The sequence below is a fragment of the Aptenodytes patagonicus genome, chromosome 12, assembly GCF_965638725.1.
Source record: "Aptenodytes patagonicus chromosome 12, bAptPat1.pri.cur, whole genome shotgun sequence".
Taxonomy (NCBI): domain Eukaryota; kingdom Metazoa; phylum Chordata; class Aves; order Sphenisciformes; family Spheniscidae; genus Aptenodytes; species Aptenodytes patagonicus.
The window spans coordinates 7,917,461-7,989,549 of NC_134960.1; positions in this window are offsets into that span (position 1 = coordinate 7,917,461).

The window sequence follows — 72,089 nt, forward strand, 5'->3', positions numbered from 1 at the left end:
GGGTTGGGGCTGTGGCTCTCTCATCACCGCTACCACCCTGGGTGCATAAGGAGCAGGTCAAATGGCACTACTTCCTACCTTGGAGTTGTTTTTTCCAAGCCTTCTGTAACAAAATATAATAGCCCCACTGAATTTCTCATTAGGAAACAGTGCATATCCAGGTTGCTTATTTCTATCACCCTAAACACCTTTAGACAGAGTATTTTGGGGTATTGCTAAATAATGACTTAAATATTCAATTTCTTTGCTACCTGTACTCCTGCAAGTAGCTGGGCCCATCTAAAGCTTGTCATTACTTATTCTCTATTTTACCTATGTGTTCTATGCACAGACTTACACTAAAAGCAGTTTGACTCACTGGGGAAATGGTTTTTTTTGTTTGTTTGAATTTGCCATTTTGTTTTTAACATTTTAAGTTATACCTTTGCACATGTGCAGACATGTATGTGAATTCACATATGTGTCCTCCTAGAGACATAGACACACTCCAATATGAAATTAGGAGTGAGTATAAGTATCCATGTAATCTGCCAGTAGATAATTTGTACATTCCTTTTGGAAGAAGCATCAGGTAAAAATTAAAAATATTAGTTTTGCTAAATATTAAGCTACAAGCAAAAGCTTGCCAAGTAGAGAGTCTTACAGTTTGTTTAACTTGATATTCCATGCTTGATAACCATATTGTTTAATATTTAGTGAGCTGTATTTGACATCAGGAATGCTATTTACATTTCGTCAGTTTGAAAGTTACTAAATTGGCCGTGCGTCTCAAAAATGTGCATGGCTTTTCCCCACACACACTTTTCCATCTTAGCGAATCTGTTATCAGAGCAATTATTGGTTTTATCTGCACTGAGGAGCTGTCAGAAGCAGAGTCCTGGTACACAATCTATTTACTCTGCCAAGATAAAATGACTGATGTCCCTATGCATGGGGACTTGGTATTTCCTCTGGGCAGTGCAATTTGGGAAAGAATTTGAGTTCCTGCCTTATGCTAGAGCTTCTCCTCTTGCTGTGCTTCATTGCTTTCTTGCCAGAGTCACTAGGGAAGATCTCTGCACTATCTTCTTTGAGAACTCTGTCCATCCTGATCAGCATGACATGAATGATATGTAGGACACTGATAACAGCAGTGAAACGAAAATAAATACCTATTTAGGCGGTGGGATTTCACTCAGACTGTAAAAGTATGTATCACAGATAATGGAAAATATTCTAGAATTTCCATTTACAAAGATATGCATGTCATATCCTAACAGCATACATCAGTAAATACACTTGATGAATACTAGGGATTCATAGGATGTTTGGGTGGTGGAAGTATATCTCCTCCAGGAAGACGTTTCAACAATTCAAGTGACTGCTTTGCCCTCTCAAAGCAGGCAGCCTGCAAGATGTGGAGGGATAATGAAGAACTCTGTTTCCAATTTACAATCCCAGTCCTAAAAGATACTTTATGAAATTAACTTCATAATAGATGATGACAGAAGAAAAAAACTCAGGAGACCCTTGCTTCCTCTTATAGTTACTATCATGTAAGTGAGGTAAGAAGGACTCGATTCCCCTCTGGGAGATACCATAAGATAGATTACATTCTTGCCACTAAGGCCACGACTGAATCTCTCCCCTGAGGCGCTCCTTCTCTCATAGCAGGTAGAACCGCAGATCTTCTATAGCAATACACAATTTACTCTCTGACATCAGGGTTAGGGTGACAGGTGGTAGTTTAGGCATGTTCCAGCAGAACAGGACATTGCTCTTGTCATAATAATAAAGAACATTTGTAGTTGGCTCTCAAGTCACTTCTCACTTTTTTTCTGCATTCAAGGACAGTTATAAGGGATTCACTTATCTCACTAAAATTTCTCTAATATGCCATGCAAGAAAACTAAAAAATCCACCATGCCTTTCTGAATCATGTTCTATCAAGTGCATTATCATCTTTTGAAAAGGCAACAGTTCTCCTCCTCTCTGGAGAGATGACGTTTCAGCTCCAGGTGAGGCAATTACAGAGCTGATTGCAGGGGATGGAAACTGCTGTATCAACTCCCTGATTAAGAACTTGATGTGTATTTATTTATATTTGATATGTGTTTCCTTTAGCTTTTCCGTAACTAAATGCAATTGACACTCCATTGGGAGGTTTCACATGAACAAACCCTCTTTCATTGTTGTCTTGAGTAGATGCCATTGATGGGAAATATTAGAACCTTTCATTTTTCAATTGGGAATTGGAGTGTGATTTTTAGTGCTGCCTCACATAAAAATCACTGCATTCATCCTAAGGCATGAAAAGATTTTGGATCTAGGCAATATATGTGTTTAAAGGAACACACAGGAAGCTTTCCAGCACTTCTGACATCTTTGGTATTTTTCCATTCACAGTGTTGTAGCACTGTTGCATCCATCTATTACTCATTCCTTGTATAGTCCTTGCAATTGCTTTGCTAGCTAAGCTTCTTCCCTATTAACTGCAAAGATCATGAGGCTGAATTAAAATGTCTCTTCTTTACTGCCAACCTTTTTAATCTGCAAAAGAGTAACCCTGAGTGAATGGTTAACTGGTCAACGTAGTCTTTGTGTCACAAACCCACAAAACTGTCTGAACAGGTATCTGATTTCTGTTTCAGATTCCTGTGCCTTGAGTCTGTGAATTTTAAGGTTTCCTCACACTGGACACCGCAAGGACGCTGTGCATTTGCTTCTGCACGGTCTCCTGTGGGATGGGCATCCAAGCTGGTCATCCCCTTTATGCTGCCCTTGTTGCGTTTCCATGTGTATCCTAAATGCCTTATCAGTAAGGTCAGGAACACTAGTAGTTCCATAAATTTCACCATAACAACTTCAAAATATTAATTCAAATGTATAATATGTTTGTTGATTCCCCAAATCTTCATATTTTGTGGGGAAAATGGAGCTGTTGAGGGCACCCTACCAGGGTGGAGCACAGTGGAAGCTGCTGCCAGAGTTGGCCGTCAGGAGTGCTGCAGTGCCATGGGCAGCATGGGCAGGAAACTGCTCCAGATTAGGAGACTGCAGGAGCAGCGCTGCTTCACAGTGATGCCTCATAAAGACCCTCATCCTAATCCAGACTAGCCGAGAAGAAAGCACATATGCTGTGCAGAGTACGTGTGGCTCATATACCTAAATAGACTGGTACGATTAGAATAATGATAGGAGCAGAGATTGTCAGGATGTCCATCAGCTACTTCCATGGCTGTAGCTGCAAGTGATTGAGTGGATTAATTAGCATTCCTTTCGGCTATTGGGATTTTAGATCTCTGCACTTTCAAGAAAGGATGGTTGTTGGGTGCTTTGTTTATCCACCAACATCTCTGGTGAGCTGTGTGCTCGCTACAGCACAAGGACTGATGCAGTCCACATGGGTGTGCACAAACATCTGACCTAGAAGTAACTCGTTGTTTTTACTGATCAGGGGTAGAGCTGGAAGTGTGCCAATCTACTCTATAATTAGCAATGCTAATTAGTGGGGCGTCAGGCTGGCCCTGACTGGCCATTTTGGCAGCAAATCCAAGACTGCCTTAGCTCTTCATCTAGGGCTGAGAGAGGTACAAAATGTGCTTAGAAGATGATGATGGCAAAGATATTTTGTAGGAAAAATGTACATAATAGAGGATATTACTTACATTTTTCATGATCACAGATGCCTCAACATCATTAGCTCCAAAGAGCTGTACTGTTTTGAAGCCATCTTTTCTTGCTGTCATTGCTCCTTCTCCATCAGTGTGTCCATTACATTGTCAGTGCTTTGGGACATTTTCCCCTCAATACTTTAATCTCCACTAATTCAAAATGCTTCTGTTTTTGTCCCTCATCCCTTTTCCTGACTTCTACAGATCTTTTGCAATATTTCTGTCATCTCTAAAGTTTGATTGGCTTCCAAGGCAGCACCATCTGCCTATTTAACTAATATGCTTCTCATGCCTTCTTCCTGATCACTAAAGGTGATGTTAAATAAGAACAATCTTAAGACAGATTCCGCTGCTATCTATTTTAGTTACATCTGATAATTTGATGCTTCAAAAATCTATCATTACCCACTGTTTACCATCAGTCAGCCAATTTTCTGGCCAGATACGGTGCTCATATCCAGTTCTGTCAAAATTATTTTTTTCAGGGCAATTTATATTCAGTACAGAAGAAAATTAATCCTGTGGTAAGATATATGTGATGAATTGTTCTCTGCTCGTGCTTATCCTCTCCACTGATAATGGAACAAGTTCTATATCCCACCTTAACTCCATAAAAATTTGTTAGATTAATATAAATGTCTATTTCTCTCCTACTTGTCTATGATACTCCATGGCCATTTTCCTTCTGATTTACTTGCAGAATTCAGTAGTGCAAAATGATGTTACCAATATCAGGCACTCTCAATTGAAAGAATTTTTACCAGATTTTATATTAGTAGTGATTTATCTAAACATGGTTGTTAGAGAGTTAATAAACAGTAATATATATTAAAAGCATATATAATATTTGTTCCAAATTTGTTATATCACCAGCAGACATTACCAAAGTTTGAAAGCAATTTATTGACCTAGATCTGTATGTTTAATTGAAACATTTATTACTCACTTAGTAATCTTTTATGAACCGTTAAGAAAATAAATGGAATATGAAATGTGACAGCAAGTTTCTCAATAGGGTTTACGCTAAAACGACAAAAAAAGCCCAACTCTAATTTCTGCCTCAGGTTGTACATAAAGTCCATTGAAACATCACCAGTTTATTATTATCCGTACTCTCAGCAGAGCAAGTGAACCCAGCACGTGAATGGTTTACATGCCTAGCTAGACAAGAAAGTGATGTTATCTTAGTAAGCCCTGGGGCTGGAAGGCTCCAGTGAAGACCCTGTACTCACCATGCTGTGAAACAGAAACAAAGAGAGAAAAAAAACCCAACAGAAATCCCCTCTAATACTTCCTACCTTACTTTTCAGTCTAGCCTATTTGAACTAGAATCGTCCTAAAGGTCACATCTATAGAAAAGAAGATCCAAACAGTTTTTTTAGTAAAAGTGTGATTTCAAGTAACCTTTGTCCTCTTCATGTCAGCTGGTAGAAAACACACTGAAGCCTTCACTCCAAATAAAGATAAAAGAAGAAAAATGCGCAATGCACTTTGGTTTGAATATATTATGGTCATTGCATTGCCACCACTCTTCTTCTAAGCATGCTTTTCCCTGGAGTGTTTTCTTTTCAGAGCTCTGCATGACATTTGTCATTATACTTGCATTCTTTTTATATTTACTCTGCTTTTGCAAAGTGCCACATGCAAAGGCAAGAAATCTGTCAGTGTCAGAAAAGGAGCTCCATGTTAAAAAAAACCATCAAACAACAAAAAAAAACCCAACCCAAGAGAAAAACAAGAGTGGGATCAAGCAGCAATGATTTTGTTCTTCATAATATTAAGTCTCCTTCTCGAAATCAAGACAACTGTGGGCTGAAGAGTTAGAGGAATATATGCTCTGAAAAAAAAATATTTTACTTCTTTGGTTCCTGACTTTCATGTATCCACAATACAAACCCTTAGTTCTATGACTGGCATAAACTGATTGCTATTGTTGAGGGGAATAGCCAAAAACTGAGACCTAAAAATGTGTATGGAGCTTGAAATGGTCTCACACTGTAAACCATTCAAAACCTTCTAATAGCCAGTAAGGAAACTATTCATGTTTATTGCATGGGCTGTCTTATAGGATGAGGAATCCAGCATTCAGTGCTGCTGTTTAAGTATTTTTCAGCCATATGTGGAAATGTTAATGAGAAATAGTTTCTTGAAAATCATCTGCCAGCTCTTGACATCGTGGCCAGGAGCTTCACAGCAGCATTACCCAGCACTTCCTCTGGAGTAGGGCATGTCTCTTGCTGCTTGCTAGAGTCAGTGGCATTTACAGCAGCAAGGAAACACCTTTTGAATCATCTTCCAGTAGTGATGGGGGGATGAAACACCGCAGGCACGATGCCAAAGGAGAGGAATCCACTCCTGCTGGGAAGATGGTTTCTCAGCCAGCAGAGCCAGCCTGCTGTTGAGGGTGACAATCATGTAATCTAACTCCTTCACAAAGACCTCAAGCTCCATTTTAAAATTGCTTCTCACCCATTTGATAGTTAAAAAGCTTCAGTTAATTTCCAGCTTAAATCTATTCGTGATCAATTAATGCTTCGTTGCTCCTGTGCCAGTGGCACCATTAGCTTGCAGAGTTCTTTTCCTCAGTTCATTTACAAAGGGAAATCAGTTTTCCTCCTTTCAATGCTTCTTGTAGACAAATTTCCCAGTCCACAAGTTATCTGACCTGCACACCTCCAACTTGAATGAATCTTCATTGAACATGAGTGAGCAGAGGTACACCTAGTAATCCAGCACCCCACACAGTAATACTGAACCTTCTTTATCTCTGCAGGATATACATGTTCTGCTATCTCCAAAGATTAGGTTTGGCTTTTTTATAGCTGCATAACACTGGTGGCTTAGACTCCACTTGCAGTTTGATTAATGTGTCAGGTCATTTTTTTTCCTCTGCTGAACTCTCACACCCCAGCAGGAACTCTTGTTATATACTCTTAAATGTGCATAACGGTTTTACGATGTTAATATATTGTAACAAATAGAATGACTTTGCAGTTTACACTATTGCATTTATTTTCATTTCCATTATTCCAGTGCCCAAAGTCATCTAGTTTTTAATCTGTAATATGCTGAGCATCTTCCACAATGAAGATGGTTTCTCAACTTTGTGCTATTAGCAAATTAAATTTGCACACTGAAACTTCTTTTGTTTGCAGATATTAATGAAAATATTAAATAAGATTAGCCCTAAGGATGATCTTGAGTTTTGCTGATGCTATAAAATTATTCAGGGTAGTAAAAACCAAAACTGATCTTAGGGTTCTGAGGGAGCAATAAACTGGCAGATTAAATTCAATGTTGATAAATGCAAAGTAATGCACACGGGGAAAACAACACTAAACACACATATACAATGATAAGCTCTAAATTAGCTATTATCATTCTGCAAAGAGATCATAGAGTCGCTGCAGATTGCTCAACAAAAACATCTGTTCATTGCCCTGCGGCAGTCTGAAAAGGTAAATAGAATGTAAAGTATTAAAGCAGCGGGGAAAGCAGCCCTGTGCCACTGAATAAGCCCGAGATTTGCCAACATCTTGAATACTGCATGCATTGCAGGTCACCGTGTCTCAAAATTAAATAGAAAAAAACTAGTGAAGATACAGAGAAGGGCAACAAAGACAATCAAAGACATGGGATGGTTTCTGTACTAGGAGAGATTAAATAGACTAGAAGTCTTCAACTCTGAAAAGAGGTGACTGGAAGAAGAAGTGATAGAGCTATACAAAATAGTGGCTGGCAGGAAAAGGTGAATAAGGAATGATTATTCTCTCTTCCCCTGTGAGAGGAACTTGGGAGCATCAAATGAAATCATGAGGCAGAATTTCTGTAACAGACAAGGACAGAGTAGGCGCTCCCTGCTGAAGCAGGACTGATATCTTACATCAATTGCCAATGTGCATGCACGCATAAAGCAGGCACCATGACAGCATTTTCCAGTTTTCTTTAGATAAATAGAATTTATTATATGGATAAGGGCTGTGTTTTGTGAGCATAACTTCCTTGGACACTACTAATACTAGTGTTATCTTAAACAACTAGGCAAAGTTTTGTTTTTTCTTTTTAAAGGAGGACTATTCCATATAGCTTGTATAGGTAACAATTTGATTTTAAATGGAATGTATTCTTTCATACTCACTCTATCCTTTACATTTGGAATATTTCCAGCAAACTCCCAGTGAGTGGCTGTCAATCTGGTCTGTGACTTCGGTACAGTACCCATAAAATTAGCAGGACACAAACTAGTATTAGCAGGACATCTCCTGATCATCAGGAGATCAGTTGTCACTTCCAATGACACTTATTGCCACCCCGATCCTTTTAATTCCCCTACAAGGAAGAAAAAAATAAAAAGCCTGGTAAGGTCAGCCCAAAAAGAGTATTAGTCTGGGATACCTCGTTTTGGAAATTATTTTTTTTTCCCAATTGTCAGAAGCAGCTGATCCTTCCAGAATCCCTCAGGGGTGTCTTAAGTCAGATTAAGACACCACTTATACTGACAGAGTATGTGGGCAATGGGGATCAGACCACCTTGTGTGGGTCCCACTGTGCAGGTGAACTCCAAAGATTTGCTAAACACGTACTGCATCAAAAAGCATAAAGTCTGCCCAGCTGTCGAGAGGCCTCTGGCCATTCCCAGACAGAAGCACAACAGACGCATTTCCCAGTTTGTCTGTCAACTGGAGGAACGTGCCTGTGCCCCGGACTCTAAGAGAAAGAAGATCATAGGAATCATAAGAGGAAATGTTACCTAAATGCCACTTTGTTTGAGCAGAGGCCAGAATAAAAAGCACTCACAGTTAATTCCCAACCCACTTGAAGCCAAAGAGGATTTTTTGGGGAAAAAGAGCTATGAAAGCTTTAGTAAAACTTCTTCAGTTTGTTGGAAATTCTGGCATGGTAGCTGTATAGCTTACTTAAAAGGTCAATGAGAATCTCATGAATAAAACCTTACACTATAATGAAAACACAGTATTTAAAATTTCCCTGGCTCTCCTTGCTCAAAACTGATTAAGAGCAGAACTGCTGCTATCCTGTAAAATGCTTGTAAATGAGTCATCCTTTCATCAGCAAAGCCCCAAAAGTTCAGATGCAATTGCCTAAGAAAGAACATTTTCAAAACTATGGCATATCAGTTGGAAGATGCTGATAACTTCCAATCAGCAGGAGGGCCCTGCTGAAAAAAAAAGCTCAGATAACTTCTCTTTTAAGGTTTCCCCAGCTGACTGATTAAAAAAGTCAGGACAGAAAATTCAAAGGTCACATTTTCTCAGGTGTCGCTGAGAACCCACTATCTGAGCAATTACACGAGATAAAGATGCAAAACACTAAAGCACTGTGAGATCAGATTCAGTCTTCCAATTTTTGCCACTTTTTAAAAAAATAAACAAGGGGGGGCAGCTTTTCTTTTTTAAATTACATTTACAATTCAGGAAAAGCCTTACTGGAGATATGCCACTGCCAGAAGGGGGAATATACTTTTACTAGATTTTGTTATTTTGCTTGAGGAACTGGTCTAATTTATATCAGCTAAAAGCACTTTATAAGATGAATTGAAAGCAGAAGGATTTACCTGAGTTTATACTCTCATGAATCTCTTTTAGATATCTCTGAAGGACGAAATTGAAGGTCAGTTTTACGGTCTGTAGAAGCCCATCAGAAAACTTGAAAATTATATATTTTGCACCAGATGATAACTAAGAAAAGATTGAGGATTTTGATCCACATTCAGCAAAATCTTTCTTTTACTATTATAAGGTAATATGTTTAGTTGCTCCTGGACATAGCAGCTGTGAATTGGACTAGTGGTTTATTATAGCAAATAGCAGATTTGAGGGACAAAGAGGAAGCTCCTAAGGGAAAACCTTTTGAAACAGCATGTGTAAGAAGGTGTGCATGGTCTCTTTTCTTGGCTTGTTCTCCCTGCTCATACCATTCTTGGGTATAATCAGAGGGTTTTGTTTTTCCTTTCTCAAATGTTGACAATGGACTCCACATGTCAATGGAGATGGTAAGGGGTTGCCATAGGCACATTCTGGATATGAGAAGTTTGGATTCCTGCGAAGACAAGCACAGCGTGGAGGTCAAAGGGACCTGGAAAAGCTTGCCAAGACACTTGTTAGGCTGACAGAGCCATGACTTGCAGTCCCTCTCCTAAAATACTGGTTTTTGGTGTGCTGTGCTGGGGTATTCAAGCAAAGTGGGAATCTCAAGTGACAGATTTACTGGGAGAGCTGCAGGTGAGAAGTTCATCTGATACACAGCAACAGTGAACTTCTGGGACTGAACAGAGCATTACCCTGAGGCAGAGGCAAGCCTCATGAGACATGAACTTCCCTTTGGAAACATCCCCCTTTCAGAGGGAGTTGCACATCCTGATGTGGGAACAGGTACCCAGACTTTGTGCCACCTCCACTGCAGCATCAGGCACATTTGGGGAAAGGCAGGAAAAGGGGCACAAGCAGGCGGGTGCAGGAAGAAGGAATTGTGGGCAGCAAAGAGAAAAGCAGTTCTCTACAAAGAAATAAGAACCTTGGGAAAAGCATAAAGAGATTCAGAAAGAAATGAACAGGACTTCCCAGGGGTCAGTTGCTGCGTAGTATGACCCACTGTCCCACGACCACCAGCAGAGCTACAATGGTGCAAAGGTTTGTGGTTATCTTCACACCCAGATGAGGGAAGAAACCCGCTGAGTCCAAAACTGTTGTAATAAGATGAGAAAGGCTTTTTGGCATGAAGTGGGCTCAAGCAGATTTGGAATAAGGGCAGCCCGTCTTACCAGAATGAAAGATTTGCAGAAGAAGACAAAATATTCACTCTCTTCATTTTTTATTTTTCATTATCAAATTTTAAAAAGCAAGCAAGCAAGCAAACAAACAAAACCAAAATCCCACCTGGCTGCTCTGCCTTCATTGGAGTACTGAGATATGTACTTGCTGAATCAGAATGTAGATATAAGACCTTTTTTTTAAACAGCACCAGAGTTACCTGCCACTGCTTTAATACATCAGGAGCTGGTTCCTCCTTTTTTGAGAAGTGCTATCTCAAGCCTGCAGCATGCATTTCACGGCAGGAGAACATCTCATGAGAAATTCACTCTGCAGTTTCAAAGACAGTTTGCTTCTGTGATTTTTGTTGGGTTTTTTTAAGTCTGTGTTTTTATTCTCCAGTTTGGAAAACAAGTTCAACCAGTTTCAGTTAATCAAGCAGTTTAAATGGAGGTGGACAGTAAGCCATTTAGAAACTGATGGCCAGTTTCTAAGGAGGTGTGAACACTTACTTCTCTTTCTGCAGAGATGCCAGGAGAGTGGGAAATGGGGACCTTCACAGGAAAGAAAGGCATGGAGCAAAGGAAAGCCTTTGGCAGAGTGTCAGAGCCTGGGAGCAGTTGCGAGCAGTGGGACTGTCCTCACAGAGGCAGGCAGGTCAGTGCGAGGGCAAGGAAAACAACCACACCAGGAGCTTGCAGGGCAGGAGGTGTGGGGACAACCACCTCCGCCTAAGCTGTTGAGATGCTAAGGATGGCTGTGAACAGGACTGAGACCCAGACACCTGGACATTCATGGCTGAATGGGTTGGAAAACCCTTGCTGGTTGTCCGCATAGCTCTAGGAGGCTCAGGATATCACCAGTACTTGCATACTTGCATCATAAGTAATTGATACTCCTAAGCATCACATAAGCCTGTCTTGAGGACAATAATCTGAATCCAATGGTTTTCTGAAGCCCTATCTGGATGCCACCTGCCACCATTACTGCTCATGCAAGAGCAAGACTTGGAAATTTGCCCCCAGACTACAGGACTGGACACCTTCCTGCTCCATCCTGCGTCTAGGAAAAAGACACAGCATCCGGGCAGCCCACAGGCATCACAAATGTAAGGTACAACATTGCCTGCTTAAGTACTTTCAGATTCCCCACTAGCAAGAGAGATATCTCTGTAAAGCTTTATTGAGCTTTCATTTTTTCATTTAATATTTTCAGATGCTAACAAATCCTGCAGTGATTTGGTCCTCCTTGTAATATGAGGTGATTAAGATCTTTTCTATCACAGAGTGCTCAGTTTTTCCTTCATGCCACAGTCTTTATTCCCTATGTGGTAATGTGGTAGCATGTTATAGTACCACTCGACTTGTCAGGAATTTTTTTTTCATTTTTGCTTTATGAAAGAATTCCTATCTTCTAAACACTCGCTCTAATCCTTCTGGAACAATCTCTGTTTCAATTATTAAAAGTAACCTCTTAGACTCATGCAATTAAAAATGAAATTTTTGAAATGCTAGATTGTTGGTTGGAGCAGACTTCAGTCTTGCTACATTTTTTCATTCCTTGAGCAGTGACACTGAAATCAAGATTTCAGCTGGTATGGTGCGGAGCCACTCCACCAGTCTGTGTCTGTGAACCTCAGTAGAAAGGCAAATATAGTGAGCTCTGTCCATTATTACAGCTATTTTATGCAATGTTGCTCCTATGAACTTTAAGACAAATTTTGCTGTATTTACTGAATTTACTTTGGTTTTGTTTTGGTTTGTTTTTCTATAAGATTCATCTTCCACAGTCCTGTTTTTATTGGGAATCTCAGCTTTCATATTTCTTGTCATTTAATTATAATTTATTTAATTTCTAAGTTTCATAATTGCATAGAAATACTTGATATGACAAACTATAAAAGTCTGCAAAACAAAAAGCCAACAAGCATTGTTTATAAATATTAAGTGTGGTCATAATTTTTAGAAAAATCTCATTTGGGGAGTAATTTCACATGGAATTCTGGGCTTGTGACAATGTTGAATGGATTTATATTCCTTCCCTCACCTTGCTGTCTTCCACGCTTGAGCCAACCTCCATGTAACAAGTACAATGAGTGCATGAGGATGGGAAAAATTTGATGCCCAACATCAGCAAGGACAGCTAAGGACTTTGCTGTGATCAAAATGGCAAGCTGAATGACAGGAACATCAAGAACAGAAAGCAAAACAAAACACCATTGGACAGCTTTATAAATCTATGGCATTCTACATCTTGAATTCAAAATATAGGTTGTGTCACAGTATTTCCAAGATAATGAGAAAAACCTGAGATATGATGAGGAAAATGAGAATAGGAGACAGGTTCTGGAAGAAGACAGCCTGAGAATCCTGAACTTGACAAAAAGACACCTGTGCAAAGTGGATAAGGGATACTAATAATTATTTTTTAATTGCATAAGAGCTAAGGGGACCAAATAAAATGATCAGGCAGCAAGTTTAAAATCAATTATTCTCCAGTACTCTCTTGAGAGGTAGTTTGTTTCCATCTTCATCAGCCCAACTGTCCTGGTTTCAGCTGGGATAGAGTTAATTTTCTTCCTAGTAGCTGGTACAGTGCTGTGTTTTGGATTTAGGATGAGAATAATGTTGCTAACACACTGATGTTTTAGTTGTTGCTAGGTAGTGCTTACACTAGTCAAGGACTTTTCAGCTTCCCATGCTCTACTGACTGAGAAGGCTGGAGGTGCACAAGAAGCTGGGAGGGGGCACAGCCAGGACAGCTGACCCCAACTGGCCAAAGGGACATTCCATACCATGTGACGTCATGCTCAGTACAGAAACTGGGGGAAAGCTGGCCGGGGGGGCCGCTGCTCGGGGACTGGCTGGGCATCGGTGGGTGGGTGGTGAGCAATTGCTTTGTGCATCACTTGCTTTGTATATTCTTTTATTGTTATTATTATTACTATTTTACTTTATTTCAATTATTAACCTGTTCTTATCTCAACCCACGAGTTTTCTCACTTTTACTCTTCCAATTCTCTTCCCCATCCCACCGGGGCCGGGGGCAGAGTGAGTGGGCTGTCCGATGCTCAGTTGCCGGCTGAGGTCAAACCACAACATCAACGTCTCAGCCCTCCATGGCTGTCTGTCAGGTAGATGTGCTACTTCACCGGGCAGTCAGCCAGGCAGTTTCTGCCCCTCTGTGCCCCCTTCCCTCTACACCCTGAAATTCACTGTTGGACAAAAGCTATCAGTTTGAATAAACACTACAGGCATGGCTAGAAACTCCCTTTCAAGCAATGCATTTGTTACCCTGTATCTTACCACGTAGCTGTGCGTAAAGGCCACAACTAGAGCACATCACTGAATGAGGCTGGCCTTTATTCCTGAAACTGTCTGTAGCCTAAAAGCCGAGACATAACCCAGAGATAAGAAGTTGGCCAGGTAGGCAAGAGGGAGAGGATAAACTACACTGAGAAGTGGTGTACACACAAAACATTTGTGAAATGTGACAGGTGTGGCAGAAATATTTATCTATCTATCTACACACACACGTGTATATACTACTGCTGAAATGTTTCTTTGAACATGATGATTTTTTTTTTATAATTTCCATTAATTTAATGGAATTAACCTTCCCTTTCTAGCAACGGATTGACTTCTTGAAATGACTAGATAAAACAACTTGAACTTCTTCCTTGTCCTGATAAAACATCCAGATACAGAAATCTCTACTTTCTGAGGGCAAACACAGACAGCTGGTCAATTCGTTAGATAATTAGGCTATTAATAAATTGGACACACTTCTTCATCCTCTAATATAATCATGACAACTTTCCACACAACATTTCTCTATTTTTTTTCCTTTCACTCCACTATGTTCAAGCTCATTTGTGGCCTTCCTCCTTGTTACACTCCGTTCTCTTCAAAGCTGGATGCTTCTCCCTGTAGAGCAGTCTGGCATCCCCAAGAGTGATAGTCCTAGAAATGGAAATCTGGCTCCTGTTTCTCATTCACAGCCTCGACGCAAAGCCCCTGCCTTCTTGCACTGCTTCACTGTGCAATCTGGAGAAAGGACCTTGATGCTCAGCAGGAACCAATGGTTCTGAACAAAGCTGAAACAGTTCCCTTCCCACTCCAGATACACTTCATGTTCTCTGAATCCATGTGCAGTCTTGGAACTGTCTTAGCAACACTGGATCAAAATTTGCAAATAATTTCACTTGACAAACATAAAAATACAAAGTGTTGAATTTTGCAGTTCTTCAAGCAGAACATTCAGAAGTTTCATTTCCAAGCAATGTTTCAGACTGAAGAGTAATGTCATGTCTTCTGAAAGGAGGATTATCGGTGCCTGAAAATGACATGTTTCATTTTGCATCAAACCAAGGAAAACACCCCCATGATTTGTCCCCAGTTTATTTATTTATCCAAGAGAAATAGATAAACTAAAAGCACAAATTGACTCCAATATTTTTTTTCTTTGATTTGAATTTTGACTTTTTCATCCAGCAAAGCACAAAAATTAAGTACCTGTTGAGCTTTTAAGATGAGTGTTCTCAAATTCAGTGTTGCCAGCCTCGGGGTTTTATGGTGATTCCTGCCCAGTTTACTAAATACCATAAAACTTCACTTTCTTGAACCATGCAGTCAGGAAAGAATCTCAGCTTGTTCCTTCAAAAGTCTTTTTTTCAAGCTCTCCCAGTCTCATTGGAAAGACTGAAAGCATGGCCTAAGTGCATGTCATCGGTTTAGTATCTAAAGGCAAACTAAAAGATCCCCAATGGATTATACTTCCAACAGCAGCTTTGAAAGGGGGGTTGGACCAGAGGGCCTCTAAAGATTTTTTCCAACTTAATATTTGCTTTGATTCTCCCATATCCTCACTTCAGAGGATAGTCTGAGGGTATCTTAGAGTCAGTCTCAGATGATTTCAAGAGCTCATTGTTGATATTGCAGCTCCCACAGATTTCAGTGAGAGCTGTGGATGCTCGGATCCAATTCTTTGTGTCAAATCTCTATCTGCAAAACATTGCTTCTCTCCCTCACAGGGCCTCTCTGGTCATTGAGAGTAAGGACCCGTCTGTATAACACACACTTCATGCAAGGTGTGGGAAAAGCACAATTATAACAACTAGCAGGGAGTCCTTATTAGCTGACAGAATGTGTTTGCTGTTCAAGGTGGACATCCTGATGTCTTTTTTTTTTCTTTTTTTTTTTTCATAGAGAACACCCTGAAATCCTCTTAAACACTAAGAGGACTGAAAGCCAACAATGTGAAGCTTTTGTAAATGTCTGGCGAACCCTGGGGCGTGAGCAGTAGTTAGTCTCTTTTGTCTTCATCAAGGCTGAGCTTAGGTTGTAAGCAATCCATTGACACTAGCAAAGCAAAGCTAAAAATAAGAAAGAAATACACCTTTAAAGATCCCCACAACCTCGGTCAAGAGTTAAGGACACCAAATGAAATCAGACTTAAGGAACAAATCAAAGAGAAAATAGGCTAAGGTTAAAGAACAAGCTAAAATGGATTAATCAGGCAAGAGGTTAAAATTAATAAATACAACCGTTTGCAAGTCCTCCAAAAACCACAAATACTAGCATGTATCCTTCCCATGGTCACTGCCTGGGTGAAGACCTTTGAATCTGTATTTTTATATGCAGTTGCCTGAAACAGAATAGATGTGTGATTGCCACTGCTGCGACTGCGTGGCTGACACCGACTTCTGATGTGGGCAACGGGGGGGTTTACGCCATTGTACAGCCCCAACTGCCACACCATGGGAGTTTACTTGCTTTTTAATTTCTCTCCACTCCACTGGTCTGTATGGTACCAAACTCATTTCAGGCAATACTTAGTGTTGATTTAGCAACAACTGAAGGGAGAGCCTGGCAAAGAGCTGAAATAACAGAAGTGGTCCATGACTCCTGACAGCCTGATTCCAGCCTCTCCCTCCTCCATACACAAAGACTGTTAGGCAGCTCTCAGCCCAGCAGATGACCTCTAAATGCTTACCTGCACAACAGGTACTTAAAGTGAGGGCAGATAGAGAATGATGCTTTCCACCATATACTTAATCTGCAGGTTAGTTGCTTCACTATTATTGTGTTTAATGGTTCTCAGTGAAATCTGTCTAATTGCTTTTCTTTTTACCCATTTGAGTAATAATAATAATATTAATAATAATTATACCAAGATCTTTAAAAGACCAGAAAATGAAAAAGCCATTTCCCATGCAAGCAGGTGAAAGAAAGTGACTACTGGGATGAGAAATGCTTCTTTCCTGTATGAAATAGAAAAGGAATAATAGCAGCTGGCACAGGTAGGCTGACACAGCTACTGCCGTGTGTAAGTCACTGGGTAAATATGGGTGCTGGTAGGTGAACTAATGACCAGCTGCCTCGTTTCCCCAGTATGAACTGAAATAAAGGATTTGCAAAGTTGTATGCTGATAGTATACACATTTCAATATAGCCACATGCATATTCATGAGTGAAAACCGCTCTACTTCTTAATAGCAGCTTGTAGCCAAATGCCAACATTCTTATCCAGAAAAATCTCTCATTTAGCTGGGTGGGACATCTGCCCAAACTCAGGCGTTCAGGAACTGATTTTAAATGCATGCCACGGAAAACAGCTTCCTGTTCCTCTTTGCCTCCAGCACTAGATTAGCATTTAGAAATACCAAAATTCAATAGTGGCAACTGTATTTTTAATACCTCAGGGAGCTGCATATAATCTGGCCCAGAACAATAAAAGCTCTTCCTCAGAGCAATCCTCTGCTGTACCACACAGCTTCTCCAATGGCTTGGTGTTCGGTAGCCATACCGCATGCTCGGCTTGCAGTTTGCTTATTCAGCCACTGCCCAGGACAGAGCCTCAAGGGGTTGGCGAATGGGAAAGTTGCAGAAGGCTGGAGTTTGCACATTCCCCGAGTCCCAGCTTGCTGGTTTGCAAAGTACTTAGTGATACTTCTGTATGGAAAAGGGCATTGGAAATTTGAGTCATTGGAAATGCAGGATTTTGCAGCGGTTCCGAAGCAGCATTTCCAAAGCGAGCAGCCCTTCTCATCTCACTGCTTTTCTTTGTCAGGCAGGGAGAAAGCGAGCCCTTCTTAATCACCCTGAAGTCAATGAGGGGCACTGCCACCCTGTCACTCGATGATTAATTACTGCATCTGCAGACAGGGCTGCCAGCAAACATGTGGGCATCATCCATGACGTATATACAGCCATGTATTTAAAGGGAAATCTGTACAGACACCGCAGCTAGCACGGACTCAGGAGGGGAAGGGGGGCCTTGCCCCAGTAAAACCACATCTGCCATCCAGCAGCTGCAAGACCGACAAAGCTCCTTCAGAAGAAAACAAGAGAAAACCCTTAAGTCACTGGAGGAAACTGTGTTATTATTCATCTTCTTCCCAGTGCAAGTATTCCATCTCTTCCCACCCAAATATTCCCAAAATCATTTTTTCCATGGATATATCTACAGTCACTGGTTCTGGAAATTCATAAAAGAAACACAATAGGAATACTATTGTTTCACTGGACTCTAAGAGATCAGGTTTTGGGAAAAACTTTAAATACCACAACAGCTTGGAATCCTAATTTTATGCAGTTTTGCTTTATTCTCCCTAACTTTAGGCACTGGCAGAACTGGGGGAGTGATTAGTTGTGAAGATATGGCATATATATGTCCTCACAAACACACACAACCCTGTCACAAAGAGGTGCATGGGAGATTTACAGTAAGGGGCAGGTTAGGATTTCTTTCTTCTGAGCTACTGCAGAACTGCTTGTGCTTTAAAAAAAAAAAAAAAATAAAAATAAATTTGGAATTAAACAAAGGAGGTTTTGAAGTATTGCTTTCATATGACTGTATCCTCTCCCGGACTGACACACACCAGAGGGTGACATTTCAGTTATATCCACTCCCCTGGGCCTGTCCCCTGGCTTAGAGCACATACGACACAAGTGGGTGGTGTTCGGTTTTCATTGCTCCTTTGTCCCAAAGCTGGAGGCATATTTTTGTTTTAACGGCACATTGTGTTCCTTGACAAGACAGAGCTAATGCCCTGAGCGGGATTCTATTCACACAGTAGCAGTGGATTAGAGATTTGATTTTTCTTTTTAACAAATCAGTATAGCAGATGGTATTGGGAAAAGAAAATGCATGCACTACAGGGAAGTAGCAGAGCTTCCCAGATCCCTGCCATATAGGGGATAGCACTAAAGGGCAGATATATGCAGGCCAAGAAATTATGAATACTGCCTCCAATTTTTTATTTCCCCTTTCAGAAAGAGAGACCCCATGTACCCCCCAGCTGCCAGTGCTCTCCATAGTATCAGAGACAAGTTCAGTGGCATTCTAGCTTTAATGCCTGATGGCTTCCTGTTGCTGTTACTGCCTACCATATCAAAAAATGAAGTTACCACATTCCTAGGGTGTAATGGCTGCATTTTTTCTGCCCAGAGTTTTCTGACACAGCTAGCTTACAGTCACAACCTGCACCTATACTTAAGCCGTGTGAACTGTGTGAACAAATACTGTACACACAACTGTGTGAACAAATACTGTAACGACCTCTATAACTCATCTTGGTCACCAAGCTGAGGTAAGGGCTAAACACCTAACATGACCTCAACCTCAGCTGAGACTGCTTGCCCAAAGGCATGTGCCTGGCACGTGTCACAGCAAGCACACCCCTGCAGCACCCCTTCTGCTGAAAGCTCCACAGGGACCGAGGATCCGAGACAGGAAGGACGTGCCCTGCTCATTTCCATGCTAGGAGGATATCCATGTGGACATTTAGTGAAGGAAATTTGGGATGGCACTGTCACTACCCAATCAGAACAGTCACAAGCAGTATGAAAGTGAATTAACTTAGGGAAACTCTCCATATCTCCGGTGCATAACTTGACAAGAGACAGTATGTAGAAACAGATCCCCTCCCTTTCTCCGTTAAGCCACAGTTTTCCTCCCCACTCACACAAAAAAAAATTAAAGGAAACTGCTAACTGTCCCTGGATAAAATAGCATAACATATTGCCAATATTTTCACCTCTTGGCCCTTGACATCCACTCACCATTATGGACTATTTAATAACTGAAGGGAAAGGGAGATGCTGCAGTTTTCTCTACAACATCTGCATCTTCTCTTTGACCTGATCATTTTTATACTGGTTTCTTACAGCTAAGTAGCATCAGGAGGACATTATCAGCAGTAGTCCCCTTATCAGACAAAGCCACAAACCCACCCAAAAGTCACTGCATAGATTGTTCCTTTCACTGAGCAAAATATATCTCACTGCACTTCTTTATTACTAATGCATTTTGAAACCTTTCTGTGCAGTATGCTTGACACTGAATCAAGTGTCCTTTGCACTGACTGCTGCTGTAAGTTACTTCTTTGGAACAAAATTTGTCTCTTTCAGAGAAATAATTGGAAGAGGGAGATGGCGGGTGACCTTAACACTGCAAATTCCCCTGTATTTTGTGCAACAGGATGGGGGATGTCACTCCAAGGGTTTGGACAGGGGGCAAGGTCCCCCTCTTAATTTATGGTAGTATCTAAGGGGCAACAGAGAATTAAATTTTATCTGTGAAATTTTGCAAGGTAAAATGAAAAGGTCCATCTCCCCCAGAACAGTGAACCTGGAGTGCTGTAGCAGACCCGGGTGGTACTGCTCCCTCCAGTCTTGGACCACCACGCACTTCCCTCCAAGCAAGAGGCAGGACATAACTCTGAGTCAGTTCTTGCTTTCTCCCTGCTGGCAGTGAGCAGCTGCCAGCTTCTTCCTGCAGCACTGCCCTTCTCCCTAAGCACTGGCTTTGCTGCAGTGGCGGTTGTGTAGGTGGGGACTCCACTCCTTATCCACTCCATACCTTGCTTTCTCCTTGCCTATCCAGCTTGGAGGCATAGGAAGCAGCAGTTCTGCAGACAATCGTCCTTTCCCATGAACAAATGAAACAATGGACCCCGCAATTAACCCAGCAAAGGGAGAGGGACTGCTTTATGCTCTTTTATTTCATTGCCAGACCAGTCAGGAGGATGTGTTACACCCTGAATTTTTGTACAGACGGAAGGAGAAAATTCATAGCGGCATTCAGAGCCTTTGTCTCTCACTCCCGCCTCTCCCTTTTTCTATTACTTTTCTGCTGGAGACCGAGTTTTGTTCCAGACAAGTAATGTATGGCGGTAGACTCAGCCAAGAGGGCACTCGGTTGGAGTGTATTGCACAGACAATGGAGAATGGGGGGGGACACGTGCAGAAAATTGCAGCAACAAGGAAAAGAGACCTCCAGAAATACAATCCAAATATTTCAGCTCTGTTTCAGCAGCTGTCTCAGAAGACTCTGTTAAAGCAAGAATTTTTGTGCTGCGACTTGTTACCTGAAAAATAAATAGGGAACAAGAACAGGATGCAAAGTGCGTAGACTGGTTTATCTGAATGAGACAGTGACTTTTTTATGAATACAGAATTTCAGATTAACAAGGAGATGCTTCTGACATGTTTTAGAGGTGGCTCCAGGGACTTTCTGGGGACACAGGTTTTCAAGGCTCTGTGTGTTTAAGTGCAGCCCCATCAGGTCGTATACAGAGAGATGCCTTTCACATCAGCCAGAGGGGGGAAAAAACAAGAGGCCATTTCTGCACTTGCTTTGTGCATTGGGCTGTCCTTGCTGTTGTCTGTAGTTCTCCAGAGCTGGATTGAAAGTGCTTATTCAAAACAATATAATCACTGTGATGGATGGCCATTTCCAGTATTCACACAAACGCTTTCTTAACTCATTATATCCAGCAGGTAATGCTGGAGGAAGTAACCATGACAGGTCTTAATGTAACAAGTGTTTAAGTGCGTGTGTAAACATTTTGTTGATTTATGCTGAGAAACAAGCAACTTTTGGGAGCGTGTCTTTACCAACAAGTACGGGAATTCTTTGAGCTTTATCTTTTTTTTGTGTGTGTTTGTTTTTTGGCTGTCTGCACTTCTGACAGCTTTTTACATGGCCAAAAATAAACCAGAGGATGGTCTCCTTAATTTCAAACTGGAAGAAACTAAGGTTGTTGCAGTATCTTGTGACTAGAAATCTCAGGCTGAGTTTCCCAACCAGTTCTCCTTCCCCTTCATTTCTGAGTATTAAAGGGAAAATCAAGAATCTTTTTCACTGTGGGAAAATGTATATACTGGTTGCATTGCAGCATAAAATATACACTTGCATGAAAATGTCAATTTTTTTCCCTGTCAGCTGTGTTCTGGTGAGAAGCAATGAAGTACATACCGGAGATGACAAGACTATACCACTCTTTCTCATCCTCTTGCTGTAAATAGCCTCTAATTATTATTATCTCAGACCTTCAGCCCAGCTCTCTAATGAAAAGGTTTTGCTTTAGCAAATCCAGAGTGGCCTGGGAAAAGTGTTTATTATAAAAAGCTTCAGGAGCAAAGAAAGGATTTGGCAAAGGACTTGCTTGGGTGAGAACTGCTTTATGCAATTCCCATGCCAGTGAGCGTAACGTATAGCCAAAGCAAACATCAGTCTTATAGATGTTGTTGATGCCTCTGCTCGGCATCGACAATATCTAGAGTGACTGGTGAGGGGTAAAGCAGCTGCAGCTCTCTTGGTCCTTCTGCCCCGGGGAGCTGCAGCTGTCTTCAAGGAGATGAAGACAGTGGCTGGTGCTTTCACACAGAAAGGCATCTGCTAATCGGAAGAGGGAAGGCAGCTCGTAGGACATGATAATCACAGCCCATCACTAATGCAGATAACAACCTTTCTCAGTCATCTTCCTGACAGTGTATCTTTTTCTGCCTCATTGGAGGCCGGGGCGGGGAATCAGGAATGTTATTCATATACCCAACCTGGGTTCTTTTTTCAAACACGATTCCAGATGGCCAACAATTTTGATTCAGGTGAACAGCTCATTTAGCAGTATCGGGCTGAGGATTCAGCGATATCAAGAGCAAACAGCAACTCAGAAGCAAAAAAAACATAGGGGGGGAAGCCATAAAATATTGACATAGTGATGGATATGCACCTGAGTCTTGCCTCAGAAAAAGGCTCATTAACTTTAAGGGTCTTCAGACCTACCTAGAGGAAACCTTTACTCAGCATACAACTGCATGTACGTATGAATTCAAAAGGAACTGGAACAAGCTTTCTAGACTATTTTAGGACAATTAAATGGTTTTTTCATAATACATCCATCATGCAAAATGTCAAATACAGTTTGCAGGGAAAATTAAGCAGGAGCCAAAGAGGAAAAGAAGGTCCGAAGGTGAAGGAACAAGTACCAGTGAGGAGCAACAGAATGTCGGAGAGCAGGGCTCCTCTGTGCCTCTGGCTGCTTATTTATTTTTATAGCTGGTAACTGTATATTGCAACAGTGATTTATTTACATATATTTATTTATTTAAAAGACTAGATTTACAGAGAAATAAAGGACCCTGAAGTTGTTTATGGGAAACTTCCCTCCTCCTCAAGTTGGATATTTCACTACTTATACTGTGTCCTTGGTGGAGCAGAGAGAGGCATGCAAGGGACGCCTGAGCTCAGAGAGCCGCCTTCTTTTGGTAGTTACTGTTCCTGCACATAAAGATTTGCAGATTCAGGGTCTTATTTTGTTTCTTGCGGTTCAACGCACAAATCTTCTCACTTGGCTTTGTTATTCAGCAAGCAATTTAGGCAGATCTTTGGCAATGGGAGCTGGATTTGCTGAGGACATCTGTCCAGACACCTATGTCCCACCCCAGCAGGACTCACTAGGCAGAAGAAAGAAACTCACTGCTGTAGAGCCTCAAAGACCTTTCCTGGTTTCCACAGCTGTATATTTAATCACTGAATTAATCATACACACCCCCGCACTGGGGGTCAGAATCTTTCCCCATTATAGATTTATACCAGTAAATATGTAGATTTTTCCCTCTAATGCTGTTACTTTTAATTAAAACCTATGTGAGAGCAGAATGTAACCCAGTATGATCATTTCCAGGAAGGGCAAGTATTAGCTAAGGTCCTAACTCTTGGATGAACTCTTCTTTTTGCATCATTGTGTTATGAAATGGGGTCTCTGAAAAGGTTTATTAGCCTAGAGTTAGACCCAGCTGGTTTCATAGTAATGGGTCCCTCTTCACATCAGCTGTCTTCTCAGAGGGCAAAGGCAATTAGAAAGCAGTGGAAAAGAAACACTACTGTATTTACATTCTTAATAGTGTTGGCTTGATGCCCTGGCTTCTTATGAAATCTGCTTCGAGGATGGCTATTAAAAACGCAAGAGTAATTGACAAAAGAGTGAAGACACTTTCACTTTCAGGTCGTGGGTTTGCCCTCACGCTGGCATGGCAGTGATCAAAGCTCATCATCTGGCTGGCAGTGCCGGTCTCTGCGGTCATGTCTCTGTTAAAGAAGATTTCCCTCTGGGGTCCCATGTGAGACACAGCAGTGGGTCGGTGTGGGGAAGCCTGAGCTGTGCCAGGGGCAGGAGGAGCAGCAATTTGGCACCAATCCTGGAGACAGTGGTAAATGGAGGAACTACTATAAAGTCCTCCCCTAACCCCAAAGTAGGTATTTTTATGTACTGCAAGGCCATCCGCTCACTGGCTGTGAAAAAAATGGAGAGAAAACCTTGGGTCAGTGCATTCTCATTAATTAGTTTAAGATCTTGGTTTTATAGTCTCAAATAGTTCAGTATGGCTCCTGGTTTCAATACAGCTTTTCACTAATTTCCGGCAAGTATTTCCAGCACAAATAGTGCCTGAGGAGTGGGAGTAGCATTTATTTGGTACAGAGGGAATCAGTTCAATCAGTCATTTCCATAGCATGAAGGTAGAATATGTCTGAAAAGAAAAAAAGATAGCAATATCCCAGTAAAGAATACTAATCCCATAATTAAACAGAACAAATTAATCCCTAGGACAAAGAAATATTCAAAGGTCAATCTATTGTTATTTGTGCCTAGGAAATTTCCTCTCTTATTCTAATAAAAATAAAAAGCATGTAGTTTGTAAATATCTGTTACTTTTCAGAGAAAAAAAGAAAATCTGTTATTTTTTCTCCTTTTGTTCTTTCATCGTTATTTTGGTTTTGACATAAATACAAAACATAATGCATCAAAAATTACTACAAATGCAGGCAATCATAAAAGATCAATAAACAGTTCAGTGGCTCTGAGACAGAGCAGTCTTGCAACCTTCCAAAATGGCATTTTAATGTGCTATATTAATTAAATACAGATTTTCAAAAGACAGTTAACAGAGCAAGTACAACCCAACAGGTTGGGAATGTTGATTTCTCTTCCTTAATTGTGTTGTGAAGCCACCTGCACAGATAATAGAATAACAAGTTAGCATGGAGGACAAAAGAACATTGAAATGACACAAATTAATAACAAAAAATGAGATAGGGAATAAGAAAGTGATGGGGACTAAGCTATGCTGACTTCTCCTCTCCCTCACCCACTTTCACAGACCTGGCCCAGAAGCCCTCCAGGGTCCCAGTTACATCCAGCAGCCACTCACCCTGTGCCACCGCATTGTCCCTGAGCCCGCAGTGCCCACAGATGTTCTCATTTAGCTGTTGTTTATTACAAAGCAAAACACCCGCTCCTTGTCCACCCACCCTTTGCCATTTTCTCCCAGCTAAGGCATGGAACACACGTTCTCAGAGTTCCTTGGCTTAAATTTAATTTTTGAGGCAATCAACTTCAGCAGAGCTGCTGATTGCAGCAGGACAGGGATTAGCTCCTATGTGAACACCTAAAATAGCGATTCGCCACCTTCACAGTACTAGTCTGCACATGCCACATGCACCGTGGCTGTTGTTGGGGGAAGAAAGGACTGCTATTTTATTTTAGGGAACATCTCAATGAACAGGCTTTTTCAAGCGTTTTTTTTCCCCACAAACTTTGAATTTGCTTTTAAAGTTCCTACAGAAATCAACATTCAGAACCTGTCACAGAGCTTTGACGCTTTTTTTAATGATCAATCAAGCAGGAAGATGGCAACAGGATGCACTGTGTCATGTTTGTGTCATTGTAATGCGAGGCTTCAAGGATGTGCTAAAACTACCTAAAAGTTTTCAGATTCAATTTGCATAAGCACTTTAAAATAACTTCACTGTTCAGCTAAAATATTCCTAGTTGGACATACTTCAGGCACAGCCTTTGCCACAGGATTTCCATTTCAGACTTGCTGGAAGCACCTTGAGGAATGACAACTTCACAACTTTCTTCCTTGGGCCACTTGAAATGGGAAGTGCATAAAAATGAAAAGTGGTGGGAAAACGAATCGAACTTTTTCATCATTTATCACAGGTTAAATCATTTCAAGGCATGGTAGAATTTTTAGGAGATTTCTTATTTTACTGGAATATTTTTAACCCTCTCTGACACTGAGAATAGTCAGTGATTGCCTGGAGGTTTCCGAAATAACTAAAAAACCAGCATCCAAAGTTCTTAAAAAAAATGTATTTTGATTAGTCCTGAAAATTGCAGGCCTCTCTTCACTGTAGTGCTCTAGATTAATTCTGATGTAACATCAATTTTTCTCCAGGCTGTGGTCAAGAGTAAAACTGAACATCTATTCAGCTTCTGTGATGTCCAAGTTACATTTGAAAGGTAGAAACGTGCAAAGAAAGGAAACAAAGAGGGAGCAAGACACTGCTGCCCTTCTATTTGGAGAAGAGGGCTAGCAAAGCCTGGCCAGTTGTGAGAGCTCATTTGCTCTTACAGCTGATGTCCTCTGAGGTGCAGTCAGAGACTTTACTGGCTGATCTAACCCATGAATAGTTTTTTGCTTGCTTTTCTCTTACATATTCTAAATCATATAATCCTGCCATGATATAAAAGTTAGGTCTACATGATCTTTCACAATCTTATCCAGAGCTTGCTCTGGACCCTCTGAGCCACCTAGGAGCTGGATATCCACATTAGCCTACATAGTCCCAATCTCCTGTGATGAGGGCTTACAGCTGAGGCCCAGTTCTGTGCTAACTGCAAACACGTGGCCAGCCTGGAGCACGCACACCACGAACCTCTGGCAGGCTGCAAACTGTGATGGCTTTGCTGAGGACACTGGAGTGCCACAGCTCTCCTATCTGCTCACACTCCTTTCTCTTTCCCTGGCTGGCTTTTCAGCTCTTTGCTGTGGTTTGTGTTTTCTGCCTCCCTCCACTCTGCTGCGCTTGCTGGTGAAGCCTGCACGGTGTGCAGGTGCTGCTGGTCCCGCTGGGTCTGTGCACAGCAGCTGGCAAATCCTCTCAAACTGCTGGGCTGCAAATTTTGAGTCCACCTGCCCTTCTGTCTTCTCCAGCCACCTGGTCTTTGAGTTGTTTTTTTTTTGTTGTTTGTGGGGTTTGGTTTTTTTCCTGGCAGGAAATCCACTATACAAAACAGTGCTGGGCAAGCCTGACTCTCCAGTGGCTGTACAGCTGTGTTACAGGTCATAAAGAGAGGAACAAAATCATCATGCTGGACAAGCAATTTCTGTGAGACTCGCAGACTGTGCCTCAGGCTATGAAGACAGGAGACAGAGGGGACAATAATTGCTGGTTGGCTAGGCAGGACACCCATTTCATTACTGCATTGGCAGCCCCCCTAAAGAACCACTGCACACAACCAACCCATCAATTCATATTTAAGCAGTAACTAAAGAAGATAAATGAGCAAAGGGAGCAATATATGCAAACAGTTTCTTACTCCTACAGCAGTATCCTATTGCCCTGAGGTTTCAGCAGGTGCTGGCAGGTACGGTCCTCTATCTTTTCCCATAACACTATGGGGCATGTAAAAGGAAAGACGTCTTTGAAAAGGTTTCTCAGAAGTGCTGAGCATTTTCAAATACACTACTAATAATAGGTCGAGAATTTTGGTCTAATGGCACTAGATCAGATACAAGCAGTAATGGTTCTGTTGAGTTATGCTGTGCAAGAGGCTAGTAGTGAGGACATTGTAGTCCCCATTCCCCAGGTAATTAGAGTATCCTTCTTGAAAAACTACCATCTGGCAATGCCTGATAAAACTCAGCCAGGACACAGTGGAGTGTACCAGTGGGGAAGCTGGTGAGAAGACTTTAAAGACCAGAAAACTGCCAGGGAGGAGCAGACATTCGTTGCTGAGGGTCTGTGAGTTATTTGTGCACATGCCCATGTGGTCTTTACCCTTTGAGTTTCTTTGTCAGCATCTGTCCATTCCTAAGATAATGGGAACGTTCTCATGTATAGGACATAGCACTGTTGTGTTAGTCTAAGTACAACACGTCAAATACTCTGGAGAATTCAAAGACACGTCTCGCTAGACACCTTCCTGACACTTCCATATTGACCACCGAGTAGCAATGAAAAATATGAATGCCCTTTTTTTAATTCCATGACTGTGGAAAAAAGAAATAACACAAATGTAAAGTCCAAAAATGGATGAATTTGACTGAGTCTGAGCAGATCTTGCATGCAAAGCCACCAGCCTCGGTTCACGGTTATGAATAAAGTGCCAAGCAATGAATTGAAATAGCGCATCCAGGCTTGGAATCTCCTCCTAACCTAAGACATGAGGAGGGATTTTGTTTGTCTGATCATCCTCCTCCACACCATCCTGAAGAGCTGGTTGCTGAACTCTCCCCGCCCCCAGCACATGAGAACCAAAAGGGGGCCCTGAGAGACCATTTGTGCAAAGCTCGTGTGGGTAGAGCAGTTTGAAAATGAAACTTCCTCCAAGTAAAAACATCCATAATTTCCTCCCGAATGCCTCCTCCTGAACCGAGGAATAAAAATTGCAAAATCAACAAAGGCTTCTATTTTCCCTAAGGCAATGCACAGGAGCTGACCTAGCAAAAGCTTGTCTTTGTTTTGCTGCTATGGATTTTTTGTTTTGCTGTGTTTTTGTTTTGTTTCTAATGGTACCAATCTAGCTGTCCAAACTGTCTCTGTTCCCATAGAATAATAATCAACTTCCTAGTTCAACAGCTTTATGTCATGAATATTAAAAAGAATTTCTGAATAACACAGCTCACCAGCATTGTGTCTTATGCATTCTAACCTCATGAAAGAATTTAGAAAAGTTAAGACGTCATCAAAATATTTTTAAAATGGAGGAATGATGACAGAATTTGATGACACATAAACATATTAGCAATGGGAATACTAATTTACAAATATTAATATTCTTCTCTGGGTGGTGGACTAATTTCTCAACTTTTCCTGGAACCAACATAGTCTATACAACAAACGTAGAGCAATATGAGTTATAACATTTACCTTTCTTCTCTGTTATCTTACAGCTGCTTTAAGAAGAACCTTTTACCTTTTCATTCTGTACAATTTTAGTGAAAGTCTTAAATTAGCTTCTGTCTACCTGACAGAAAGCTATTTATCCCCCTGGAGGTGTGATTTCTACATTTAGGACAAATTGTGTGTTCAGTTTCATGCAGGACCCTTCACATGCTGGGGACCACAAAAGATATATTACTGGAAGGTGAAGCAGTTGTCATGACTGACAGTGGATCACCTGTACCCATGCACGTTAGAAACCGTATGGGCCAGGACAGCACGGGATAGCCTTGGCTGTATCTACAAAGGACTGCAGAAAGCTTGCATTGCATACGGCCTTGAGAAATCTTCTGTTAAACGTTATTTGCAAAGCAAAATATTATTCAAACTTCTTCATGGGTAGGTTGCATTGTATTATACCACCAGTTTAGCTGTCAGCTTCGCTTCCGTGAGACAGGGCTGCCTAATTGGTATTTAGAGGATGTCAGGAGAACAGCAACCAGGGTAACAGGGTTTGATATGAAGTTCTGCAACACTTGGATTGAAGGGATGGTACAATAGCACCTGAAATATTCTTTCCCAAAGCTGAAGTAAGTTATATTTACTGTGCATGTGCTGGTTCACTAACTCTGCTAGCAGTCAGGAGGGCAAGGAGGGGAGAAGAGCAAAGAGAGAGGGAGGCAGTGCTAGCCAAGGTGGGAAGATGGGACAGGGACCTAAGAAGAAAAGGTATATAATGGGACTCTCAGATAAAGCTCTAGGGATTTTTTTGGGAGCTGCTTAAACATTTCCCTAATTGTGAGCACATCAGAAATCTAAACAGGCTTTAAAAAGTAAAAGCCAGCATTTATTAGACTGCAAACTGGAAGCATTTAACTTACATTAATATAGGAAAAAAAATCAAAAGAAGACAAAAAAGAAATAAACGGGTTCATTAACCCTTGTCCCTCTCCCACCATGCTCCCACAGAGCAGGTCAGGTCTCTGCAGCTGGCTCTCGGTCCAGCAACTCAGCCACTTTCTGGGTGCACATTTTTTTCTCTTTAGTCCTTTCTCAAGAAGCCACCCTACCCTTGCATGCTCTGTACCTTCCAAGGGGCACAAACATCTCCCTAACCTGGTTAGTACCCCCTAACCTGGTTATTACCCCCTAACCTGGAGGGCAGTAGACACAGTGAGGCAATGAGGGTGGTTATCTGTACTGAATACACTCAGACAATAAATACACCAGAAGATCTTCTTCCTGTAAGGCATGAGATGGTGAGAAGAAAGGAGGAGAGGTTAGCAGCAGTGTAGCTCAGTTAAATTGAGAATCAGATCCTAACTTTTTCCCTAATTTTTTCCTGCTAATGAGAGTCAGCAAAAAACACCCTTCCCACCCATTGGACTTGTGTATCTCTCCAATAAGGATCTTACCTACTCTGCACCTTTCTGCTTTCCTTTCTCTAAGCCCTTGTGCTGTTGTTTTTGCTACTGCCAACATGAAACCATGACCCTGAAAGTGGAGCTGCTGCTCTCTCCTTGCTGAAGTCAACATGCAGGGCAGGCTACAAGCAGCAAAGCCTGTCAAGCCTTCATTTAACATGATGGAGAGCCTTGCCAAGGAGAAATGCTCCCTTATTCATCACCATGTTGCTAACACCCTGCACAGAGACCCAAAATGGCTGCTTGGTGAAAGATAAGGTCTTGCTGGCATTTAACCTTCTCTCCTGGGCTGCAGAAGAGGGAAACTGTGATTAACAGCCACCACCTTGCTGTGTGCTGGAGACTGAGCTCTGCCCTGAAAATATGTCCACGGAGCTGAGATACCAGAAGTTATTGTGGCTTTGGTGTCCTTTGTAACCACCTAAAAAAAATGGGTATTGTGTTTCCCAGGTGTGTTATATTTTCTGCCTGCACTATTGGCTTGCCCAGCTTGCTGGGCCCAAGATTACTTTGCCCGCTGGGTCACCAGAGAGATCAAGAGACTTGTCCTGAGGTGACAGGGCAGGACAGAAAGCCGAGAAGCTGCCACATCCTGCCTGGCAGAGCAGGCTGCTTCTCCAGTAGGCAGGTAGCATCTGCAAAGTGCTGCCCTGGGGGTGGATGTGAGCCCAGACACGAAGGGTTAAGTGAAGTGTTTGTTATCCTTTAACCCAACACAGGTGGTGAAAGGGAGGCAGGAGGTGAGGAGGGCTTATAAGGCTCCAGGAGGGATGAGAGCAGAGGTTTGCCTGTCCCAGCCTTGCTGGACTTTGTGTGTTCAAGCAAGCTGATCCCCACCTTGGGAGAGATGAGGTCAACCCTGCTTGAAACTGCAAGGTAGGACACAAGGGGGTTATTACTGAGAGTCTGACTGATGGTGTTTGTTATCCTGAGGTGGTCCAAGCTTAAACAAGCCCTCTGCTCATCAGTTCTCTGCAAGTAAATGTCTTGGAGTATTTGTGAAGCACCTTTGTGGGTTGTGTGGAGAGGACTGGGCAGCTGGGCTGTTGCCTGGGGGATGCTGAGATGTGGAGGTAGCAGCTGGGCTGCTTTGGTGCCTGGTGTGTTAACTGGAGGTGATAAAGGCCATCTGAGGAGATGAAGGAGAGTCTAAACCTGGGCTCTGAGCTGCTGTGTGGCTGGAGTGGTGTTAATGATTTGCACTTGGTGTTGGAAATTAGCAGTGCTGGGAGGCAGGTGGGTTTGCAGGGATGTCCTGCTCTGGTAGCAGTGAGCTTCTCTCCCTTTTTGCTGCAAGAAATGACTTTCTCGAAGGTACCTAATCTTGGGGGGGTGGGGGATGTGGTAGAGGAGCTGGTTGGAGAGGAGCTGGTTGGAGATGTTTTGAAGGAATGGTTTTTACCTTATAAACATTGGTTTTGTCAAAACCAAAGCATCAGGTTGCCCCAGGGTGGCACAGGGTGTTCTCAGTGATTCGTTTCTACTACTTTGTTTCAGTCATCTGCACTGGTTGTTTTATTCCATATCACTTGGGCTCCAGCAGTGGCACGGCATGAGCCATTCTGTTTTTTTCCAGTACTGCTGAAAAAAAAATACTTCATTGTCTCTTCCATCAAACCAGCCTTGAATTGCTGTTGCCCAAAATCTCAACTGCAGCTCCCTCAGTAGCTACCAGGAAAGCTGCGAGTGACTTGTTTTGACTTGCTCTCTGCAGGTCCCTGAAGAGAAGCAGGTGACAAAGCTAGTTCTCCTTAGACAGGGCTCTGGGCTTCCCCTCCAGGTAGCCTGCAGCTCATAGCCAAAGAGGTGAAAATAACCCAATGATGTACTCTGCTAGAGTTTTGCTCAGAAGGCAGCTGTCATGTCATGCCATGTAGGTAATAGCGCCAGCATGTAAGAGGAAGCCTCCATCCTCCCTTTTCCCCTCCCTGTAATGGTTTTTGTTCCTCAGCTGAGCTGTGAGACTGCAACTGGTGCTGGAGGGGTAGGGGGAGGGTTTGGGGTGTAAACAAGCATTGGCATCGGGATTGAGGAATATTTTTACACAAATATTGCTGCTTTGGATGATGTATTGTCGGATCACAGCCTTTAACCACACCCATGCGAGACCTCTGATTCATCCTGCTGCTTGAATGAAAGGTGAAGTGATCTGGAAAGGCTGATGCTGGGGAGTGGACACGCATTTGACTGTGCTGTTTCATAGACTGGGAAGTTATTGGTCTTGTATTAGCTTGACACTGGCAGGTCTTTGTCTCCTAAGTGCTATTTACATCTCTCAGTTTTAGAGAAGCCAATAATTTAGTATGAGTTGGCAATAATTGTAGAGCACTGTAATGAGTCTCTCAAACTACAGTGTAACTCGTCAGCTAATAGCCGCTGGAATCCTTTTCTATGTAATGCTGTAGATACCTTGGAGAGATGAAATAAATATTCTTTGTTCTTTATTAAAGTTTTATGGTAAGAGTTTTGTTCTTTGGCTCTGTTGTGGTTTAACCTCAGTCGGCAACTGAGCACCATGTGGCCGCTTGCTCACTCCCCCCCCTCGGTGGGATGGGGGAGAGAACTGGAAGAGGACAAGTGAGAAACTCGTGGGTTGAGATAAAAACAGTTTAACTGAAATAAAATGATAATAATAAAATAATAATAGTACACAAAGCAAGTGATGCCCAGTGCAATTGCTCACCACCCGCTGACCGATGCCCAGCCAGTCCCCGAGCAGCGGCCCCCCCGGCCAGCTTTCCCCAGTTTATGTACTGAGCATGACGTCACATGGTATGGAATAGCCCTTTGGCCAGTTTGGCTGTGCCCCCTCCCAGCTTCTTGTGCACCTCCAGCCTTCTCAGTCGGTAGAGCATGGGAAACTAAAAAGTCCTTGACTAGTGTAAGCATTACCTAGCAACAACTAAAACATCGGTGTGTTATCAACTTTGTTCTCATCCTAAATCCAAAACACAGCACTCTACCAGCTACTAGGAAGGAAATTAACTCTATCCCTGCCGAAACCAGGACAGGCTCAAAGCCTGTTTCTTGTCCTTCTGGGGAGAAATTTTCAAAACTGAAACTAAGTTTTTAAAGCTGTTTGTGCATCTTAAAAAGCACGTTTTTCACGTTAACTTGCAGCCCTGGAAAATGAGTCCATTCCTCTCTTCTGTTGAACAGAGGAGAGCGGCCAAGGAGTGCTTTAAGTGTCCTACCTGCAGTTCCTCCAGGGACATCATGCCTCAGACACACTTTCGCTTAAGGCTTTGGTGTTGTCATACTGCAGTATTGTACTGGTAAAGTCTCCCAGTGTAGTCTGGGAGCACATGCTGGCTCAGGGCATGGGCTGAGCAAGCTCAAAGCCATGTTGTGTTAGGGTGATGCTGATTATTGTTAGTAGGGCTTGCTGAGCACCAGCTGAGTACCATGGTAATGTCACTACATGGTTTTGATATGTGGTGTACCCACTCTTGAGCTGGCAGAGATCCCAGACCTGCCTGTAATCTACCTGTGTCATGTGGATGCAGTTTAGGACTCTCACTGCTCTTTATTGCAGTTCATTAAAAGAAGAAATCACATCAGCAACATGCAGTTCTACCACAAAAGTTTTGACTACTCTGTTATGGCTCTACTCGCTACAAAACTCTCCTCCACATAACTCCTCAAGCTGGCACCAACTAAGCTGACAAAAATCAGTAGTAGAGACCCAGCTGAAAAGTTATTTTATTAGTGGCATCAAGCTCAGAAATGAGAAGTTTGAGCAGATTTTGCCTCCCAGAGCTCTGGGTGGGTGGGATGTTTCCACTGAGGTTTCTGTGATGCTTAGTTGCTTTTCCGGGTGATGCCACAGCGTGGCTTCCTTGACAGATGGCAATGAATTGACAGCTTAAATGGGCTCTTTGCAGAAAAAAAGTGACACGTAGAAATGTTCTCTAACTAGTGGGAGATGGAATTGGTGTCACTGAAGTAGGCAGTGGATTCTCCAGGCGAATTTGTTACTTTGAGTTTGTGTAGAGAAGCTGCCAGAGGACTGTTCTGGGCTACACACTGTGCCTGAACTGTGGGGGGTTTAGTAGGTGAGACTGGAGGAGGTGATACACTTTACTTAGGGAATGGATAGTCAGAATGGTTGCTGGGGAGTTTTGTCATATTTACATGTCCAATGTGTTGTCACAAGTTGATGCTTTATTAATTTTCTTCCTGAGCTTTCCTCATTTTGGACCTTGATTCCCTGCTTTGAAAGATGGGGCATGTCACTTTATGCAGGGTACTCAAAAATCTAACATTCTCTGGGATCCTCCGCCAGGGTTCAGCTATATGGCATTGTTCATTTCAAGAGTCCCTCTGGCTATTTGAACTTGGCCCTGATTGCTGTCAACAGCAATTGACAAGAGGGTTTTATCTACAGCTATAATCTGTGCCTCGTCACCACAGCATTAGCAGACAGAGGGTTTCTCAATTCCTGCTTTGCATAAATGCTTTCTCAGAACTCCTGGAAGCACTTTTCCACCTCTCAGTATTATTATGTAGGCAAAGTGTCTTTGCATACCCTTCTGTGGAGATTGGAGCACTGATCTCTGCTAGGTTTCACATAGGCTGTGGTGGTTGGTAGGTAGGTGTAATAAAAGCCCTAGAGCTTCCCAAAGGAAAATTATTGTGCTGCATGATGGATAGTAAATAGAAGGAAATCTGTTCAAAACTCTTTTCAGCTGAGAACTATTTACAATGACTTTGCAATTTTGGCCTCTACCGAGATTTCTTTTGTTTCGCTACTTCTTCCCTCCTGCTTGCTGTGGAGTGCTGCCCCAGCAAAAAGAGGATTGCTGAAGAGATTTCCCAGCCCCTCAAACTGTAATAAAAGAGAAGCCAGAGCTCACCAGTGTCATGCCTTAAGTTGCCGTAACATATACTCTGAAACTGAATACTCTAACTCCATACAAAAGTAAAGGAGCAAAACTGTTTATTTTTCTAGGAAAAGGAACTGAAACACTCCTGTAATCAGTTCTATAATGCAGCTACGTCTGGACAGAAGGTAGGAGCAGTGTAAGGTTCACTGGACATAGTTTGACAACACGGGGTATTTTTCTTGTGTACTTTATTGTGAAATGTGTATCTGAAACTGCGTCAGGACTTCTGTGCTACACCTAGAGTATTTCTTCTATCTTAGTGCAATGATTGAACAGCAATAACGAAATAAGAAGCGAAGCAGATGGCAGTACAGAAATATCCTTGGTTTATTCAGATGAGCCCAGAAGAGTGAATATCCTGATGATTGGATAGTATGTGTTATTAAGCATATAGGTTAGTCACCACTCTGAGTATTTTGTCTGCTCAACAGAGTATGTAAACCTTTAAACATAGACCACTATTGTTGCAGTTATTTGTGTTGAAAGTATCCTGTTATAAATGGCTTACTAGCATCCATTAATAGCACTGCAATTGATGGGAGATTCTGATGACTATGATTTAAAAGAAGGTGCACTTAGGGTAGCCTTAAAGCAATCCGTGGTTCATTCTTAGTCATTTTTTTCCTCCTTGAGGAAAATCTTTAGTTCTATTTGTGTATTATGCCTAGACTATCATGAGGTAGTGATCACCTTTTGCAACTTCGAAATATATGCCTAAATTGGTTTGTCTGCTACCTGTACTTTTTTGAATGGCAAGGTTTTGAAATGTGAGCTGTTCGACTAAAAAAAGAAAACTCTGCAGCTAGTAATAGAAAGAATACTGTTCGAAGGTCAAGGATTTCTAGCAAAAATAGCACATGAATGAGTGTTACTGTGTACACATGGTGTTATAAGGTTATCTCTAACACTGGATAGGTGACTTACTCCAAGTAATTCCAGAGTTCTTAGAAGTGATCTTGCACCAAAGGCATGAATGTAAGTCCTCTGGTAGGAATGGATTTTGTGGATGAAACTGAAAATAGAATGAAGCTTAATTAAGAGCAGGATTTTTAGGTAGGGTTTTTACTATTTTGACCAGCCAACCTACTCTCCGTTTGTGCTATGTAAGCCCTACATGAAACAAGCATGAAATCTAACCATGGCAGGAGCTGGTCACCTGTAGGGCCTAAAGCCAATACTAGGCTATGGTTTCACTGGTCAAAACATTCAAGGCAGTATCAACTTGCACGGTTCTCCATTCCCACATCAGTGCTTAGTTGGGAATCCCTTCTGTGAGCTCAGGTGTGACAAATGCTTGTGCCAGCAGCATTGTGAATGAGAAAAAGGAAAAAAATCTTTTTTTTAAGGAAAAAAAAAAAGGGGTTGGTGTCTTATTCTGGATTCATTCCTAATCTGGGTCACAGCATGATAATTCCTTCAGTAATAGTGGCATAACTGGAGGGTTTGGCATGATGGAAATGCATTGTCAGGAGTGAGTAATGGGTAATAAGGGAGCAATACGGACTTAAATCAGTGTTTGTTACAGTCTGAGGTTTTAATTTTTAATAGTGGAATCTACAAATTTGGCCTCTAAAAAAAAAAACCAAACAACAAACCAAGTTGCGTGTGAAATGTGGATGTTACTTTGGCAGAATATATCATTGCAGGGTTAATCATAACTTGTTGCAAACACTGCTTTCTGGGTTCTTGTTAGTTAGTTAACAGGCAAAATCTGCTCTGTTACAGGCAGCCACAATGCAACATCAGTGGTGTTGCATGGGTGTAACTGGGGGAGAGGGGAAGACTTGCCTCTTGTCTCTATGCAAATTGCAAAATCCACATGTAGAATAATGTTGAATCTGTGCCTCTGCATGGCTGTTTCCCTCATCTGGAACATCAAAGTGTCTTCCTTTTTGTGGTGATGTTCCTCTGCTAACTCTGCAAAGCTTTACACTTTGAAAAGAATAAGAAACATAGGAATTATTTGTCACTCAATAGGACTAATAACTGAAGAGAATGATTTGTTATTCACATACTTATTTAAGTAAAACACTGAGTAATTTGATAAGCTAATTCCTACAGGGAATAAAAAGCTGAAAACTTGAGCTTTTTGGACCTGAATTTTATTTTTAAATGTGACTTCTCTACTGAGCAGTAGACCTCTAAAGTACAGATCACTTTGCTCAATGACTTCAGCTTAGACTATCTCAATTTGTCATAATGCAACATTGTAGTGGTAATACAGATCTAATGGTAAAGATCAAGTCAGACCTGTTACATGTATGCTACTGTTGTCTCCAGATAATGCCTCTGAACCCATAGGCTACAGTGGGTTTGATCAAGAGGAATTAGATTACAAATATATGGATGCTATATAGTAATTAGAAACTTTCTAGAATTCTATCCCCTCTCCCTTTTGGAGCATTGCTTTGCCGCAGAGGTTGCTTTGATTCAGTGTTCAGCATGGGAGGAAACAGCTTCCTCTTGGGCATGGGGGATGATGGGAAGGCACTGGTGAATTATCCTGGTCTGATCCTCTCTTAAATGCCCAATGAGTGATATTTTTTTCCCCCTTTGAATGGGAGAGGAACCTGAGAAAGATCCTCTAGAAATGTCAATTAGATTAGATTAAAAGCACCACTACACTTGTGCAAGGGTGTTTTGGGGTTCACAGGAGAAGTCCTGGGGATGCCACTTGAATAAGAGCTTTTGTTAACTTTGTACTGAAATGATAACTTATCTTTCATGCTGGGATTAGAAACCAAGCTTTTCAATACCAATATTTTCAATAAAAATACTGAGCATATGGGGGATGGATCTGCTTTAAATGTTTTTATAGTTGATCCATACTTCAATTTGTTAGTGAAATAAAATGATTGGACTTCCCTGGGGCTAAGGCAATATCACAGTAGGAGGAGTGTCCCAGGTACGTATTCACCAGGCAGGCAGGGCACAGGGTATACCTCCTTCCTTTGAAAAGTGATGCACATATCAAGGGTGCTGATGAGATGTAGAAGGGGGTCTAGTAGCTTTGTGGCTGCCTTTAGCTCTCCTTTGTCCCCTTATGCATCGGTACAGAAGCTGATTTCCACTGCAATCAAATTGAAGGAATTGGATGCTTCTAGACATGTTTGTATCTCCAGGAGATACGAGCTATCAGTACTGACTTTAAGATTTAATCTTGCATTGACATTTAAGGTTGAAATCAGTATTGAAGCTTCCAGTGAATTTATGGGTGCAAGTTTATATTTAGACTGTACTTACAGAGGAGCCCTAAGGCTGTCCTCAAGTCCCAGCTCACCATCTCCACAGTCAAAGAAACTGCAAGCATGTCCCTTGGCGTAGCTGGAGGCCTCTTCTCAAAGCATGCAGGACCCCAAGGACGCAAAACATTCAGTGCCTTTTTATGTTGCTGATAGTATCCCTTCTGGCTGCTCCAGCCTCAGTATAAGCAGATGAGCTAATTGGGGAGTATCAGGCTCTTTAGGAAGAATATTGTCATCCCTTAAGTATCGTGTGTTTTCTTTGCTTTAACCTCAGGCTCTGTCCATGCCAGCAATATTGCCATTTTATTTCTGTCCCCTTCTGTTGTCAGAAAGTGCTGGTCAAATGAGAAAAGAGTTCACATGGCAGCAGTTCAGCTGGGGAGATTTTTCTACTTAATCAGAGCTTCTGGGGAGTGTTTATACACAAGGACCTTGTCTAGGCATGGAGCATGCACGGCACTGACTATGTGGTGCTTTGGAAGGTAAACTGAGCTGTGTCGGATGGCCGCACCACCAAGTGCTGCCAAGTTGTTGTGCTGTGAGCAGCCACTGGAGGACTTCGTTTTGCTGCCATCCAGCTCATTAGCTTTCAGTAGCTCACACATGCTTATTTATATAAACTAAACCTGCAAAAACAAGACAGTATGTCAAAGTCAAATTACTTGGTGTGACTCTCCTCCTTCAGCAGGAAAAGATGGGGCTACTGTACTCATTCATCTCCTCCTTCACTGCAAAGTAACACAATTAGCAGTGAGAAAAGGCTGCCAATCCAGTGAATAATCTTGGAGATCTCCAAGAAGTTAAGCATGTTAATTAAATTGGCATTGCAGCAGGAGTTTGAGTTAGCAGACTACAAGCAGTCTTTTGGAGGAGTGTTTCTTTCCCTACACAGTGCTCAAAGACTTCCCAACTCTAGACTGATTTGGCCGGATTCTTTGCTGCCTTCCAATGGCTCTTCATTTCAGGGGAGCTGTTCCTACACAACTCTGTAATCAGAAACAGGCATGCATTACTTCAGTGTATTTTTTCCTGTTTATAGGCATATGTGATACTGTATGGGATTTACTTTAGAATCTCCCACTTCTACAATCTGTTCTTTCTAACTCAATAGGTACAACTCAAACTTGGTAGACCTTTGGCACTGATCTTATAAGACCCATCATCTAGATTTCTTATCTCTACATTAATATCAACAGAAATGGTGCCATACAATGCTGAAGAGTCTCTGTGCTGCCATCACAACAACTCTCTATGTTCAACTCTGTTTACCTCCAGCTAAATAAAGATAGATGCCCTTTGGGATCTTGCTTTAAAAATATTGGCACTTGTTTTCTGTGTTTGCAGGAACTTACATCACTTACTCTTTGCCTTGAACAAACAAGAACATCTTACCTGGATATACAGCTGTGTTCTGGCTTATGGATGATAAATACATGCAACCATGATTCAGCAGTATAAATCAGAAATAGCTCTGTGGAGGTCAAAAGTGCGGTGCAATAACAAAGAAATTCCAGTGTGGGGGGTGGGTGGGGGTGGGGAGAAAAGCAGTGAACTTTAAAACTATTCTCGATGGGCCTTACAATGTAACATTTTCTGTCAATGTTGACTTCAGTGGGTATTCATTGCAGTAATTACCTGGTAGTCCCTTCCTGGTGTGACTGCTCACAATAGGCCAACATTAAGGTAGTGTGACTGCTTCTAAGACTCTTCAAAAGTTAAGTCCTTGGGTTTGCCAGGTCTTCAGCAGCCTGCCCCTACTCCTCTGCCTTGGTATTGCCACTTTTGCAAGCAGATATCCTGTCCCCACTAGTCACTGCTAGTGAGCATCTGACTATTGGGAGTGGAGAAGAGGTAGGCCCAATCACTGCACCCTAGGACTTTATAGCAAAACCCTTTGGAGGGAGATGTAACCTCTTCCTGTGCAATTAGGACAATGCCTTGTCTACAGGTGTCTTGTCTGAGATGTCAGGTGAATTCTCAGTATTAGATGGGAACAGAGCCAGGCACACGCTGCCTACAACTCCCGTGAAGGCGTCCGTCCCACTCCTTCAGCATCCAAGGGCACCCCTTCTGTCCCATTTTGAATGCTTTGTTTTAAAGGCTGCTGAAACTAGTTCACAGGGGGGAAATCATTGTGCCTCTAAAATGGATCTGTAGGAGGTTGGATATGCTGAACTAGTACATTTCTAAGGACAAAAACTCCTAATGTTTTTGAAGATTTTTTTTTCCCCTGTTACCATGTTGCCAAGCAACACTTTTACAGTATCAGCAGCTGGGGAAACTAAACTCTGGATGTCTGAAAATGGATTAAAGGAGAAGAAAGAAGGTACCTGTGTCTTTTGGCTATACCCTTCCGCTGCTGAGAAGGTCTACCCTCACTCCACCAGTAGACTCCTGAATTATTAAACTAGAACTTGGATTTTTTTATCTTCATCTGTCTTTAAATGTATTAACACTTGAAAGCGATGCTAGATGGAGGTGAAAGTCTTTGCTGTCTAGCTTATAGATTCTTAAATAATAGGGCTGGGACAGATCTGAGAGGTCCTCCAGCCCTTTTTGCCATGGGAGGTCAGTTGCTGTTATCCCATCACTTGCAATGGGATGGTGGGGTAACACAAGAGTCAAAGCTTGTACTTACAAATCTAGAGTGCGTTTGAGCCTGTACTCAAAAGCCCCTCCTAGCCCCACAGCAGGTAACTGTTTATTCATGCTGTGGAATTAAAGGAGGCTAAAAATGATGCAATGCCTGATTCCCTCCTATGCCACTGGCAGCAGAATCTGCTCTGACTTAATTATGATAGCCTGAGGCATGTGGCAGACTCCTGACACTGCTTTGGCATTTCTAGGGAAGTCTTTTTGTCTTGTATCATTGTATGGATAGGACACTGGGGACCCCAATGTACTGAATGCTGTTCAAACACACAGCAACAGAGACTTCTTGTTCCGCAGAGTTTAGTCAACCTTATTTCCATACTTTTTTAAAAGTGCATATATTACCATAATATCTAGAGGTTGACAAAGTTCAGTCCCATTGGGTTAGCAGTGTGCTGTTATATAGTAAAAGATGGTTTCTGCTCCAAGGAATTTATATTCAAAGGTGTTTTGCGGTCAGCGCTCTGACTCTTCTCAGCTTCCTCTTAACTTTAACACTAGAATGTTTTCTAACCAAGGTCTAAAATCCATATTGAGACTCTGTCTCAGGTGACCTTCGAACCACTCAAAAACTAATGAGGGTGGAAGAAAAGCTGAGCTTTGGAGCTTCATATTTTATTTTACAGTCTGAGTGATCTATGTTTGCTCCATGCAGGGCAAAGGAAATTCTCTCCCTCTTTGAGCAGATAAATTGAAAGTAATGGACTTTGAAAAGACACTTGGATCAACAGAGATGATGGGTCTTTTTAGTCTTCTGTTTAATAGGATGCAGTAGACATCCTTTAATGGATAGAAATTGAGAAGAAAAACATTATCTGAATGAAATTTCTTAAAGGGTAGAAAAACCCTGCTTTTAAAAGTCATCACTGCAAAGACTCTTATGTTATAGCTGAAGGTGTCTAAATCCCAAAGCCATAGAAAGAATCCACTTAAGACGCTGCACAGGGGCTGTCCGGTGAAACTTGGTTGGACGGCATTACATACACATTAAATATTTCCAGGACTTAAAGCCACTTCCCAGTCACTAAAACACAGGTAACTTTCAGCTGGCAATCAAAAAAAATTCACAATTATCTCTAGGAGCAGGATTATGTATAATAAAGAGCAGAAACAACTATTTTCTAAAAGAATTGCTTGAAGACATTTCAAAAATAAATGATTTCCTTATAGCTCTAGTGTCAGAAGCTGACTGTAATGCAGCTAATAGGGTCCATTGCTATTTGACTAGACAGATATGTTAAGCTTCCTGTAAAGCACATTAACCCTTTGTATTAGCAAGTGATGTTAGACCTGTGCAACCAAGCTCTGGAATAGATTTTTCTTTTGGTAACTTCTGGCAAGCTTGCAAAGAGAACTTGTTTCTCTTCTGATTTATTACTTACCCCTCTGGCAGCGTTGCCTCTTCCAGTTCTATATTTCTTCCTTTCTCTTCCTTAAGTTCCAACTACATCCAAAAATGAAAGTTCATCAAAATGACTAAGGATAACCTACAAGAACACTTTGCACCTTGGGGAAGGAGAAAAGAGAAGTAAACCATTTCCCCTTTTGTTTTTGTAAAGACTTTAGAACCAGAAGTCTGACCTTCTCCACACCACTGAACAGAGTCTTTATTCCTTTCTTCTCAACTTTCTCTGAACTGTTAAAACATCTGTATTGCTGTGTGTAAAAAAAAAAAAAAAAAAAAAAAAAAAGTGGGGGGGTGTGTTAATAAGTTCTGTAGACCAGACTCTGTCCCTTTTTTTTAACTGTGAAATGCTCAAAGTGCAAAGGCAATTTAAAACTTCCTGACAGGTGTAGGTGAGAATTCCCTTCATATGTTACATTGTCCATGTCAGTAACTGTTGCTAAAGCAGCCTGAGCCATAGGCCTTTGCCTTATGGAAGTCAAAGCAGCTCACCGTGTCTGTCTAACTTGGGTAACAGATCATGGAACTTTAGTAGCAGGGTAGGATCGTGACAGGCAATATCCTCCTGTTTCTGAAGACTGCATGCACCAGTGATACATCTCTCCAGCCAAACTTCCTCCCTTCACCCCCAGTTCCTGCAGCTCTCAAATGCTCTCTCCCTATTCCACGTCTGGGTCGGTGCTGGTTGCCTTGGGAGTCCCTATGCCAGCTGGCCAGGGGAGGAGGAGGAGGAGAATGGTGTCCCACCAAATGGCAAATAGAGCTTGTGCCTGACTTCACAAGGTATGAACCCAGCCCTGGACAAACTGTTGTATGAAAACATGTTGTATCATTAAATGCTGCAGAGCTGTAAAGCTAGCATTGCTGCTTCAGAATCCAGCCATGGGTCTGTTCTAAATCGTGGATATAATATATTCATACTTTGGTTACCTTCTGTGGGGGAGCATTGCCATCTGCCTCTTACTCCAGATTATTATTGTTAATTAAATATTTGCTGATTTTTTCAAACACAATGAAAATTAATCTTCAGCAAATATCAAGTATGGTAACTGAAGACTTTATCAAAAGCCCATTAACGTCAGTGGAAGGATTCCTGCTGGATTTGGCAGGTGCTGAATAATACTGGCAAAGAAAAGAACTTGTGAAAAAAAGTTCCCATCTCAGATCTGATCTTCTGCAATATTACTTCATGGAGTAGAATTCAGTATAGTATATAAAACTTTTAGACCTGCACTAAAAACTTCATTCATTACCCACTGTATTTGCACATGTAATAGCTGTGTGATCCACAGTGACTACATCTCTAAACTTGGAAAGTAATAATCTGTATTCAGAAATATGGCTGTGGGCACTGCAGAAACAGCTTCAATATCTCATGATATACCAGTGATGTTACATCTTTTAGACCCGTGCAACCTGGTGAAAACTGGGCCAAGGTCTCATGCGTTCTTTGGTGACTCATCAGCTTTAGGATGTGATGTTTGTTCTACATTTGACCTAGACTAGAACAAGAAAACACCTCCCACTTATCCAGCTGGGCTTAAGTTGAAAGTCAAAATGTCTGTGCTAGAACATGGGGAACACAAATAAGGCATGAACGCAAGGCAGATACCAGTATGTGAGGTCATGACTGAGCACAGGCATAATACTTGAGCTGAGCAGGGTAGTTTCCCCAGCCCTCTTGGCTAAGCTTAATGCAGCAGATTTTTTTTGGTGTAGAAAGATCTAAGGTATTAGAGGCAAGTGCAGTATATTGACAGAGTAAAATTGTCCCAGACCTCTTAGAGTGGAAGCAGCCACACCTCAGTGTATGCCACACTGTTTATGCTTGGAGCACTTTCCTGGTACATGAATGCTGGTGTCGCACTACATCAATAAGCACTTCTGTAGCTGCCCAGGAAACAAACATGAGGTGAGAGGCAAAGTTATGCCGTGGATTTGAAACCGGGATCAATACTAGGATCAGTGGGGGATTTTAGTGGTGAGATTTCTAAACTATTTATCAACAGTCTGTAAAGGGGTTGAGGGATGAAGTGGCAACATCTGCAGAGTGTATAAAGAAACACTGCAAACTAAATCAGCTTTCCAACAGGGCAGCAAATGCTATCCCATACTAGCTGAGCCTACTGCTAAATGTACCAACCTGTCTCCGGGCTGGAACGTGTTCATAGCTGCCTTGGTGTTGAGATGCTGCGGGACCAGACAGCGACTAGAAATAACTGACAGCAGAATCAGGACTCTATAGGAGGAATAAGGGTGATGAGAGAGGGAGAGGTGTGGGTTTGAAGGAAACTTTGTCCTGGATGAAATTAAAATCACTTGGTGGGCTTTTGGTCTGTTTGTCAGAACATCACAAAATGCATCTTGGGGATCTCCAATGAGAAAACAATTGACTGTAAATCCACTTTCAGGCCACTGTGGCTTTTTCTTCCTCCATTGGCTGTTCCATATGGTTGTGACTAATAATAGTCACAAATGATAATACTGAGTACCGCAGGAATGAAGTAAGGACCTTTAATGAAAGCAAATCAGCTTTTAACTGAGACTTGCTAAGATGGGGTGATACAGTTTATGCAGATATGAACTGTAGCAAATGATTCCAAAGACACATTTGCTGAGAATTAATTTTGTAACAGTTGAAAAGGCCAAACCTGTGGATGTAAACCAGAGATGAGCTGGCTCAGAGCATCTGGTACAGTTTTGCTGCATGCTCTGGGCTGAATCTCACCTATGCCTAACCTGCTCCTCTCTCCACAGCAGCAGCTCTCTGCAGGCATACTTGTACAAGTGCAGCCGCTTGCCAGTGCATGTCATGGAGTTTCAACGTCTGCCTGAAGTCCTAGAGTTGGCTGTTCAGGGTGTTAACATCTAAGTTAATTTCACCCTTGTGGTCAAGGATGAAATAATCAAATTGTTGCTAAAGCTTTAAAAAACAGGGTGTGACAGGACAGTCTCCTGCAGATCCTGTTTTTTCCCCTGTGCCCATATCTGGAACGTGGGCAATGTGTCGTGGTGACCTGCGTCTCACTACAGATGGCTGGTTGTTGCTTGCTGCTGGGTACAGCAATGGGAACATTGCTCCCGTTGTGACCAGCACGGGTAGGTACAGAGCTATATGGGGAACTCCCTGCTCAACCATCCCCACTCATGGCTAAGCAGGCTACTGCTGAAGCATCCCCAGTTCCTACCAGCTCGGGAAGCAGGACTCTGATGGATTTCAGAAAATGCAGACGTGCTTAATATCGGCTCATTCCTAGTCCTTTACTTGTTGTATAACTCCAGTGACTGCAGTCCACATACTGTCAATAACAAATAAAAATGATCAAAGACTTATATCAATAGTGAAAACTTTCTTTACTATGTGATCAACATGCAAAAACTGACTCCTCTAGACAAGGCTTTCCTATTGCAAGCAATAATGTAGTGAGATTTACTATTTTTTCAGACACATTAGGAAGCCCCTAGCAGATCTAGAGCTATTGGATTTCCCCAGTATTTTTAATGTAATTTTCAATGTTTCTTGGAAGTGTGCTATTAACTTCATTTTGCAGATGAAGAACTGAGGCAAATAGTGAAGACCAGATAACTCCTTCTGTCCAGAGGTCTAACATCCCTTTCCCCCAGCCCTTAAGGAGATGTTCCAGTATTAAATTAGTCATCTAAGTAGGAGTTATATTTAGCTGCAAGCATCCTCATATAAATCATTGCCTCCTTTTCTGGAGTGGTGATAATAATTTTGCACCTAGAAAGATTTCCATTTGGGATTGAGTTTTGGATCAAATTTAGATTTGACAGTGATAGGAATAAGCATGTTAATACTGATTGTTAGCAGGACTCTCATGCCCCTACTCCACTCCTTGAGGTCATGAGCACATGTTTGAGTCCCTCTGTCCTTGTGCACAGCTGTGTGCAGTAAGCCCCAACCTGATGGTGCTGGTTTTTGGCTTACAATGTTATATGGTCTGCTTTGTGGTCCCATTTTGGTTCCTTAGACTTTCCACTAAGTCCAGCAGGACATCTCAAGAGGAGCTGGACTTGTGGGTTGTTATCTAGGAGATCCAGGCCACCCAAGGCTGAGATTTTTTACAGCCATAGTATCAGGCAAGAAATCACCTGCTGCAGAACTGTTTCTGAATTCAAGCTTTCCTTTAAGAAAAAGAAACAACACATTTCCTTAATTGGAAAGGGAACATGAAAATGTGAATAAAGTGCAGAGAGTAAGACAGCATCATCTACTGATGTCTTCTGAGACAGTCAAAAGAAATAGCACCAAGAGATAAGACCTTCTATTCAATACAAAGCAAGGTTGGTAGTTGCATCTAAACATTAAGGCTACTGTTTGACTGTTCACTGCACATCTTACCCTTGCTGCTCTGGATACCAGGAGTCTTGTTCTTTTATTGTCAAAATCAACTTCTCCCAGACAACAACTGGGAGTAAATGTGTACTATTGTGTGGCATTGTTTTTGCAAAGAGTCATTGTCTAAGGGAAGAATATATCTTTAGCCCAGTGATTATAGCCCTAAAAAATGTACAAGTTTTTGGCTGCACGAGTACTTCACTTGTTCTGGTACAGATGAAAATAAATATCAAGCTAAATTGAGTTGAGAAAAATGGTTGTAGGTATGAACCAATTATACTAACCAATTAGAAATATTGAGTGGGAAGGGTAGCCAGCACCTCTGGAGTATCATTGATGAAGGTCTTGTATGTTTGAAAAACAGTCTATTTTTTCCACCTATATCACTTGGTTTATTAAAAGGTATGACTTCTCCCTGGAAGTTTTACCTCCCTTATCCTTAGGCTATAATGATAGCATACTTTTGCAACATTTATATTACTAAAAAATATTCAGTATGCAGAGAACGAAAAATAAGATATCACTGAACAAATTGAATCAACTATCAGAAATAAGACTAGGCTACTGATGGATTTTTAAGTATGTTTCACTTATTAAATCTCCCTATTTTAAATTTGCATGAGATACTACCATGGATTTTCCCATCTGCTGTAATAGCGTGACAGAATCCAGAGCTGAGAGCAGTTCTGCTGAGCTCTGGAGTTTTGCTTCTAGTAATGGCATCTAGCATCTACTTGACATGCTCACTCTTGGCCCACTTCTGTTTAGTGAGGTTGAAGTGCTATTGCCATCAACTATTTACAAAGGCAAGACAAAAACAGTATCTGTTTCAATGAATAAAAGAATTTTCTGCTCCACACCGCAAAAATGACACTTACATTAGCTGCATTTAATATGTTGATGGGACTAAAATGTGTCTTTATTCATAAAGTTTCCTGCTTAGGCAATGAAATGCTATCTATGTAAGTGACAACATAGCTAAGTACAGAAGGCAAGGAATTGGTTTTACTTGGTATGCGTTGGGTTTAGCAGGAAGAATACACTGATTTAAGCTATTGTCATAAGGAAACAGCTGCATAATTTCACTTGTTTCAGTTTATGTATTCCAGTGGTAGTAGCAATTTCTACAGCAGCACATGTATATGCAAGTGCATATACTGCTCTTATTTTTTGGATATCTAACAATATTTTCTGCACTTAAAGGCAAAAAGGCTTCTTTCATACTTGTAGAAGACTCTTTTTGTATTCTTGAATGCTTATTAAATAAAGCAATTTTCTGGCATGTAGTGAAAATCATGGGGCTTACTACTTCAAGGTGCAGATATTTCTTGGAGCAAATCTGCTAGGGAGAATATTCAGATATGAAGTGCGATGACAATGCATTATAATCAAGGCTGTCAGACTTCAGTGCTGAGGTCTGAGTTGTGCACAAATGTGGGTGTTGAGAGGAGGAGCAAAATGCCATAACTTTATTCTTTATCTGATATTTTCAATATGTGTTAGGTCATGGCATGCAGAAGAGAAGGTCATTCTACCTAACCAGCTGGTGGTGTATGGAAAGGGATTAAATATGGTGATCATGTCAGGAATACAGTGCCATTCCAACAAGGATTTTTGCAATACAATATAACTTCCTACCTGTTATTACTCTTCTACACCTGCAGCAGTCAGTGTAGCTGTAGACATACATGTGTTGTACCTGTGCAACAGAACTGTGAAAACAGGCTTTGCATTGAGATTTCACACTTCCATTTTGACCACTGCAAGTATACTCAAAAAAGCTTACCTTTAAAAACAAAAAAAACCTGAAGATTTTGAGTAAGAGTTTGGGGGCGGGGGGGGACACGCAAACACCAAACCACAAAGCCACAGGCATTATTTAGATCAGCTTGGGTAAAAATTTTGATAGGATCTAAGTGCTTATGGTGCTTTTCAAATGTGTAAAGGCTTAGTCAGCATCCTGGTAAAAAGTAAGCTCCGTGATTTTTCCACTCTATCTGAAAAATACCTTTATTAAACATCATGGAAAAAACATTTTTTGCAAACATAAGTGACTGTTTTGCTTTTTATAACTGTTCTTCAATAATATAGTTGTGCCAGGTAAGCGTGGATATGCTGCTTTAGCACCTTTCCTGGAATAATCGATTGTGCCTGTCCCCATCCAGTCTATGCCAATATAAACTCACATTTTGTTACTATTGCTTTCACACAAAGCAAGTTGGACCCCTCCACCTATCTCAGTACGGTCAGGCAAGGCATAAGTCATTTAGGGCCTCAGCAGGCTCGTGGCAGCAGATTAAAATTAGATGTTTGAAACTGTTACCACCCTTATCCATCTGCCTTGCTTTCCTACCAGATGCCACTGCCCCCAGTGACGTATGAGCATCTCGTGAATCAACTCCTGAACCGCTGCAGTTCTCGGGCTGGTGCATTAAAGTAAAACAGAAGTAGGTTTTAACCTCACACATCACGTTGTGGCAATGCTAATTCTGACTACAGAATTGCAAGCCAGTATTTAATAGAACTTCCAAATTCAAACGCAAACCAAAATCTTTAAGATTGTTTAAGAAGTTTTTGTGGTTTTTTATTCAGATTCATGACACATCACTACCTGCTTCCTTTTTAAAAGCAGTGCATAGAAACCCCTTATCCTGTGAGCTCCCTTTCCCTGCTGCTCCAGACAGGCTTTGAGTACTGCTGCTGTGTTTGTTCAGGATAACAAAATATGTTCTCTAGCAAATAATAAATTGACTTTTTTCCTTGTCCTTATAGATCACTGAATTTTTTAAAGGGGGAACAGTTTTCTTTCCACTGTTCCTGCTGCAGCAATTTGCTGTCACTTCATGGGATTGAAGGGTAGTGAAAATGTCTTTTTAACAGACAGTACAATAATTAACACCACCAAAAGAAAATTAGCTAGAGCAGCTAGGTGGCACAAAGTGAGCTGACGGGGTGAATTTTTGAAGTTACCTAAACAGCTTTAGTGCATCCATCCTACTGTCAGAAGTGACACAAGAGCAGCCTTTAACAAATGTTATCAGTCAGCTGTTACCATTCAAAAAAATTCAACTAAGTGCTTATCAAAACGCTTAAATTATGCAGTTCCCCGGATGCTTTCTTTGCAGGATTTGTGATGGGAGAATGAGTTGTCAACAGAGATGTCTACAGTGTCCACCTCTACTAACAAGAGAATTACCTTTTAACTGTCTCCATGCTAAAAGGAAAAAAAAAATCCCAAAGCCTCTCAAATTTGAGGATCCAGCTGACCCTTGTGTAACCCCAGTGTGGAGCTGAGGGCTCCTGTGGACAGTCTGCTGTATGCATTTTGGTGGCTGTCAGCCAGATCTGTCATTCTGTCCAGTTATTAACATGCCTTTGTAGTCTGTGCTAGCTGCTTTACAGGGAGTGACAAACTTGCTTTTTAGTTAATGTCTTCAGTTGTCTTCACCTTCTCAAACTTCCTACATATGGAACAGCTGGAGGCTTCTTAAGTGTTCTTTAAAGCTTCTATTTTTGTTTAATAACTGGAATTCCCTGGAATGAAGGGAATACTATGGGATTACTTTTATTGGTTAATAAGACTCTCCCAAACTTGCCCCAGAGATGCACAAACCCGCCTGCTGACTTCCTTCATAGCAGCAGTGCTGCCTGTACCAGATGTTCAGAGCTCCTGAATCCCAGAGACAGTGAGATTGCTTTAAACACACATTAATAATACTTAATCTTTGGTCTTTTGAGCCCTAAAGTTCAATAGGGCCATGTCTTTTTGATACCCCTACCCAACTTTAGGACTAAAAAATGCACAGTTTTGTTTTTATGAGCAGATACTGAGACTGCATTTGAGATTCTGTATGAACTTGTAAGATGGAGCATTGAAGGAAAAGTTCAGCTGTCATGAAGCTGGTGATGTGATTTAGATTTGGCATGTACAGAAGGCCAAATTGTAACAGGGCAGGGGAGATCAGTGTCCAGGCTTTGGTAAATTAGAGCCTGTAATAAGTACTACGTGGGAAAGGTAGGGAATACAATGCCTGTCCACTTCCCGAGCAAGTTATGTTGTTGGAGGTTGCCAGTGTTCCCCTGCCTCAAGGAGGATGGTGATGGCCCTGGGGGAGCCTTGTGTCCTTTGGAACAGGTCCTGGAAAGTGCTCCAGTGAAGGATAGCTTTTGCTTACGTTCCCTAGCATCTCATATTTTTCCCAGCAGGAGACAGCATGTGCAGTCATTATAGAAAGCCATGCTGCTCTATTTGCTGCTGGCTTTCAAAGGGCTGAGTGAGAGTATCCAAAAGAAGGGAAAGATATTCTGGGCAGCCTCCCTCCATGTTACACCTGACCTGAGTGCCTTTTGTGCTGCTGTTATCACAAATGCATATTGTTTTCAGCATGTGGTCTGTTCTCTCCTCCGTGATGCATATGAATTTAGCTCTTGGGTCATGTCTGAAGTCACAGGAATAAAACCTCACCATCAGTTATGTTAAGCTGAGTTAATTTTTGGGAGGGGGAGATATGTTTGAGCTCTTTGCCTTTAGCGGTGTTAGTACCGGTTTCCACAAGCTGGAAGCAGTGATGCACCGTGTTAAGATGGATGCAGCCTGTGAGAAACCCTTCCAGGTTAGCAAAAAGGGGAGCAAGTGTTACATAGGCAAGTTATGTTGGCATCTCTTGTTTATATGAATTTGGATAGGCACAAATGGAAAAGACTTTGGCTGGGCCTGCTAAGTTTATTCCAGTCCAAAGGAGGAGAGGGAGGATAGAGAGGAGGAGAGAGTAGGTAGCTCATTTCTGTTGTGAGATGCCATAGAGGAAGCTCTTGGGGGCTGTGGTGGCGCAGTTTCTGTTTGGCCAGGCAGGGCATTTAAAAAAGGGAAGGGACCAAGGCGTGCTGGGTGTGATTTGAAGCTGGCAGAAGAAATGGGAACAACTTGCCCACCCTTCCTCATGCAAGTGCAGGAGGTTAGAGCAGAGAGACTTTGCTCTTTTTTTTCCCCCATTGCGGAACAAGCTGCTCCAGAAAAATGGGGCTATTTAGATAATGACTTCCCCGTGGCAAGGGAGAAATGAGGATAGCTAGACAGGCAGTGGCTCAGGCATTGCCCTGCTCCAAAGCCAGGCCAGTGATGACTTGTGCTGCAGTGTCCCACTGGGCTTCGTGGGTGAAGCCTGCACAGAGCTCACACCTGACAGTGCAGAGAGCACCCTAACTACTCTCATTTTGGAGGGGTGTATGTGTCTCTAGTTTTGTGAAATCACTAAGGGGATAGGAGTCCTACTTAACTCCCAAGCTCAACAGCACAGCCTGCAGTGGGTTTCCTGCTCCTGGCAGGAAGCAGATTTTCTCAACAGCTAATGCAGCATTTGAGCCCCTCCTTGTGTACCTGCACAGACCAGTACTTAATGGCCTGATCCCTCATTGCATCTGTTTAGAAGAAGGTTTCCCTTCTAGGGGGAAGGAGTGGAGGGGGTACCTCCTCTGCACTGTATGGAATAAGCCTGTAGGTTTGAATGTGACACATGAGCAGGAAATTCTCAGTTAAGTGTTTCTGCAGTCGTGCTGAGAGAACAAGGCAGGACTCGTACCCCTTATGGTCTAAATGATTAATCTACCGTTCTGCAAATCACTCTTGTACGGCAGAGAGGCAGCTCTGGAGGTTTATTTTTTTTATATGAACAAATTTTCTTTGTGTAATGAAAAGATCCACCAAGGACAAAATATAGAGGTGTGGAGAGTAACAGGGCCAGGCTGATCTCCTGTATAGATCCATGTAGGGGAGTAGAGAAGGTGCAAAGAGACTGTTTGGTTCCTGGAACAGGCAGCTGCTGTAGCAACTCGGGAGAAGTAATGTTTGTGGGGCAGGCAGGTCTGTCTTGCTGTGCAGGTTGGCTGTGCCATACGTGACTACTCTCCTCACGTGTTTGCCAGTTTAATTAAACTGACTCAAAGACAGTGATGTGCACTAGGGATAGAGTGTGCAAGAATCAAAGGACTTCCCCCACTTAGCAAATGGGGAGTCAGGCAGCCAAGTGTGTCTCCGGGGCAATCCCTACCCCATTTCACAGCCTCCCCAGGTGCTATTCCTGTGCTCTGTGGTCCTGACCCCTGAGCAGTGGTCTGCTGTCTTAGTACCTTTTCTTGCACATTGTCACTGATTTCTTGCTTCATCTACAGGTGGCACAGAGACCAGTTCTCTGCAGCTCCCTTTTACATATTTGAAGACTGTTTCCCATCAATCTTCTGTCTTGATTAAGCAGTCTCAGATCCTTGAGGTTTCCTGCTCAGCTGCGTTTGCCAGGCTATATGATAGACATTCAGCTGCCAGATGAGTCCTGTATGTGTGTAATAGCTCAGCTGTAAAGAGAGCTGCTCTGTAAGTGTTATACCCATATGCCACCAAAGCCTTTTGTGACAGCAAGTGAAAGTGCTACATAGCAGAGACATTGGGGCAGGTATTGAGGTAATTCAGCATTGTTACATCTGTGAGCCCTGCGCTTGGCACCGGTTGCGGAGCTAGTGCTCAGGGCTGACAAGTGCAGGATAGGAAGGGGGGGGTACTGAATGTTTCATTTAGATGATGTGAATTACCTAGGAGAGCTGGTAATAAAAATACCTGAAGCGGGGAAGTGAATGGGGCTGACCAAGAAAGTCTAGCCAAAGTTGGGTATAATGCTGCCCCTCCCTTGTGTTTAGAGACATGTGTCTTGCCGAAAAATATGCCCAGAGCCCTAATTGGAGATTATAGTAAGGGACAATATGGTAAATATCCAAGTGGAAGTATCAGAATGGGAATAAGTCAGCCAGAACCAATGACTGAGCTGTTAATGTCCTTCTCTGATTTAGATTGATTCTAATTGCAAACATAAGTCAGTTGATTGTATTCAGTCTTTATTTATGATCAGTTCTGATTACACAAATTATGACAAATATGAATTAGGTTGTAACTAGCCCAGCAATAAGCTCTATGTTGCTAGGTAACAAGCCAACATTATTTCAAACAACCCAATCAAGGGGAAGCAACTGAGCTATTGTTCTCTGTTCTTGCTCCTTGTTCTTTAGGCTTGCTGTTAAGAGACTTTTAAATGTCTTCTCCTTAGTATTTGATTTTCTGGGAGGAAAGGTAAAAGCTTTGTCAAATTTCAGGCAGGAACCTTTGCATAGTGCTCCATTTGACAAGGTTTTTTGGGCAGTGGCTGTGGGAGCAGCTGTCAGTGCTGCAAAGTGATGCACTCCTGGATGCTGAAATCATTGTAGAGCATCCCTGAACCAGTGAGCTCTGGTGTCATCCAATTCCACTGCTTGCAATGCTTAGCTCAACTCTGCCTTCACTGCTGTCAGTTTGTCTGCTGTCCTTGTGGTATTGGAATGGAAATGGTATGGTGGGTCTTAATCTGACCCAGTTTTTGGTGACTTCATGTGAGTCCCGAGGACTGCTTCTTATACTAGACAACACCATCCCAGCATTGGGGAAGCTGGCCAAGATAGGTGCAACTCAGAAACAGCTGCCAACTCTGCAAAGCTTTTGTAGAAATGAGCTTGGCATGAGGCTCCTACTCAGTACAGAGCCACATCTTGTATGTGACGGGCAAAATACGAGTGGTGGAGCCCAGGGCGAGTAGATTGGCAGAGCAATTGATGAGTTTAGCACAGTTTCCCTACCCTGGCAGTGGGCATCCTAACAAAAAAAGCTCCAGGCTTGTTTGAATCAGTGTCCTGGAGGTGATCAAGCCAACAGGCAAACCCCATGCAGCCTGTTCCCTACCAAGGACTGGAGAAGTAGCTTTTAATCAACCTGAAAATAACCTGAACAGTGCACTGAAGCATCTTTGCTTTGAGATATGTCAGGAACACTTTCAATCGTTTATCTTCCCTGGAACAGCAGGAGAAACGCCACTGAAATAAACCCTGTAATTTCTCCTCTGTAATTATACCTGTCACCACTTCCGATGGAGCTGATATAAATAGCCAGTTCTGCCTTCTGTTTGCATTGTGCTTTTTTAATACAAAACAAAAGAGAAGCAAACTCTCTACCCCTATCTCTGATGGTAAGACCAGCCTAAGATGTATAAAATAAATGAAGCATTCACGCACTGCTAATTTGGTCTGTATTTCTAAGCTTGACACTATACACAACACATTACTGTTGTAATATTGTTTGCTAAGAGTAATTGCCTGTAGGATTTGTCACATGATAAGGTCAGAGGTGATGAAACCAAAAGGCATGTATGTTAATGTATGCTTTTATTTTTGTATGACCAGTGTCTACTGTTAAATCCACATTTGTCTGGAAACAAAAGGCAGGCCTGTGCCAATGTGAAATGCAAATCGCCATGCTTTAGTCAGCATTCATCTGAAATCCTTAGGTAAGCCAAGGGGAATTCACAGCTTTTTCCTAGTGTTGTAGAAGTTGATGCATTCCAGCAGAGGAAAGAAATTGCATTATATTTTAAACTGCTCCAGTCTGAATATTGGGACAAATTTGCTAGCAGTGTAAACTAACGCAGCCTAGTTGGTGTCAGTGGAGCAGCAGCAATCATGTCGGATGAAGATCTTAAAAGTTGACCCCATGACCAAATAAGTATGGTTTTCACTGGGATAAGAGAGCCCAGTGGCTTGGCTGGTCATTACTGAATCTTACTAAATGCCAACAGCTTTTCTAGGAGAGCTAGCTTAGTGGATTTAAGATCCACTGTACAGTGGGATCCATAAACTACCTCCAACCTCACCAGTTTCAGCGACAAATACATGTGGTTCTCTGACCTTGCCTTTAATAAGCAATAAGCAGTCATAAAATACATGAATAAATACTTTAAAATAAAACCCCTCATGTAATTTCAACTCCCTTTCTGTTCCCGAGAGAGGAAAAATCGTATGGGGGGAAAAATTAATTCATGCATTTATGAAGGTGTTCAGACGCTGTAATGATGATGAGTTATCACAACCAGAAGAGAATAGAAAGAAGAGAAACAAATGAGAAGAGAGGAAAGGTTTGTTTATTTTAATGACAGAAGTTTAATAGTTCTCAATCAGTTTTTTTAAATTTTCCAGTTGGTAAAGAGAGCTTTACCTACCACAAACTCCTACCTAGTGAGGGGATAAAGTTAACACAGCAATCAAATCTGTGCAGAATATGGTCCATGGCTTAGACCACAGGTTTTACTGGGGTTCAATTTATATTGATAAACACCATTTTTATTTTCTTCAGGGGTCCCCAAATTAACTTCAAAAGCTGTGATAATCATTAAACAGACAAACAGCAGACACATTCCCACCCTGCTTACACAAGTAAAACATGAGGACATTCAAAATCCCCATTGTCTTCATAACACCCCCTTCCATGCTCAAGCGAGCGGTGCTGTCCACCCAGCTGTTTTCTGCTCTATGAAGCAAAGATCTCATTCTTCCATTTGTGGTTGAGTTGAAGATTGCCAAAATTCAGCTAAGAGGTGTAATTAAGTATATGTTCCTTTACGTGCATTGGAGTACTCGGAGCCCCACTGGTGACCCTGGTGGGTGCTTGCAAACGGGAACTGCCCCCACCTCTGGAGAAGTTACTGACACGGTCAGGTCCCACAGTACAACACAATGGGACATCACAAACCTCTCAGCACTGCTTCCCTATTTGGATATTCTCAGGAAAAATAGCACTAGGGCTCAAAGCTTGATTTGTCTGAACAACTCAGTATCCATAAACTCATTACAAGAATCAAGGTAGCATTTGTTATGCTATATATAGCAAGAGACAGAAAGAAAACAGGGCCATTGTGCAAAGCATCAATTAGGCCTCTTAGTGAGTCATAGAAGTAAAACTCCTCGAAACAAAATTGCATTTGCAATGCAGTGAATCATGAATGATGCTGTACCAGGTGTCAGAAAAAAAAAAGCAAGAGTGGAAGATTTTCGCTCTGCTTTGTTCTGAAGCAGTTAAGTGTCGTCATTTTGAAGTAATTGAAACAGCCCTGGTGACTCTTCTGCAGTTTTGTCTAGCAAAACTGTGCATCCCAGAAGCAGATTATACTGCTGTTGATGTAATCTAAGGTGATAAACATGTGCTAATAAGCTTGGACTCGATTTAAGGTTGGAGAGACTGCTCCAGGAATCCTGCTGCCTTACGTACATGGGGAGGCAGCTGAACCCTGTGGCCAGGAAGGGAAATTCCTGGACGCTGTGAAATATTAAAATGCCTCCCAGCTAACAAACAGATAACTTACTACATACACTAAGAGATTTTAAACAAAACCATGTATCAAAGCTGCTGGGGTTCATACATTGCCTTTTCTTTTTTTTCTTCAATTTCACAAGCCCATTTAGGAATGTCTCCAACTGTCCCATCTTCTCTAAGATCCCAGCACTACTTTTTCTGATATTTTCCTTCGATTTTCACAGGGTGCCAGCAAGCTGCATGCTTGGGAGGGGGACTAGTTTCCTTCCTTAACAGCTTATTTTACTTAGTACTTGCCCTGGGAGCTCAAGGGATCCACCTCTCTTACTTCAGTGCTCAAAGCTTGAGGGTTCTCCTCTGGGGCTGTGGCCTTCTGCAACACAGGCATAATGCTGACACAGCCCAGCTCTGAATTCTTATTTAAAAAATAGTGTCTGCATAAGAAAGATTAGTTATTTCTGAGAACTTGTTTTAGCAAATGTCCTCACTATCTTTTCCTACTCGCTCTTAGCACTATGTCCCTTCTGCCTGTCCTCTCTCTTAGGATATGGCTTAAATAACATCTTATTGAGCCCTTAGCCTGCTTCCAAAGAATAACAAGCCCATATCAACTGATCAGAGCATGCACAGATCAGAAAGCCATCCCCTCCCCTCAGTAGCAAACAGGACCCACCCTTGGTATTTCCTTCCCACTTCTCAGGACGGCACTCCTTGTCACTTGGCAATGAGCTCAGCAGGGCCTTGGCTAATTAAGGAGGCAGCAAATCTGAGACATTCAAATGCCGCTGGCTGCGAGGGAGGTAATAGCCTATTGCTGTATCACCACCCTCCCTGTTGGACACCCTCCTTCAGAAGCAGGTGCCCTTCCACACTGTTTCTCATGCAGCCCTGTTTGGAGCTGCCTCCAATGCTTTCAGCTTTTTCTTCTGGAGAGCAAAATATCACAGTTCATGGATATTTTGGGGGGTTTTTTTCAGTCCCACCAAACATTACAAGTGCATTTCCTGGCGCACTTTTTTGAGGAATCGAACTTGCACAAGTTACTAAGCTTTGGAAAAACCGAAGAAGCCCAGGTGGGTTCGTAGAGCAGAAGAGTCATTGTAAGTGACGAACAATTAATGTACGTGTATGTTAGCTATTTTCTGCAAGAGTTAATTGATACAAATATACAGAGAATGAATGTGCCTGCTGCTTCACTGCATCTAAGAGCTCTGAACTTGGACCGTGAGGTATATGGTGGAAGCTTCCTGGCACTGCAGCCTTTACTGGGTTGATTGAGAAATATAATATAATCCACTTACAGGACAAACTCATGAAACTTGCAGGTCCTGGGAATGTTTTGCAAAAAGCTAACAGCACTTAAATATGCATGAAAAAGGAGCACAGCGTGACCCTCATGAATAGCAGCAAATCAAATCCAAGCTGTGTTTCTCCAAGAACAGAGCCAAGAAAACTGTTTTTCATTTATTGTTTTTACCAGCTCTGATATTTAGTGGCTCTAAAAAGAAAAGGAGTCCATGCAAGTTTCTTTTGTACAATATTGACTTGAAAAGCAGGGCCATGTTCAATTTATTACATTGAAGCATTATGGCAAAGGCTTCTCTTGCCTAAGTAGTAATATAAAATTGTCCAGTTGCTGTAAATTGACTTAACACTCTCTATAATCACTGTAGGTAATCATGCCCACAGAGCAGTTCATTCCACCTGTGTGAGGAAGGGGATGTGTTACCCTGAGAAGGGAACTGTAGTTGGAATCTAGATAAATAACATAGACTAGATATATATTGTTAGATGGGAAAAATCTTCTATGTGACTTGTCTGCCATCACACAGCAGAGCTGTGATGGAGTAGTGATGTGAACTCGGCCCTTCTGGTCTCTAGTGTGCTAGTAGCAAAAGTAAGTTCAGAGAAAATGCTGGCCTGTCGCTGAGTGGAAGGGACAAGCAAAGTCAACCCAATGACTGGAAAAAGGCTAATGGTACGCTGATCCTTCAAATGATCTACAGTGCCCTGAGTCCTCCTTGTCTGTCAGCTTCATCTTAGTCCTTGGAAAGATCATTCATTTTGGAATTCAGTTCCATGGGCGTGGAAGGCAGAAGGCAACCAGGAACAGCCAACACACACTTGCTAGGGGCTGATCATGCTTGACCAACCTGAGATCCTTCTAGGATGAAATGGCTGGCTATCAGAACTTTAATTTCACTAAGAATGCTGTGGGAGTTGTCAAAAACCTTATTTGTTAGCTGACAAAGCACGGGCTGGACAAATAGGCTGTTAAAGCCCAGTAGTCCAGCCAGTTTTCAAGCTATGAGTAGTAATCAGTGTCTTGAACCTCCAGCTTACAGCTGCTGTCAAGGAGAATACCCTGTGGGTTGTAATGGAACCAGTGGCATTCAACATCTACACCAACAACTTGCAATGAGAGAAGGCATCTTTGAGAAACTTGTGGACAACAAAAAAATGGGGTGGCGGCCTTGATATGCCAAGTGGTAGAGCTTCAGTTTAGAGGAAACTGAGGAAACTCGAGGACTGAGCCAAGAGAAATTGGGAATTCAACAAGACAGTGGAACTGAACTCTTTTCCCTAATGGGAGGTTGCACAGCAAGGGGCCAGTGTGCGTTGCAGCTAAGGAGATGGACATCAGGAAAAACTTATTTGCTAGAGGGTGTTGCCGCACTAGAGCAGTTTACCCAGAGAAGTTGAGTTCTTAATTGTTGGAGCTTTTAAGGATTCAGCTAGATGTAGTCACAGTTGATCCAGTGTTGATGATGGTCTTCCTTTAGGAGGAGGTTGCATCACCTCCAAAGATGCCTTCCAGCCAGCATTTCTCCGATTCTCTAAACAAACAAGGGGCAATCTATGGTATGTTACAGAGGAGATTAGACTCAAGGCTTGTAATAATTCTGTCCAACCATAAAACTGACGAATCTATTAATTCAGAGAATTAACAACTCCCAATGATGGACACCAACAGGACCACAGGGATTCTTGATGGAGCTACTGTTAGCGAAAGATTCTTACCAATAAAGCAAGAGAAAAGTGACATGAAATGATTCCTTAAAATGTGAAGAAACTTTCTTTAAATAAGATGAGTTTTAGGTATTTCTGTAGGGATTAAATTGTCTTTCAGGTCATAATTAATATTCAGTTGGCACAATTAGGATTTTAGCCTTTCCGCTATTATCAATTGGCCAGATCCTTGCACTTCTAAGGTGGAGAATACTCCCCTTTTTGTCTGTGAGAATCTTGCCTAGCCAAGGACTCAGCCTTGCCTATTTAGAACTCTGAAGTCAGGGCAAAAAAAGCCTGTGCAATAATAAAGAGATCAAGATTGCTAATGACAAATCTCCTGGGTGTTTGGTAGAAAAAACTTGCATGTAAAAAAAAGTATTTTGTTAGCAGCATTTGTGAATAACAAACTAGCGGGGCTCCTTTGCCCCTAGGGTGCCATGGAGACAGCTTTTACACCCCACTATTTGTCCCTCTCATAATAACTGAATCTTGAAGAGCTGTACCCTTACAGCTTTCCTGAACCCTCATGAGCAGGTCTGAAGAGTGGGCGTAGAAGCTTTGGTAAGGACAAACATCTCTTGAAAACAGTTTGTTCTTCATTACAAAAGATATTTCTATTAAAAACTATCATAGAAAAAAGGGAACTGAATATATCTCAAGAAAAATGATACTAATAGGAAAGGCTCTAAAACTGTTAATGAAGCAACAGTCTTTCCTTTTGTGTTCTGACAAATGACATTTTGGCTCAATGTCATTTACATTAGTCTTGGCAGAGCAACATAACAAAACTGAGCATCTTCTGGGCTGGAAAGTTGCAGCATTAATTGACTTGTATAAGCCTTTCTCTGTACTCTGCGCTTACAGTCCTCCTTAATCTGTTTTCCTTTATGTATCCTTTGGGTATTTCACTTTTTTCATAAGTGTCCCACACATTGAAACTCGGTTATTTTTCAAAATGTTTGTATTTGCATGTGGTTGATGTGAGAATTATTTACCTCATGCTAGGATTCAGCCTTCTTGCAAAACTGTGCAGCAGTGACCTAGTAGTTGACTAGCAAAGGAAACGTTCTGGGTGGCATGTCAATTTTGTAGGTGTTAACTGAATTTTTAAATTCCTTTAGGATTACAGTTCCTCATGATATGATTGTTCGCTGAGTAGCCTATGTTTGTTCCTGTTGTATAAATAAAGAGGCAATGAAGGAGATAAATAAGTTTCTATGAAGACAGTGCAGATGTAAGGCGGGGGGGAAGGAAAACTGCAAGGATGATCCCTTGTTCTGGCATATTTTTTGCACTTCTAACCTTTCTCACAGTTTGCTGCTTGCTTTTCTTGCCAGCAGAAGTGCATTCTGTTCATTTCTTCATTTCTCCATTTCCTCCTAATGACCTTCTTTATCCGAAACTCAATTGATCTATTAATAAAAGTTGACAGTAAGAAAACAAATTGCTTTGTCTTCTTGAAGTGTTAAAAAGAATTTGTATGGCACTTGTCTTCCATTAACGCAGCATTTGAGGAGTCCAGATGCTTTGCCATAAGTCCTCTCTCTGAATCTATTAATGACCTTAAAAACCAGAAAATAACATGATGAGAGGGAGTTTCTTTTTGTCCAGAACACTGGGTGTTTCATTTCCGAGAGATTTATGTATCAATGTTCTTTGAACCCATCTTTCAAAATACATGCATATTTGATCATCCGGAGAAGATGTGACTAATGATACAATCAGTGTTATAAATGGTGGGCACACTGAGAAGCACATCTACTTTGTACAAAATCTCTTCTGTTTTATTTACGGTTTTTCTTACTGTAATCAGAGAGATTCTGTCGTGGCCTTTTGAGATTCTTGCACCTCTCCCTTTGTGCATCAAGCTTTCTCTATCACTTCTGGTCTAAATTTCTATTTATTACCCTCTTCAAACCTGTCTTCTATTGTTGCTGTGTTCATCTCAGCAGCAAGAACTGTATTATTTTGCATCTTCTCTGTAAGGTTTTGGGATTTGGCTTGCCAGCTCTTTACTGTCCTAAGAGCTTCACCAAATTCCCCCACAGTGCTGTTGGAAGGCGGTGAGGAGTAAAAGAATCAAAACTGTTTATCAGAGATGCTGCATTTTCCTGTATGAATGAAAAATGAGGAAAGCATCTAGGACCCAATCCAAAAACTCTACTGTGAGTCTTTCCGTTGACATTCACGGAGAGGGAACAGGCTCTTCTAGCTGGAGTGAATCCACTTTAGACCTTGCCTGGGCTCAGAGGTGCCACTCTCTGAAGTACATACCTGTATCTCTTGCTATGTTAAAAACTTGATCGTCCAAGCAGGTCACAGATACCTAAAAATAGCTGTGGTGAAACTGGGTTCTCATGATTATGCCAGGAATGGTTTAATAGGCATAGTTAAAGCCAGCTACAGAGTGACCATTTGCTATTTGTTTCTCTTGTGTGTTCTTCAGATCGGTTCTTGTAAACTCCAGCTGTTCTTGGTGCAATGCAGGACAGCTTCCAAGCAGGTTTTGAAGGAGGACGTTTGGTGTACCCCTTGTAGATGTTTGGTTTTTTCCAGAAGAAATCTATTATTTTTTTTAAAACAGCTCCAGTTTCTTACGCAGATCTTCACGTAAGTGCACTCCTCTGTTTCTTTCAGTCCTGCATTTCTCCAGCAAGAAAGCTGCTGTCTATGCTTGCTTGCATCCTTCAAGCCTCTGTGAGACGGTAGTCTCCTCCCCCTAACAACATTAGCCGGAGCTCATTCACACTGAGAATCCTAGTAACTTGTTCCTTTGCCTGCAATGGCAGGATTGGATCACTTGTAGGGGCACCTTCCAGCCCAAATAATAGATTACATTGCTACTTGCTTGTTTGCTGCTTGATGTAATTAAGGTAAATTTGCATCTCCTGATTTCTCATGCTACACAAGAACAAAAGCAGTGCTGTGGCTTTCAGATTAGCATAACATAACAGGTTTTTTGCAAGACAGCTTGGTTTGGGGACCCAGACTGGGTGAACATGGCAGATGATCTTTCTGCTGATGAGTTGGTGTTTGCTGAGCTTTTGAATTCGTGTGTCTAGAGAACATTATACTTCTAGAGTAGCAGGTGAGGAACCTCTGGTTGATCGTATACATCACTGGCATCTCTAGATTATATTAAACCACAATTTCCCAAAAGGGGGGAAAAACTCTGGAGATATTTACCCTTTCACCTTTAGAAGTGCTATTGCTGTGACAGAAGAGCTCCGTTCAACTGGTGGTACCATTGCCTCTGGGCTGGGAGGTCAGGAGTTTGTCTAGTGTCGTGGCTGAAGCACATACCAAAGATGACACTGCAGTGCAGTAGTTAAAGAGGCTACTCCTCTATTAAAGGTAATGTTCCTTAGATGAGATGTTAAATCTAGCTCCTTCAGCTCATCCCTCTGACTGGGCAGGCAGAAGTTAAAAAAATCTCATGACATCGTTCCTACAAGATAATCTCAATGTCTTGGCTAATATTTCCTCTCTTAATAGAAACTAGCTGTGATACACAAGACAGAGCTAGCATGTCCTGAGTATGTGCTGGCTGCTGAAACTGCCTTCACAGTCTTTGCATTACAGGTGTTTTGTCCTTGGATTTTCTGTCTTGAATACAGCAGGGGATCCCTAAGCATAAGAAGTGCTAGGAAAAGCCACATTCCATGATGCTTTGTGCGCAAAAGCATCTTTTGCCCCTTTTGAAGGGCAAAATTAACTCTACCATTCACTGACTCTTTCAATATTTTTGACTATTTATACTGCTTGAAAAGAACAGTCTTTAGAAGCCTCCCTTAGACTTCCTTAGATATTTCAGGCAACTCTCAGTTTACTGTGGACATTAGTTCCTCATGTGTAACATGAAGAGAATATTTTTTTCTCGTAGGGATGTTAGGGGAATAAACTCTATTAATGTTTATGACATACATGGAGACTGTAAATACGAGACTATAAAAGCCTGTTCATAGCCTGATGGAAGTGCAGCATAGCAGAAGATAAGTTTTGCTTTCTTGGTAAATTGTTAGACCAAATAACTTTTTTTTTTGAACACATACATTGAGCGTACCAGGCATATATTTTGTCCCACTGACATTAAAAAAAAAGAAAAGAAAATCAGCAGCAACTCCTTGGGGTGCAGTTTGGTTTTGGAGTAGATGGTATTAGCTTTTTTCAAACTCCTTGTGAGTATGTTTCAGAATGAACTTTAAAAAAAAATTTCTCTTTCTTTTAGCTTAAACAATCTGGTTAATTCAACACAAATAAGTGAATTGCTTCAGTTGGTCCAAATATGCCTTTTTACTGGTAAAGTAATCTTCCTGATTGTTTTGTTATAATTGTAATATTAATCTTCCATTTTGAAGTAAGAGGTGACTTGGAGTTAGGGGTGTCTTCCTTTTAAAACGAAAACCTTTTTATTTTTTTATTTGGAATGTTATATTTTCATGGAGGATCTATTGTTTCTCTTCAAAAAATAGTTTAAAGAGCTTGTAGGGAGTTTGCAGAAATAAAGATAACATCCTGCTGCACAGAGTTGAGTGCTGCTGAATGGGAGCAGGTGACATCCTGATGCTCTGTCACATTTCAGCAGAAGGGCTCAAGCAGAGGACTCGGTGTGAGTGCATGGAAAAAAAAAAAGCCACGTAGGTGGATGAATAGGTGCACAGGAATAAAAAGTGCTGTGTGTTGCTCTTCTAAGTGTTAGAGCAATCATTTTATCACTCTGGATGTAGCATTCATTGTATTCTTCCTCCCTATTTTCATTTAGGATGAGACACGGTACTGAAGCATGCATTGGTTCACGTGCACATTTCTAGATATTTACCCCCTGAAGAGAGCATGCTGGATCAAGAGCTTTTATTCTGTACCATCTCTCCCTTCCAGTATTTTTCTTGACTGATCTAACAAACAGTGTTTGTGCCACTCTAAGCTGCAGATCCCATCCAGTGTGCAAGCATGTGGAGGGAAGAGTGTGGTGGAGTGCATGAAGGGTGCATGCTGGTTTTTGGAAACATCATGAAAGGAACTGCCAGGCTTTGGATATTTTTGAAATTCAGGTCCACTTGTGGGTGTTAGGTACTCGAATGTCTGGCCAGGAATTCCTTTGAAAATCTGGCCCAGATTTTGCCATCTAGGAGTAGAAAGCGAGCGCTACATCTGTGGTTCCCAGCTGGAGAGGAAGACCACATGGGTGAGGTGAAGCAGAGAGTCCAGGAAAATAAGATGTGATGGTCTTGAGTCCTGCAGACACAAGCAGCCAGCCTGCCTCTGTGCTGGGCTTCCAAAGCCTGGGGGGCTGAGGATTTGGAGCAGAGACAGATGGCTGGACAAGGTGAATCATGTGTCTACACCTGGCCATGTAGACATATGCTCACAGTGAAGACAGGATTTTCCTTGATTATTTTTTTGGTCCTTGAACAAGGAGAGCCTACATAGCACAGTCTCAACGATGGGAATGAAAGTGCTGGCTGATAAAAAGAAAAGGGTGGTCTTACATGAGTCTATGGAATGGATGGGTGTGGGATGTGGGGAGTTTTTCTTGTTCCCCATAGTAGAAGTATGGGTAGGAGCTGCTAACCCAACCAGAGCGCTGCCGTGGAAGAACCTGCCCTCTGCAAACTGGCCATGATAGCACTGAACACCTAAGCGATGTGAGAGAAACTGAATCATTTCAGGGATGGGTTTATGCATTTTCAGCGTGGAAGTTTCAGGCTTTGATGCCACCCTTTAATGAGTGGGAATGGGAATTTTTTCTTTCTCAATAAATCCATCAGAAAACAACCATGCTGGGTTTTGCTGTGCGATACTATAGCAGAATGTTGGAATGACAAATTAGAGAGACTGTTTAGGGATCAGGAATGGTGAGTGAAGCAGGATAACTTCCATGGTATTTTCATTGCCCCTATGTTATATTCAGAATAGCACTGTATAACACTAATGCACTGAGGTGTGTTAGATGTGGGTCCTGTTAGTCCAGGAAAGAACAGAATAGAACCAGAAGTGACAGAGGAGTTTGTTTCCCATCAAGACCAACCAACCAACCAACCATTACCACATTATTGCTGTATTTGATTTTCCTCATTTAAATGTGATGGCAGCAGTTTACACCAGAAATCAAATGTGATTTATTTTTCCATAGAATTGTCAAACAGGGCATAAAGCCTCCTACTACTGTCCTGACAAATGTGCTTATTACCATCAAAATCACCAATAAAATTATGAAGTATATTTTCTTCTGTAAACAAGAGGAGCTGAACACAAAGGAAAAGGCCTTTGGTCATTGTAGTATTTAGATGCTGTCTGCTGGGATAGTACTATTGCAGGGATTAAATTTGCCGTTCAAGGTAGGTGCTAATTTGTGTCTGTGCATGTACAGTATGGTTATACACATGACAACCACATACCCCTGACCATACTAATTTATTGGTGGCTACTAGTGAAGAAAACAAGAACCTGATGGAAATATTCTGTTTTGTGACAGCAAAATCTAGGGCAAAGTCTGTGTCCATTACATATGGTACTGTGGAAAAAACCCCACATGCTAGGACAGCTCCTAGGTGCTTAATTTTATTTAATTGCTCTGCTAATTTTCAGACTATGAGGGAAAGGCTGGGATGGAGGTGAGCCAGGGGTTGGACTGGAACAGCACTGGGGAACCCACAGACCCTCAGCCAGATTCAGGCTGCAATTTCAGATCACACAGCCAGCAGCGATGTGGGGTTTGGATTCTTTCTGCAGGGTTTATTACTGAAAAGTTACAAAGTGTGTGTTGATACATGGGCCACCAAGGGTGAAATGAAGGCTTCTCCAGCCCCCTAGAAAAAAACCAGTCTGCTCCCCTCCAAGTCTGAGATAGGGGAAGAAACTCTTACCTTGTAAATGCAGGGTCTTTGCAGCACAGTTCAAACTGAAGTGGAAGAGCAGGAAAACAGCAGCTGCTCATCCAAGCCGGTGGTACAGCTGCAGTGTGCTCAGACTAATGAGGTGAATGGATTTCAATTCTGCAATGCAGCCATGCATTCCCTCTGCAGAAATCTGCCTGCCTGATTACACAGGCAAAGTGAATTTTACTCCAAATCTCAAAGGAAGGATAGAAGCTCATGAAAAAAACATTTGAAAGAAACAGAAGTGCAGACTTCTGGGGACTGCATACTTTGTGCCTGGATGATCCATTCAGATATGTCCACTCAGAAAATTTGTGGAAGAGTAGTACTTTGCACCACTTAAATTTTGCCCTAAGTAGGGACATGATTCGAAAGACTTGAATTTGTTGCTATCTTATTTGGATGTTAAACCAAAACACCAGAGGTTGGGAGTTGTGCCCCTAAACTCATAGGTGACTGTGATAAACGCTTACAGAAGGTGATTCTGATATTTGCAGGGGTTAATTACCTCCTGGTAATGTCTTTTGCCATGGAGGACTTCAAATTCTGGCTCTTTGTGCCCAAAGGTAGGAGGATTGATGCCAAGCCTCGTAAATCAGACAAGGGGCAGCAGAACTACATACTACCCAGGATGCTGTGAGTACAGTTGCCAGTTATCCCTCAGTGGAAGGAGAGAAGGCACTCTCGGGGATGAGTAATCCCTTGAGGTCCTGCATAACCCCTGGAGATACTTATCTGGTTCGGTGGCCCACAGAGGGAGTCTGGGTTAAGCAGATGTCTAACTTAGGCACCTAACGCAGGGCAGCATACACTTCCTTCAGCCTGGGAGCCACCCTGTCTTTGCAGCATATCTCAGGGAGGATTTGCTGCCTTGCAAATGGAGGTTTGAAAGGACAGGAAAGAAGTAGAAATAAATTACATGCCTCCCCCAAAGTGTCCTTCCTCATCGTAACTAAAGGCTGGCAGTCTCTGTCCCCCTATCAGCACTCTGCAGTTAACATTGGTGCTTTTTTAACGACTTACTGGCAACTGTGAGGGACTAAAAACTTAATAGATTAAAGCCAATTTCTGGTTTAATTTTTTTTATTGCACATAGAACAATAAGGCTATGCAAAAGGCTTTGGCTGTGTGTTCATGTCAGATGCAATCACCTCTTCAATTAGGCCAGGAGATTTTTATGTCAAGCAGACAGATAGCAAGTCCATTAAAACACAGGGTGGACAAGGATGCATAACCTGTTTAGTGCTGCAGTGAATGGTGCTGCTGTGAAGGCTCTGGCTTTGGTGATGAATGTTTCATGACCCGATCTCTGGAGAATGGGATACTGACCACGTAGCCAGTGGTTGAAAAGAAAATTGCCCAGGTTTTCCTGGTTGTTTGCCCTGAGCTACGTGTTGCAAAGCACTGACAAGTGCAGCTGTGAGTTATAGGACTTCTCTCTGCTTAAAGTGGCTTCTCTGACAAGGCTATTCCTTCTACTAGAGATGCATGTTGTACAGCCAAATTCTGCTCCGCAGCCCCAGAATCATAATGCAAGTTCTTGTAAAGAAGCGCTAATAACTCCTGCTTCTACTGATTGCTGACCATTCAAAGAAGCGGTAGGGGAGGTTGTGCTTCAGGTTACTCCCAAAGGCCAGCAAAGATGGAGATCCTCTAGTGAGCTTGGAAGCTCCAAGGATGCTCTCAGTGTAGGTGCAGAGAGAGCTGGCTGAAAGTGTATCTAGTTTCTTTATACAGGAACATTGCTGTGAATGTTAAAGGAGGAGTTTCTTGCCAGGAAGTATGTGGAAAAAAAAAAACAGCGTAGGCCCCACAATCTAGACAATGTTGATGACACCAAGCTGAGTGGGGGGTCGACACACCAGAGGGACGGGATGCCATCCAGAGGAACCTGGACAAGCTGGAGAAGTGGGCCTGTGTAAACCTCATGAGGTTCAACAAGGCCAAGTGCAAGGTCCTGCACCTGGGTCGGGGCAACCCCCAGTATCAATACAGGCTGGGGGATGAAGGGATTGAGAGCAGCCCTGCCGAGAAGGACTTGGGGGTACTGGGGGATGAAAAGCTGGACATGAGCCGGCAATGTGCACTCGCAGCCCAGGCGGCCAATTGTATCTTGGGCTGCATCCAAAGCAGCGTGGCCAGCAGGTCGAGGGAGGGGATTCTGCCCCTCTGCTCTGCTCTGGTGAGACCCCACCTGGAGCACTGCGTCCAGCTCTGGAGCCCTCAGCATAAGAAAGACACGGACCTGTTGGAGCGGGTCCAGAAGAGGGCCACAAAAATGATCAGGGGGGTGGAACATCTCTCCTATGAAGAAAGGCTGAGGGAGTTGGGGTTGTTCAGCCTAGAGAAGAGAAGGCTTCGGGGAGACCTTGTTGCAGCCTCTCAGTACTTAAAGGGGGCTTATAAAAAAGATGGCGGCAGACTTTTTAGCAGGGCCTGTTGTGACAGGACAAGGGGGAATGGCTTTAAACTAAAGGGGGGTAGATTCAGACTAGATATAAGGAAGAAATTTTTTTATGCTGAGGGTGGTGAAACACTGGCCCAGGTTGCCCAGAGAGGTGGTGGATGCCCCATCCCTGGCAACATTCAAGGTCAGGTTGGATGGGGCTCTGAGCAACCTGATGTAGTTGAAGATGTCCCTGCCCACGGCATGGGGGTTGGACTAGATGACCTTTAGAGGTCCCTTCCAGCCCAAACTATTCTATGACTCTGATAGATGAGGTATTTTCTGCCAGCAAAATCATGGAGAAAAAAAAGTCTATATACATAGCTCAATGCAATTGCAGGGGGAAACCCAAGCTAGCTCTGAACACCTAGAAGTGGTATCGCAATGTTAGCTGGGGCGCTGCCAAGACTCTATAGTCTATCTTTCAGTAGAGGCAACAAGCCTATACAAAGCACCTTGCTAACTCGGAGAAACTGCTTTGAGAGTCCAGGAGCAAGCGTGTTTGCACCTAGCTGAAGTCCTTCTACCTGATGCTTTATTGTGCCATGTAGGCAGGACTCAAATTCTTGCTTTTCTCCCATCTCTGTGTGTTTTTGTATGTACACTGAGTGTTTGCCTTCTCCCACGGCAACTGTATGAATAGTGTTGAGCACTCAAAACATCCTGAGAGGAATTATGGTGGAGCTCAGCGTGGTGTTGGGGAGAATGGGTCATCACCTCCATTTGACCTGGGAGGTTCAAGAGGCACAATCATTAAGGTTAGACTGAGACCCAGTGTCCCCATTTGTTGGGCTGTCCTACCTTCTGCTAAGCAGCTGGTGACAAGGTATACTGTGGGGGACCCAACAGATGGCATTGAGGAATGGTGTGTAATGCAAGGAAGTGTGGGAAGTAGGTGCAATGGAGAATGCTGCCCAGATACTGCTGTGATACTCTTAAGTGCTAATATCAAACACATAGCAAAAAGACTCCATGCGCTTCTCCCCAGTCTTATACGCAAGATCCTTTACTCTTCAAGAGAGTGTCAGTTCTCTTCTCCAATCTATTCTTCTGCAGCTTATATTGGAATGATTTAATTGGTTTTAATTAGCCTTAATGGGGGCACATCTGCCACTTGCCTGAGAAGACATAATCAAAGAAGGGTCCACATTGCAGAATATCAGAGTTGCACTTGTCCTCACTAAACCAAGAAAAATATCAACAACCAAACCTCAGGAGAGAATTCATCATCTACCAAGCACTTGAGCACAGCTGTATCAAGTCTTTCTTGTCACTGCCTGGATGATTAGTGAAATATCATTTGTTTGCTGCAAAAGGCATGTAAGTTGAGGGAACAAAGCTAGTAATTAGAGCAACACAGCTCAGATGAGATGCGTTCTGCCTAAGCATCCAAACCAAACACTTGGCTCTGCTTCTTTGGATGGCATTTCTCCTACGCCTACCCCAGAACAGCAACCAAGCTGATTTCAGGCTAAGGGAGAAGAGTAAAAGGGCTAGCAAAGGGACATTCTTCTGCTTCACACTGCTACTCAGTGTTTTATGTCTACATCCAGACAGCTAAGCTTGCAGGTATCTTGTGAAATGAAAATGTACAGCTATTTCAACTATATAACCTTAGCATCTAGTGTGTACCAAGATATAAGAACTCCCCATGAAGATATTCCTAACCCAAGAATATAGTGTACATGTAGAGTTTTGAAATGACTGTAAGCCCTGCAGCATGCTCTGAGAATTATCAGCTCTGGGTTTGCTTGAGCCAGTGGAGGAATGAACTGTAAAGCTCAAGAGGACTAGTACAAAATTTCTAGCATCAGCCTTCTCTGCTTCAAACCAGATGCCCTTTATTCTGATTTTCTGAGACAGTAGCAAAGTGCCCTACTATCACATAAGCTTTAACAGACCCTATGCTCCATCTGTGCAGGCAGGTATTTATCAGTAATAATCAACATCTGAACTTTTTTCCAGAAATCACGTGGCCACTGGAGCTGTGTGATCTCTCTAAGGTGCATCTAATGCTTTTCACTGGCTTTAAGCATTAATTGCATCTTTCTTGCTAATGTATCTGGCATCTCTGTGCATTACACAACTATTTGGAAAAGATGTTTTACCTTATATGGCGTATCCCAGAAAAAAGACAAAATGTTCTGTCTATTGCTGCTTTTAAGAGTCTCCTGCTCATAGATCAGAGAATGTTTAAATTTAGGTGAAAACAAAAATATCAGCTGTATTTAAAGACACTGATGAGCAAGTCAGAAAGTACCAGTCAGTACGTGTTTCTTAAACAATCCGCTGCCTCTGATCCTCTCAAAATTCTTAATGGACATGGTGGATGTGGTTCTTAAATGTATAATTGTCATTTAATGTCACTGAAAGGTTCACCAGGGGACCCAAATGACAATGAGACCCAGTATGGTCTCACAGAAGTTCCTTCACAGCCACCCGAAGTGTTGCCATAGCAAGGTCTGCACCAGTCTCTGCTAATTCATACAAGCTGTGTGTTGCTGGCTGTGCTGGGGCAGGGTAGGCTGAAATAGGTATATCTGTGCATGATTTTAAGAAGCAATTCATGCAGCAGAAAAACATATTATCAGGCAAGGATATACATGGAAATAGAAACAAAGCAACCAAAAACTCTGAGATGGCAGTGTTGCAAATTGGGAATATATGCAGCTTTGCCAGAGGAAAGACAGGAAAATAAAAATGGGGTTCAGAGAATGACTAATGACTAGGGACAGGGAATACAGATTATTAGCAAAACTGAGGGCAATTTAAATGGAGGTTGGGCTAAGACGGGTTGAAAGTTAGCCTTAACTGTAGGTTTGTCTGAATTTAGTTGTTTTGTAGCTGACAACCCAGAGGTTTGCTAGAACCTAAATCCACAGGACTTGTATTATTCCTTTGAGAAGTTGCTGATGGGATGTTCCAGCAAAACGGTGCCAGCAAGGAGGATGAATATTGAAGTTTG